This window comes from Oryza sativa, chromosome 12 (assembly GCF_034140825.1).
Source record: "Oryza sativa Japonica Group chromosome 12, ASM3414082v1".
Classification (NCBI taxonomy): domain Eukaryota; kingdom Viridiplantae; phylum Streptophyta; class Magnoliopsida; order Poales; family Poaceae; genus Oryza; species Oryza sativa.
In genome coordinates, this window is record NC_089046.1 from 25,377,227 (window position 1) to 25,448,925 (window position 71,699).

At 41.4% G+C, this 71,699-nt stretch overlaps 4 protein-coding genes and 2 pseudogenes across 6 annotated transcripts; all 6 read right to left on the reverse strand.

Annotated features, from left to right (window-relative positions):
* Positions 1 to 891: 891 nt before the first annotated feature.
* LOC9268071 (uncharacterized) lies at positions 892 to 6,127 on the reverse strand (annotated as a pseudogene).
* Positions 6,128 to 21,510: 15,383 nt separating this feature from the next.
* LOC112937467 (uncharacterized) lies at positions 21,511 to 25,138 on the reverse strand. Its single transcript, XM_066306109.1, has 3 exons — positions 25,128 to 25,138; positions 22,730 to 23,075; positions 21,511 to 22,510 (listed from the first exon to the last, which is right to left on the reverse strand). The coding sequence occupies exons 1-3, from the start codon at positions 25,136 to 25,138 to the stop codon at positions 22,442 to 22,444; spliced, it is 426 nt and encodes a 141-aa protein (XP_066162206.1). The 3' UTR covers positions 21,511 to 22,441.
* Positions 21,756 to 22,385, reverse strand: LOC136351222 (26S proteasome non-ATPase regulatory subunit 1 homolog A-like; annotated as a pseudogene).
* Positions 25,139 to 32,517: 7,379 nt separating the features above from the next.
* Positions 32,518 to 35,487, reverse strand: LOC4352673 (uncharacterized). 2 transcript variants are annotated; one of them, XR_010738140.1, is made up of 5 exons: positions 33,995 to 35,454; positions 33,223 to 33,285; positions 33,048 to 33,116; positions 32,612 to 32,955; positions 32,518 to 32,571 (listed from the first exon to the last, which is right to left on the reverse strand). XR_010738140.1 is itself a non-coding variant. In NM_001423605.1 (4 exons), exons 1-4 carry the CDS (start codon positions 34,915 to 34,917, stop codon positions 32,853 to 32,855), a joined length of 1,158 nt encoding a protein of 385 aa, NP_001410534.1. In that variant the 5' UTR covers positions 34,918 to 35,487; the 3' UTR covers positions 32,597 to 32,852. The 2 variants fall into 2 exon arrangements, 1 of the variants encoding a protein (NP_001410534.1); NM_001423605.1 differs by lacking the exon at positions 32,518 to 32,571 and having other exon boundaries at positions 32,597 to 32,955; positions 33,995 to 35,487.
* A 2,319-nt stretch (positions 35,488 to 37,806) lies between these two features.
* LOC4352674 (kinesin-like protein KIN-12F) lies at positions 37,807 to 51,714 on the reverse strand. 2 transcript variants are annotated; one of them, NM_001423604.1, is made up of 38 exons: positions 51,526 to 51,714; positions 51,297 to 51,398; positions 50,572 to 51,208; positions 50,070 to 50,225; positions 49,906 to 49,989; positions 49,708 to 49,827; positions 49,459 to 49,572; positions 49,269 to 49,361; positions 49,010 to 49,170; positions 48,853 to 48,927; positions 48,666 to 48,753; positions 48,526 to 48,584; positions 48,380 to 48,443; positions 48,230 to 48,295; positions 47,969 to 48,151; positions 47,269 to 47,373; positions 46,953 to 47,188; positions 46,815 to 46,884; positions 46,668 to 46,733; positions 46,387 to 46,466; positions 46,220 to 46,295; positions 44,503 to 46,092; positions 44,011 to 44,349; positions 40,988 to 43,333; positions 40,788 to 40,895; positions 40,532 to 40,692; positions 40,353 to 40,440; positions 40,158 to 40,232; positions 39,818 to 40,051; positions 39,637 to 39,735; positions 39,466 to 39,537; positions 39,336 to 39,397; positions 39,129 to 39,240; positions 38,943 to 39,053; positions 38,683 to 38,853; positions 38,538 to 38,603; positions 38,321 to 38,440; positions 37,807 to 38,242 (listed from the first exon to the last, which is right to left on the reverse strand). In NM_001423604.1, the coding sequence occupies exons 3-38, from the start codon at positions 51,205 to 51,207 to the stop codon at positions 38,120 to 38,122; spliced, it is 8,409 nt and encodes a 2,802-aa protein (NP_001410533.1). In that variant the 5' UTR covers position 51,208; positions 51,297 to 51,398; positions 51,526 to 51,714; the 3' UTR covers positions 37,807 to 38,119. The 2 variants fall into 2 exon arrangements, with proteins under 2 accessions (NP_001410533.1, XP_015618562.1); XM_015763076.3 differs by having other exon boundaries at positions 39,336 to 39,394; positions 51,526 to 51,709.
* A 6,548-nt stretch (positions 51,715 to 58,262) lies between these two features.
* LOC112937475 (dof zinc finger protein MNB1A-like) lies at positions 58,263 to 59,379 on the reverse strand. The gene has a single exon (XM_026022251.2). The coding sequence runs from the start codon at positions 59,266 to 59,268 to the stop codon at positions 58,471 to 58,473; it is 798 nt and encodes a 265-aa protein (XP_025878036.1). The 5' UTR covers positions 59,269 to 59,379; the 3' UTR covers positions 58,263 to 58,470.
* Positions 59,380 to 71,699: the final 12,320 nt, after the last annotated feature.

Here is a 71,699-nt window from a genome sequence, read left to right on the forward strand (position 1 = left end):
ACAAAATTCCCGATATAATTTTTTTTTCACCTACTTTTTTTTCCAACCAATCACAATTATTTCACACCCTAATATTAATCTCTTAAAGAGACGTAGGTAGTTGTATTTTGAGACAGATAGAATAATAAACAACTTTCAGAACATACTTGTATGTCTGAAAAAGCACATGGTTGTTATGCCCGGTTGTATATAGTCATAACTTTTAAAATTTTGGACCTTAAAAACCTCAGAAATTCTTATAGAATAGACTTTAAATATTTATTTTTAGCAAAATGGAATAATCCCAACTTACTCATAGCTCTAGCTCCAAAAGAATTTTGAGCTAAAAATATTTAGCTTCGAGAATAATTATAGTTTCAAACACGACATAAATACAAGTAAAAGCCATGACCCTAGTGACTCAAAATGCTGGCTCTGCCCCTGATCTAGACAGTTTGAAAAAAAAAAGGAAATCTATATGTGTTCCTGTTATTTGATGCTTAGAGCTCACCCATTAATGCAAACAAGAAAGATGTATATCTTTTCGAAGTTCCTGCAATATTTGAAGACATGATTAGGAAGGAATTATTTTATTGCTTGCAGGCCAAACTAATTAACCACCTTTGGATTTTACAATTTATTAAGCTTTGAATAATGGGTGTTATCGTACTATCGCCCCACAAGAATATGGATAATTAATTTTCCAATTGATCAATAGCCATATTTAAAGTATAAATATTCAACTTCAGTTTGGACACATCGATATAATGTATGCATGTATTATACACTATATTATCTTCAAAGGCTCGACTCCAAGAGTATAATATACGAATTCAAGTAGATGGATTCATGTATGCACTGCGCTGCTGTGCCAAAGAAATTGTATATATATATAGCTAATATTGCTGAGACATTTTTTTTTTGTGGAACTGGGAAACACTCCCAGCTCCATTTTTTCATTAAGGAATTACTGAAAATAAATAGTCTTACAAGACAAGCGAAATTACCGAAAATAATAGTCTTACAAGACAAGTGGAATTACGGTACTACATACTAGCAAGCTAGGTTTAGCTAGTCACGACACACGACAACACGATAAAAGCAATTAACTGCAGATCATCTCACAGAGTACGTACGGGCTTAAGAGTACTTAGTCTTACAGATAGTGCAATGGCATTAAAAAAAGCTACTCGAATTTAATTAATTATTAGCACCAGGCATTAAGGAGCGAGGTGTCTTGCTAGCTTCTGATCATGCTACGACATGGTACTTGGTTATCTTAGGAGAGGCCGGCCACTGGAGTTAAGCAGCAACACCACCAGTCGTCCGGCCTTCCTGTCAAAAAAAAAAAGTTAACAGATATATCACATACTTCATATTGCAAGACCAAAACGAGCTCATCAAAAGAAAAGTATATATGATATTTTAATCACTATGCCAATTAATTTCTTGAACGTACAAGATTATCTATCTATAGTTAGGATGGCATTGTTGTAGATCAACCAAAGAAAACATTTTAACTTTCAGGTACATGTACACTACTGTCTCTGAATCATTGGATAGCTAGCTAGGTTATTAGTTCCACATTCGCATTAACTGCTTCATATGTATCATGGTCCCATTGGGCCTACATGATCTCCTAGACTAAATAACCCCAAATAATCACGTTCTCTATTAGCCCTTGACAATCAAATTCATCATTAATCAACCAACAAGGGAGTCAGCTAGCTTCTCAGATCTGGCAAACGAAGTTCCACTACAAGCTAGTCCGAGTGTCTTTCAAGTATCCAATTTGTTGTTTTTGTCTCTACTAGTATAGGTTTGTTTTGAATTTACATGCATATTGATCGAGCTTATCATTTTTTAAAAAAAATAATGAATTTTTGAGCGAGACATGCATAAAATAAGTGGATTTCCCCTTAAGAATGGCTTGTCTGTTTAATATCCTCCACCCAAGTAGACAGAGAGAAATTTGGAGGGATTAATTAATTCCATACCTATTGTGACATGAAATTAATCCCCTCAATCCCCTCTAATCTCTTTCTCATATGGATTTTAAACGAACAATAATAATAAAAAAAGGGATTGAGGGGAATTAACTTTACACCATAATCCCTTGTGAGAAAGAGATTAGTTGAACAAAGCCTAGGAATGAAAATCCACTTCTATATAGTATATATACAAGTACCATTCTCGGCGCATAGAGGATATATAGATTTTCTCGAGAGCGCTGTTCGCTTATACTACTTGAGAAGGCAGACATGCATATATATATATATATATATATATATATATATATATATATGTATATATATATGTATATATATGTATATATATATGTAGATATATGTATATATATATGTATATATATGTATATATATATATATGTATATATATATGTATATATATGTATATATATATATATGTATATATATGTTATGTACGGCGTGCTAAGTTGTTTTATGGTAGAGAATTAATAATTACTTCAGATATGGCAAGTTATACTTGTATCTTCAACAAATAGCTTGTGCAGTTGTGCTACACTAAGAAATTATTAAAGAACTCACATGAATATATAATGAAATACTTATATCTTCGACTATACCCTTCTTTCTTTGGATAATGAAATACTAGTAGATGAATACTCCTAGACAGGTGAGAATAATTAATTACTAGACCAGTGAACACGCTCAACTCAAGGTCAGACGTACGAGGTGATCTGCTGCCTCTTTTTCGGCGCACCACCAAACACACTACAGTATGGCAGACTAGCTACAAATGGTCTTCAGATCATTGAATCTTTTGTAATTAGCAATTATCATCATCACTATATTAATTCATTAACAAAGTTGCTGAGATAGTCAACAAAAGTTTGTACCCTGAAGCTCATGATGAGCCTTAATTCCAAAACTACCAAAAAAAAGGAAACTGTGTTCATCATATATGATAAAACATATTAATATGTTGTGTTTTACGCGGTGGTTGACCAGGCTAATTAATTGAAATTGTGGTCCTCCAAAATCTCTCTAGTTGTACATATACGAGAAAATTAATATGCATCTCTCCAGTATAATAACATGGCCAAGATTTATCCAAAAATAACGATTTTGCTACTACAAAAATAATATTGGATAACTTTCAAACGCACCTAGCAAATATGTGCTGCAAAAGAGTATATATAGAGCATATATACCTGTCCTCAAGGGCTGCAGATGGGATTAGACACACTTTACCCTAGCCGAGAACAACCTATACAAGTTACAACATGTCAAAGACTTTCAACTCTTACAATTATTGGCTAAATAAATTAAGATGCTAAATTTAAATCATACTCATCGGTGATGTCAATTCCATCCAGGATTACTTTTGCAACAATCCGTGCAATAAAATCTCCTAGGTGATAAGGTATCATTAATTCAATCCCACTGTCATCCGGAAACTTTTCTTCCTCATTGTTTGTCTGCAAAAAGGAAAAAAAGAAAAAAAAGAAGCAAACAAATTCAAATAATAAATAATAAACCCAAACTATTTGATTTGTCGAATTCGATCAAGTCCCTTAATTATTATTGTCTAATATTAAGATTTGTTTTGTAACTATACAATGTATCCTTCAAAAGATGGTGCACAACATTTCATAAGAATGAAATAATCAAATACTAGATTGGACCATGCATGATTACTTAATGAGATACTCCGATCCATTGGTTAATTCAAAAAGTCAAAGTACACGTAAAACATTAAATCAAAAGTACTTTATATAACTTGCCTCAAATCGATAGTCTTGATCTGCACCATGCGTCATTACGTCTCTAGAGAATCTAAAAGCTTCAAAATTTGTTTTCCCATAAGTCCTTCCATCTTCTTCAGCTTTTGTAACGATGTCCTTAAAAAATACCACATTGGACACTTTGGTTTTCCAACCACTTGCGCAAACAGCAGTTTTTATCGCAGTTTCCCACTTGTCATTTTGATCACCACCCTGATAGTTTCTATACAGACCGATAATGAAGCAACCTCTCTCATATGATGGCATAAAGCACATATGTGTCTCAAGAAGTAGTTTGTACTGGTTAGATAAGACATTTTTGAATTATCTCGAGGTTTCTAAGACGGAATGTAAAATTACTGAAGTAAGGTGGATATGTGAAACGCAGTCGACTATCCCGGCTTCTAAAGACAAGCTCTATTTCTTCAACAAATTTTTCCATATCATTTTTCATTCCCTCATCACCAAATTTTTTTGGCTTTTTATGTTTTTGAACATGACCACGGCAAACCTTAAAATCTGCCAATGTGAAATCCCCATTCCAACTCTTGCCTTTCGAGAAGGCTTCCGTGAAGCACTTGGTCCAAGTTAACAGAAATAGGCACCCTTCAGGTGTGATCTCTAGGGAATGGTTTTGATCAGGGAGAAGAGCCACTGTCAAAAAGGTTTGTCGTGCTGCATTCACATATTGTTGTAGAGTGATGGTCCTGCAATCACATAAACATTTTTTTAAAGAACCATTTTTTTAAAAGAAAAAAAGAATCTCGCACAAGCTAGTTATTAAGCACAGGTGACAGTTGCAGTATTCTTGATGGTTCTTGCACTGGTATACCAGTTTAATGGGATGGAATATGGATGTGTTTTTTTCAATATGTAAGAATAAAACATCCTGCATCTGGTAACATAACTTGCAGCATGTTGCCTCCATGATAAATATACAAGAATCACAAGAATAGGAGATTCCGTACTTAATAAGGATTAGCATGTGATGTGTTACGACTTATGAGCATGCTTTCAACAAAATGAGTGCACTATTTTGATGTTAACAGAGAAATTACCTACATCTACTGGCATGATTTGTAAACTATCTGCATTCATTTTAGTAAAACTAGAGAAATTTTGAAACATCTAAGAATCATTTGCAATTCACAGATCCCAACTGTTCTTCGAGAATACTCCATAGCATGACATCGGTAACAGAAGGCATTGATGCAATTGCAACTACTACGTACTAGAGTGGTTGTCACTGGAGATGTCAGCGACTCGAAACATGCTTTGACTGGTCACTCCTTCAGCCGGGAATTCAGGTTATAGTCCTTTATATACTTTTTTCACTGGGCACCTTCCTTCTATGATGTTTCCAACATCTATTATTGTTATTATCAATTTAATTTTTCTCATCAACTAATAATTTCTTTGCCTATTGACCTCAGTGGGAGAGGTGCCGCACTGGATATTGTTGTTTCCAGTGTGCGAGCTTACCTGAGTGCCCTGAACAAAGATGTCCAGTTTTGTTGGGCCTATCAAGGCTAATAGTGAAGTACTATCTGAAAGCAAAAGAGTTCAAGCCACAGAATGAGTCTTGACGTTCCTTTTGGGTTTTCATATCCGATGGTTCTATGTTTCGCATTCCCAACAAGGAGTATGTGCTTGTTGAAACATGTTTGTTCCGCCCCCCCCCCCCCCCCCCCAAAAAAACATGGTTTTCCGTTTAGTGCAACTGCCTCGATCGCTTGCACAATCACCAAAGCACTCCAGCAAAACCATATATAATTTCCATGAATGTTGTCTTAATTTTTTTTAATTTAGTTAAAAAAACCACACAAAAAATAATATATATAACAGCAGTGAGCACATGCATGAGTTGTGTTTTTGAGAGATCTAAAACATTATTGGCGTACGGAAACCAAGCTCAATAATCCCACCAAACTAAAGCTCGCAAAACTTGACCACAGCATTTGACGTCGAATTAAAGAAAAGAAAAAAAAAACACATCTAACAGCTTAGGAAATGTATAGCAAGGGAATCAGAAGAAGTTTCTTGTTCACTTACTCGTCAGCCATGGTCAACACTCCTTCACTTCACTTCCCCGCGCGCTCACCGGCCAGTAGATCACCACGGCTGCCTAGCTAGCTGATCTCTGCAAAGAAAGAAATGGAGAGATCGATGAGAGGTATTCGTAGATCTAGATCAGACATAGTGAGAGAGATCGAGTACTGATCAGTCGAATATATCAAAGTAATGACATGAAATATATATTAATTTCTTGCTTAATTACCTTCCCTGCCTGCGCGAACGGGCTAGCCTACCCAATAGCCAATGCAAACCAACCGGAGAGCCACTGTCTCGAGCTTGGCGAGACGACGCTAGCTGAGAGAGACATAAATATATAGGAGCACAAGAGAGGCCGACCGGCCGGGGAGCTGGAGGTGAAGAGAAACGTACGGATAGGATCTACTCTCCTGTTCTAAAATATAAATATTTTTAGCATAGTAACAAGTTAAATATTTTTAATTTTAAATATTAATAGCAAAAAAAAGACTAACAATGTAAAAGTAATGTTACTAGATTTATCATTAAACAAACTATCATAATATGAAACTTCTTTTATTTAAAGCATCTTATTTCTATATATATTGTTGGTCAAACTAGTATTTTGGAGACCGTGTCAGAGTCTAAAAATGTTTATATTTTAGAACTGAGGGAGTACTGCATATATGCACTTAATTTGCGTTTAAAAGTTTAGTTATTATTAGACTCAATGCTAATCGGCTGAATTGTAAGTGAGAGCTGCAAGCGGAGTATAGTTAGTACTACTACATACTGTAATGTCGTCTCAGATCGAAGAAAAATAATACCGTATGATTTTTACTGTAAAGAAGTGGAGTTATTAAAGTCAGATGAAAAATGAATACTATACCCTGTAGCGTGCTAGTGATCAGTCCGGCCTACTGTAGCGTCCAGATGCGTATATACGAGATACGTCATACGTCTATCTAAACCTACAGACTTTACTGGCTAGCTAGTAGCTACGTCCTACTCATGTCATATGTAGTACGTAGTAGCTCGTATTATACGCCTGTGCGCATATACGAGAGTTTACTCCATGGATCAAACATTCACATCGGATGTTTAGATATTAATTTAGAGTATTAAATATAGATTAATAATAAAACTAATTGTATAAATAAGAGATAATTCACGAGATGAATTTTTTAAGCCTAATTAATCACATAAGCTAATCATGGATTAATTAGGCTCAATAGATTCGTCTCGCGAATTAGTTCAAGGTTATGGAATGTGTTTTGTAATTAATCTATATTTAATACTCTAAATTAGCATCCAAACATCCGATGTGACAGGGACTGGAAAATTTTAGCCCCATTGGATCCTCCTGGGAGCGTTCTCGTGGATCCTTCCTCTCCCTCTCCAACCCAGTAGCCGGATCGTTGTACTCCCGTTTGTTCTCAGGGAGTTCTTTTCGTCGTAGGCGTGTGGTCTAGTTGTTTTTCTCTTTTTCTGATTATAACCTCCCAAGTTTATGGTCTTGTAATTTTTTCTGCTATATCAATATGAAACCTCGCACTATCTAGTGCGGTTCGTTAAAAAAAAACTTCTTCGTACATGCCCGGCCATATATTTATCATGGCTCTTGATAGCCCTAAAGGCCGCGGTGATGAAGTGCGGATTTGAAGGTCGAATCATATATGTAACTATTTTTGCAGATAATATATACTACTCCCGTCCCAGAATATAAGCATTTTTAGGGTTAAATAAGGGTATTAAGAAAGTAGTAGAATTAAATAGGGAAATGTTGTGATTGGTTTAGAAGTAGATGTAGGTGGAAAAAATTGAATGGTGAAGGATTCTGATTGGTTGAGAAAAGAATGTTGGTGGAGAAGTTGTTATATTTTTGAAATGCTAAAAGTTGTTATATTATGAGAGTATAATTTATTTTGGCCTTTAGTTACTTCGAAACGCTATAACCAACTACTCCCTTCTTCCAAAAATCTGATCCCTTCTTCCAAAAATCTGAGACATATTTCATTCTATGGTTTTTCTAAAAATCTAAGTCCTATGTGTAGTCCCTATGTGTTAAATTTAATTGTTGATCGGAAACCAAGAAGCCATTTTAGTACTTGTTGGTTGCATGTTTATTGGCTTTGCTACATAGTGAGCGAGTTAATTGCTTCTTGGTTTTAATGAAAAAGAAATACTAGATCTCAGATTTTTGGAAGGAGGGAGTATTATACTATAGAGTTTACAGTCAAAACGACTACACTTTACAGATCGGGCACAACTCAGAATCAGGCGCCCGATCTCGGGATAGGAAAATCGGGTGCCCACGTCATGCTGACGTCAGCATGATGCATGCGTGCAAAATCACTTTAAACTAATTTTTGTCTTAAATTATTTATCTAAATTATGATCCGATTGCACCATTAAATTCGTTACAATTAAATCTTTAAAACAAAACCACACATGGATATATTCCGACGAAAATTTTTTTAGCTTATTATTGAATTATTTTTAAATGTTGCACTTTATTCCACCAAATATATGGGAATTGTTTCACTAAGTAGATCGAAAATGTTTCAATCGTTTAAATCGGGCGTTGTTTCACCTTATATAAAAACAATGTTTCAGCAAATAGCGAAAGAACGTTTCAGTCACTGCAACATTTGATCTATACATAGTGAAACATTATAAGTACACTAGGTGAAACATTTTTGGTGGAACAAAAAATGAAACGAATTTCCTTGATAGAGTGTTTCCATAATATGTGGGTGATTTGTTGCAAAAGAATGTTTCAATTCATTGCAACATTAGATCTATACATAGGGCCTGTTTGGCACAGCTCTAGCTCCAGCTCTACCCCTCCTAAAGCTAGAGCTCAGCCAAACAGTTTCAGCTCCAGTAAAACTGGGAGTGGAGCTGAGTGGAGCGCTCTCACAAAATGAACTAGAGTTGTGTAGCTAGGTTTAGGCAACTCCACAACTCCACTCCAGACCCAACTCTTGGAGCTAAATTTAGGAGTTGGAGCTATACCAAACAGGCCCATAGTGACACATTGTGAGTACACTAGGTGAAACATTTTTGGTAAAACAAAAAATAAAATGATTTTCCTTAATAGAGAGTTTCCAAAATATGTGGGTGATTTGTTGCAACAGAGTATGTGGTGGAGACACGTGGCAAGTGGGGGCAGGGACATGTGGTGGGCCTAGTGGGCACGTGCGCGGGGGGCGGGGGGGGGGGGGGGTGGCGACCGATTTTGCTCCCTCCCCCCTTGTCGACCGATCGGGAGGATTCCCGTTACAGATCACGTGCAAGTTGACCGATGGTGTTCTCTGCAAAGAAAGAAAGGGAGAGAGGGTTGAGTTTGTGGATGTTAGAAATTAAATGATCATATATTAGAGAGTTAATTTATTGTGTGTGCGGGCGACCAGGGTGAATCGAATAATGACCTCAAAATTTTAGGGTGTGTTTGGTTGAGCTGTGGCTTTTAAAAAAGTAGCTGTGGGTGGTGGTTTTTTTAAAAGTAACTATGGAATATGGGCTATGGCTTTTGAAAAAGCTCGTTTGGTTCAACAGCTGTGGCTTTTGAAATAACTAGTTCCGCTGATAAACAGGCCCTACGTGTCATACACGTTGAAAAAAAAGAGGGAGAGATGGAGATGGCCATGGCCATCGACAGCTTCGGCGGCGGGGAGGTGGCTCGGCAAGGAGGAACGGCGGTGGCGATTCGGCGAGGAGGAGGACGCGCGGCGGGGAGGAGCGGCGGTTCGGCGAGGAGGACGCGCGACAGGGAGGAACGACGGCGGTGGGGAGGACGATGGGCGAAGGGGTGGCGGCGCCGGGAGGAGGAGGCAGCGGTGACATCGTCGCCGTCGACCACCTCACTTCGTCATCACGCGGCGGCGGCGGCGGCTGGGGACGAGTAGGGTACGGCGTTGGCGGGGATGAGCAGGGGTCGGCGTTGGCCGGGACGAGCGGTGGCGGCAGCGGCTGGTGAGGACCAGCAAGGGCGGCGGCGGCGGCGGTGGGTGGGTCGGCGTCTGCCGGGATGAGTGACGGTGGCGTCGGGTGGGGCAGCGTCGAGCGGAGACCAGTAGGGGCGGCGGCGAGTGGGACTGGACGGGAGGCGGCCAGCCGGCCGGAGGGTGGCGGCCGGCGGCGAAACCCTTCGGCCCCCGTTGCGCTCCACCTCGCTGCTGCGATTCACACGAGAGAGACGGGGAATAGATTCAAATAAGACGGACGGTCAAACGTTGGGTATGGAAACCAGAGTTTGTCTTTTTTTGGGACAGAGGGAGTACAAAATACTAGTAGTACTTGTAGAGCTGCACGTTCGTGCTTGTGGCTGAATTTTTTTACTGTGAAGTGAGGGTGTTTGCAGTTCCCGAAAAAAGTTGGAAGTTTCAAGAAATTGCAACGATGTGATGGAAAAGTTAAAAGTTTATGTGTATAGAAAAATTCGACGTGACGGAAAAGATAGAAATTTAAAAAAAAGTTAAAATCTAAACAAGACCAACTCTAGAAGTTGATTTATTTTGGGACATATAAAGTTAGTACGTACGTACTACTGTAGTCTACTCCTCTCGTGAGTCGTGGAGTATGCGTTGCGTTGCGCTTTGTTGCATACGAGTTGGCAAACGACAAGTGTGTACAGGAGTTGAAAGGCACCTTTAATTTTACTCCTGTTGTTGGCTGGGAGTGCACGCGTGTCAGATCGGTAAAGCACTGACCGTAGAAAAAAAAAGAGGAAGTAACTCGTGAGTAATAATAGTAACTATTCTTTTTTAAAAACATCACATCAAATTTCTTTACACATATATGAAAGATTAAATATAGATAAAAAAACTAGTTGTACAGTTATAATAAAAATCACAAGACAAATCTTTTAAGTCTAATTAGTCTATAATTAGCTATAAGTATTACAATAACTCATATGTGTTAATGACAGATTAGTTAGGCACTCAAAAAGCTGGAATTGATAATCCCTAGATGCCATCGATATTTTGAGGCAATTACACTAAACTGGAGGCCTAATTGATCGTGTTAATCCTCCCCATCTTTATCTAACATATTTATCACTAAAAGTTATTTTTTTTCCTTTACGGAGGGTGTACCAAAGAACAGACCACCAATAAAGCTTCAAAATGCATTGTTGGGCAACACGACCACAATCTTTCTGTTCGTCTGCAGGATACTCGACCTCTGCAGGAGTAGGAATTATAATCCTATGCGTAGACTACTACTACTACTATAGTACTCTCGTGAGTCGTGGAGTATGCGTTGCGTTGCATACGAGTTGGCAAACGACAAGTGTGTAGGAGTAGGAGTTGAAAGGCACCTTTAATTTTACTCCTGTGGTTGGCATACTCTACAGACTAGCATTCTGCGCCTACTACGTGCGTACTACTAGTAGGCTGCTTCTGCTGCTGCTTGCCCACGCGCATAAAGTCACTTTACCTCTGGCACGGCGTGAATCACACGAAGAAGCTCGCCCACGCGCATAAAATGCAACTTCATTTTGATTTTTCGTTCAAGCAATGGATTATTTTGTTATTTTTGGAAAGGCACAATAGTAAACTCTCCATCTCAAAATAAAAGAAATTTTAGGATCCCTCTTTAGCCTACGGTGCATATCATTTTTTTAACATTTTTAATGACTTACTTCCTCCGTCCAAGAAAAAGCTAACCTAGGACTTAAACGGGACATAATATATTACTCCCTCTGTCAAAAAAAAAAAAGACAAAATCTGAGTTTCCGTATCCAATGTTTGATCGTCCGTCTTATTTAAAAAAATTATGAAAAAAATTAAAAAGATAAGTCACGCATAAAATATTAATCATGTTTTATCATCTAACAACAATGAAAATACTAATTATAAAAAAATTTCATATAAGACGAACAGTCAAACGTTGGACACGGAAACCGAGGATTTATCTTTTTTTGGGACAGAGGGAGTATGTCCCATCCAAATCTAGGTTAGCTTTTTCGGGACAGAGGGGGTATGTCTTTGAAATCACATATAAAATCTATTTACACCATTGTACTCTACATACAAAATGTGACAAAGCAATATCTATGTTGAATATATTCAAACATTTTATTAATTTATTTAAATGGTAGAAATAACTTAGCTATGTAATACAAGTAACTCTCTATGTATAGCATTAGAAATAATTACATATGACTGAGTTGAAATAACTATGTAGAGTAAATTAATTCACAAACAAAACGTAGAGAAGTTTTTTAAATAAGTGCATTTATGAAATTAAATTCGATAAAATCTGAAAGTAATTTAGAAGTAACTTAGCACAAAAATAAAAGTAAGTTATTACAACATTAGAACTAAATTTATTGTAGAGAGAAAAATATGGTCTATATAAAAATTACATTTAAAGTCTACAAATTATAGAATTGACTAAAACCAATAATTAAAATAATCAACTTAGAGCATTATTAATGTATAAGAAGTAACTTAATCAAATCTAAAAGTAAATTATATATATATATATATATATATATATATATATATATATATATATATATATATATATATATATATATATATATATATATATATATATATATATATATATATATATATATATATATATATATATATATATATATATATATATATATATATATATATATATATATATATATATATATATATATGATAAAAGTAATTTACAAACCTAAATAATTTTCATCATAATATAATCATGTAAAATCTTGTTATAAATATTTAATTACAACAAACTCAATGGTGTAATCGGATTATTGGTCAGATAAGTAATTTAAGAGAAAATTTTATAAAAATAAAAAAAAGGCATGCATGTCTAATAGCAATATATATATATATATATATATATATATATATATATATATATATATATATATATATATATATATATATATATATATATATATATATATATATATATATATATATATATATATATATATATATATATATAGGACACTCATATGGGGCACCATGGTATGTAATGCACAAAATCACTCAAATTTTTCAAAATTTTCAAATTATGAGTATATACCTAGTTATAATAATTCGATTCATACCTATACCTATCAACAAACAACTCAAATTTAACTTTATTTCACAATCCATGATTACATACCTAACTAATTATATGTATGGATGCTATATACCTAGAATCAAAATCTAACAAAAACAAGTTCAAATTCAGTACAAACTTGTTTTGAACTAGTTAGTAAAGTAGTTAATGTTAATACCTAAGTAATTGAAAAAGTTTCATACTCATTTGAATTAGGTATATACTCAATTTCAACAATGGTGCCCGGGCACCATGGAGCACCGAACAAATTTAATATATATATATATATATATATATATATATATATATATATATATATATATATATATATATATATATATATATATATATATATATATATATATATATATATATATGTATATATATGTATGTATGTATATATATGTGTGTGTATGTATGTATGTATGTATTTCTCTCATATATGAGTGTCGCTAGTAATTAAGCCTAAACCGAGAAGCTTCTCAAATTAAATTAGATTTTTGTGATCTTAATACTATGAATATTTTAAATATGCTCTTTATCTATATTTGCGGTATTAGGACATCACATCCAACTAAAATCACTTATACTTTATACTTTAAGATAAAGGAAAGTACAGAGACGTACGTAGCGCATAAGGGCAACACCGCAACATCTACGGGCTACGCGGCCTAATTAAAAGTTAAAACCGATTCATGGCTATGTGCCTATGCAATAATTCAAAGATACTCCAGTATCCTACTACTGTGCATATTCATGTGTCTAACCTAATCCCTCCGTTGGAAAATAAATAAATCGCTCAAATTCGGTGAAGAATTATATATATATATATTTAATAGTGGGACGTGACTACACAGCTAACTAGCTACCACTCCATTTATGAGATATCCTATCCACCAATACTTCAAATAAAGTTTTCTTTTAAACTACTCATCCGATCTACGATCTGATTACACCGTTGTGTTCGTAACAATTAAATCTTTATAACAAGATCTCACATGATTATATTTTGATGAAAAAATTGTAAATTATTTTTATAATATATCTAAATTACTTTTAGATTTCACTAAATTATTTCTTAGACATATAAAAGTAAATTTTTACTTTTTATAATATATTATAGAAGTAACTTGTAAAAAAAGAAAGTAACTTTAATGCATGTCTTTTTTCATTGGACGTGACTACACAGCTACACTCCATCTAGTGTCTCCTTTCAACTTGAAAAATGCAATAGTATGTATCTTTTTTAATCTCTTTAATAACTTATATCTTTTAAATCATATATTATTTTTAAGATCTATTTGCATCGTTGTACTCCACTCAAAATATGTGACAACGAGATCTATATTGAATATATTCAAATATTTTATTAATTTAAAAGTCATTTATTACATGTTAGAAAGTAACTTCATGTTATTAGGAAGTAACTATTACATCTTATACATGATTAATTCTCATTAGTTATTCCATCAATTTTATTATAATCCATCAACGGTTTTATCTTCTTTTCTCATTCTACATGAAAAACAAAAATAAAAGAAAAAAACAATCGGTAATTGTCGACGAGTGGTACTCGTGGACCAGATGATTTGGGTATTGGGGTACATTGGAACAAGGATCTACGTAATACGACAACAAGCAGACAAAAAGACAAGGATTATACTGGTTCAGGCCCCTTATTTGGTAATAGCCCTAGTCCAGTTTATATAAGATTGATGATGAGGAACCACATATTACAAAAGAAGTAAATGAAACGGACGATACCGGTGAGATCGTAGTCGATGTACTCGACGAGATCTCCCAGTTACTTGGCTCCGCGTACTCCGGCTCCGTGAACTATGGTGGGTGTGTAGGCGATGAAATTCGATGCCCTGCACCCCTCTCTGGGGGTCCCTTTTATACCGTGGATCATCTTAATGCCCAAGTAAGACTCGGAGACATTGGATCTGGTATGGTATAACAGAATCTCTATCCCTTCCGAGTAGGACTTTGGAAATCACTAATCTCGTAGAGATATTTCCGTAATTTGCAATAGATTCCGACAACGTATACGGAAACAATCCGTATATGTGAAGGTATACCATATCGGTACATTCCATAAGTCGTAGGATAGGAGGTATGCCTTACCCGTAACCCTGACAGGAGCCCCCAACTTCAACTTAAATGAATTCACGTTGTCGCCCGTGACTTCTCCTGTCAGCAGCTTGTCGTACTTACTTGGTCGATCTCGGTTCAAAACTGTAGAGACAGGAAGTTATCGACAACGCTAGAGGGAGTCCAACAGTTCGAATATGAATTTAAATTGAAGTCTGAACAACCGCCCTTAACAGGCTCCTTGAATTTTCGGCGACAATCTCTCTCCTTCCTTAGAATACGAACCGTCAGATAGTGCGCCAATTTAAAGGGATTTTGGGATACATTTCGAGTCCGTTTGCCAAAAAATTCCCCAACCTTCCAGCAGCCTCGAATCCTTCGTCTCCCCAGAAAGCCCTAACCTTCCTCGTCTTCCTCCGACGATCTTCTTCCAATGGCGGACCTCGGCAAGTCCTCTTCCGACGCGGCCAGCCTAAAGAAGCTTCACACTGACGGAGCTCTCCCCTCCAAACAAACTATGGTCAGAGAAGACGGAGGTACTGATCCCTCCCCTGCCTTAGGTCGTACTCCCTCCATTCCAAATTGATCTACATATTTCATAGGTACACTAAGACCAAAAAAAGCTAATAACTCTCTTATACTACATTTACTCTAGCAACAAACTTAATGCATGCACCATCCCCACTATTTTCTAGCCAATAGCAAATCAAGATATTGTATGTGGGTTATAAATACTTGTGTGCATGGATGCATGCATCAATGTCCATTTACTCTAATGCACAAATAACGAATAGACTTAATGAATGAACACAAATATGTAGATCATTTAGGAATAACCTCAAAAAGCTATATATAGATCAATTTGGAATGGAGGGAGTATGGTAAAGGTAGAAGATTTCGTCCGTTGCAGTTTTTTGCCTCCTCCTCGAGACTCAATCTCCTTATGCCATCCCACGCTATCGAAGCGGACTCGCTCCGTCTATGCGTCCTGAACCCGAAGATAGAGACCCCAGCTAGACCTTTAGTTTAGTTGCCTCGGGTGAGCTGAACTACCAGAACTAGTTCTTTACAACTCGTACCCCAGAGCCCTCTATCTAGAATAGCTCTCTCTAGATTTCCCAGCTAGGACACACGCTGGGTACTATTTGTGGAAAGTGATGCTTGTGGGCTTACTACTTATATGCTTTCAGCAGTTATCCTCTCCGCACTTGGCTACCCAGTTTACCGTAGGCACGATAACTGGTACGTCCTTCCCGGTCCTCTCATACTAGGGAAAGGTCCTCTCAATGCTCTAACGCCCACACCGGATATGGACCGAACTGTCTCACGACGTTCTGAACCCAGCTCACGTACCGCATTAGTGGACGAACAGCCCAGCCATTGGAACCACTTATAGCTCTAGGTGGCGAAGAGCCGACATCGAGGTGCCAAACCTTCCCGTCGATGTGGACTCTTGGGGAAGATCAGCCCTGTAATATTCCAGTGGTTGCCGCAAGGAATGATGTCATAGCTCCTGCAAAAGTAATAGCAATCAATACCTATAATCACATGAAAACCATGAAAGCCAGTTGCTAAGAAAAAGGTAGAACCGTAAATACTATCCGAAATAGTGGAGGGTGCTTGGTAATATTCCATTCCTTGAAAGCCAGTGGATACTAGAGCCAGCCATAAAAAAAAAGAAGTATTTTTTATGGCATGTGAGATGATCGCGCCTAGTAGCCACATATCAGCTGCAACTTTAAATTGGAATTGCTTGATTTGACAGAAAGTTCGAAGAAGAATAGACAGAAGACAGACTTATCGACTAAGAACCGAACAACTACTGGAGTAGACGGTTAACAATCATTGGGTAGATGAGCCTACATACCGTCAACTTCTTGATCGCGGAAAAGAGGATATAGGAGAGTTGTGTAGTTCCACTCCATCTACAAAAGAGAAAGGCTCCGCCTACGCTCGTGAAAACAGGTTGGTCCTCCAACCAGATGTGTGGATAATGAGGCCACCTTCACAACCTTCTCCCTTCTATCTTTATCCAAAGTCAGGTAGGGTGGTTCGCTTGAGTCGCTCAACCGTCCCTTTGCCCCCCCCCCCGGGCGGGGCTCGGTTTTTGGGAAGCCCGTTCCCACCGCGCTCACGGCCCGGCTGGCCTGCCAGCGGTAGTGGGAATTCTCCCGTTCCCTGGTCAAAAAAGGGTTGGTTGGATGCGGGATCTACTCCACGAGGAGCGGTACGGACGTAGATGATATCATCACGACCTCTCTTTGCGTACCGCTAGGGATGCTTAACGCCACTTCGCCAACTGGCATCAAAAGAATAAATTTGAAGTGGCACCTGGCTCGAGCGAATTGATGAAACGAGCCATTCCTTTAGAAAATAAAATAAATAAATAAGTAGAGGCACTTCTCTAACGTGCATGTTGATCGCTTTTGTATTAGTGGCCCTATAGCCCTTTTTATAGCCCCCTAGGTCCCTTTCCATTAAATCAGGTTTGATTTGAGTCTGAGTGGATACTGTATCAATAGACTATACTATATCAGTACGGGACTAGAGATAGTAGGGGAGATCCTTGGATCAGCCATGAATTGTCCTTCTTTTTTACCTAAAGTGCAGGAGCTGCAAAAGGACTATAGCTGGGTTGAATTATCGAATTCCTTATCCAACTTTGAGATCCACCAAACTGTGTGGAAAAGAAACACAAAATCCAAGAGAAACCAAATCATGAGAAAAAACAAACCGATAGCATTGACATTTCTTTGTCACGCTTCGGGCTAGGTCATCAGGATCCAGCTATCATGGGCATCGCATTATTGCAAATTCCAAAAATGCAATTTTCCATATTCCTAGTTACGCATTTACTTACGGCGCCCAGAAAGAAGATTTCTTTTCTTTGCTAATTCCTCTCAATGAAATTTGACTTCCATGTCTGGGGCTGACAGCTTTCGTGTACTGAATTTCTATGAGATTCTCTTGTCCGCAGGAACAAAAAGCTAGTAAATGAAGTACACGAAATTAGGATGTTCTAGACAACGAAAAGCTAAACAAAGAAAGGAATGGCAATGAGTGGAAAATCCATTTGCAGTCTTTTTCGGCAGGACCTAGACACGGAGGTTCGGGAAGTAGCGCATGACAGCATTCACTGGTGATAGGACTGGCAGCACAAAAAGGCCGGGACGCAGGCTCCCGCAGAGGAAAGCCTAACGAATGTCAGATGCAAAGCCCCCTTCTCAAAGATGGAATGGCCCAGCCCAATAAAGGAAGGTTAACGTACGCGATGCCTTCCATTTGTACGAATGCGAACATACCCGACGAAAAATCTGATGATAGGAATACTCGAGAGCCAGTTGTTAATGTCTTATAGCCCACGAAGAAGCAAGCTTCCTTGGGAATGGAGAGACCTAGAGGAAGAACAACCCGGCCGTATATGGGTCATTTCTCCTCATCCTTGTCTCTATTTGTTAATTGCTCGCTACCCGTAGTGGGCCTTGAGTAGGATTTAAGCATGGGTTTCGAACCATCTACTTTTCCTTATCCTTATGGGAATTTAAGAGAGAGATCACTCCACTGAGAAGAACAATGGGGAAGAAAAAGTAGTTTTTTTATTTATTGCAACATGCTTGTTGATTCCTACCACTTAGTCTTAATTTATTGTATCTTCCCGGAGTTACCTCGGCTGAAGGCCTGATTGAATAGCAATCTCGTCTGGAACTCCGAGACAAATGGGAACCATGCCAGCACCGCCACCGGGACGAAGGTTCTTTTGCTGATCTTGAACTTCTACGGTCTTTCACTTCTGCACCTCAACCCCAATTCTATTGCTTTCCTGAGCATCTTCGCTCATCTTTGTGAGGCCTATATTGGGGTAGTGCCTTTCCTTGACCTTTTCCGTTTTTTCTACGAACTACGCTGGATGGAGGCCGACAGGGTCTCGAGATGTTGCGGGTTTCGCCTGCGTGACGACATGAAAGCGAGATACATCCCCTTTCAATGCCATACATCCCAGACCAAATGGTGATTGAAGTGGTTTTATCTCGAGCTCAAAGAACTTGATTCGGTTCTCGTCATGCCCGAGAACCAACCGATTCGCCAAGAATGCTGGACCTCCAAACCTCTTCTAACCCCTTCGCTTGAGGCCTTCGCGAACATCATCGGTGGCTTGCGAGAACAGGGGTTGACCGGGTATGAAGTCGCTCAAGACTTCATTGCCCAACGCATCCAACCGCTGCAGGCCCGTGCCCACCCCGCGTTTCACTATGAGGGGGCTCTTGACGTGATACGGATCTCGTCGCGGGGTACTCGTTCTCGTGTTGCAGTCCCCTTCTTCCTTTTAACAGTGATCTCGTGCTCGTAATTTGACATGTTTTATCTGCCTCTTTGCATTTCAGATCTCTCCGCCGACGTCGTGACGCAGCGGGTGAGGGACGTGCTGATCAACCTCGCCTCTGAGGCCAATGAATTGCCCACCCCTCTCTGCGACAAGCCTGTGGCCGACATGTTTAAAAAAGTAATTTATCTTCTAAGTACGAAGACTAAAGTATATATTACTCTTAAAAAGTATTTCAGTCAAATTATATATTTACTGACGCAGTAATTTTAGGTGTTAGACACCAGACATATTATTTTATTATTTTTGTGAAAACGGAGAGAGAAATAGCATGAAAAGTAACAAAATGCTCCCATGTCGATAGACTTTTGTATAGACTGTGCTCAATTTGAACTAGAACAATCCCCTCTTCTTGAACCCTAGGTTTTGATGGCGACAAATAGAGGGACCTAAAGTGAACTTATTCCATCTTGTTTTGCAAAGGAATAAGTTTATTTGTGGTCACTTAACTTTACACCCAATCCGATTTTCGTGCTTCAACACAAAAACCATATACGACCGGTCCCCGAACTATCAAAACAAACAAGGTCCCTCGATGGTTTGGAAGGCGACTTTGATTGATGTGGCACATACGGGGTTGGTTTGACTATGTTTTCATCCCATATGATATTGTTGTGACATTTACATGGCAATTTGATTCCGAAAAAATAATAAAAACCGTGGGTCCACATGTCAGCTAAAAAAATACTCCCTCCGTTTTGAAATATTTGACACCGTTGACTTTTTAGCACATGTTTGACCGTTCGTCTTATTCAAAAACTTTCGTGAAATATGTAAAATTATATGCCTACATAAAAATATATTAAATAATGAATCAAATAATAGGAAAAGAATTAATAATTACTTAAATTTTTTGAATAAGACGAACGGTCAAACATATTTAAAAAAGTCAACGGCGTCAAACATTTCGAAACGGAGGGAGTATAAATAAAGTAGGCCCCACATGTCATCCTTACTCCTCTCATCTCTCTCTCTCCCCTGCACTGCAAGGAGAAGGCAACGGGTGGCGCTGAGGCCGGACCGCCTCATCCACCCTCTCTGCCTGCTTGAGCTGCTGAGGTTGGATTGCTCGGATGTGTTAGAGTTGTGATCCAAATTCATTTACACTTAATAAAGGCCAGCTTCTACCGTAGTGGAGCGGAGGCCCGTCGCCGGTAGGCTTAGGCCAGAGCCCCCGCGGTATGGGTATGGATCCTAATACCTTTTAGGGTTCCACCATATATAAACCTCTTGTAAGCCATCGTGCGGCGTTGTAACCTCACCCCAGATATAGTGAAGATATTTTGCTGGCTAGCGTCCGTGGTTTTTTCTCTCCTGTTTTAGGAGGGTTTTCCACGTTAAATCTCATATCTTCTATGATTAATCTATTGTTTTTTATCGTTTGTTTGCCTATCATTTTCTAACAGGATGGACGGTGAGGCGGATGGCGCGTGTGACCGTGAGGAGGAGGGGGAAGCCGGGAAGGGGAGGTGGCAGCGGCGAGGCGGGTGTTGGTGAAGCGGACGCGGCTGCGGTGCCAGGAGGTGGAGAGGAGGTTCACCAGCGTGCGGCAGCTAGCGGCTCGTCGTCGACAGCCAATGGCAGATGAAGCCTGTTGGCCTGTGGCAGCAGTGGTCGCAGCCAAAGTTGAGGAGGGTGCATCAGTGAGTGCAAGCGAATTAAATTTGCAAATATACTGATAATTTATTTTTTTCTTATAAATATTCAGGCTGTAAATTTTTTGGCACAAATATACTATCGGTCTCGCACAACCGTTGCACGAGAATGACGTGGATATGATCATATGGACGGTCTCGCACGAGAAAAGCGCGAGACCGCGCGGTGTCGCGCAATAACATCGCGAGACCGCGCGGTCTCGCACGAGGAAATAGTGGGACCGAACAGTCTCGCACAGAGAAGGAGCGAGACCGAATGGCTGAGGCGGTTCAAGTGGCTCAATTATCGATTAATTAATCGCTAATCAACCTCATTAATTACAAACTATTCTTAATTAATCACTAATAGGGTAATTAGTCACTAATAATGCGGCTGCTTTCTAAGCAAGCCGTTCGCTCTCTCGCGCTTGTGATGTTCGGTCTCGCTTTTCTGATGCGCGAGGCCGCGTGGTCTCGTGGTGTCATTGTGCGACACCGCACTGTCTCGCGCTTTTCTCGTGCGAGAACGCCCATATCATCATATCCACGTCATTCTGTTGAACAGTTGTGCGAGACTGATAGTATATTTCTGCCAAAAAATTTACAGCTCGAATATTTCTGAGAAAAAAACTAATCAACATTATATTTTTCAAATTTAATTCCTCAGTACACTAGCTTTCTTTGCAGGATTTTTTGTTCTTTCTGCTGTTGAGCACATAACCAACTTCATTTGTTCCCAGGTTGATAACGCGGCAGAGAAGAAGGCTCCTGAATCCAGCTCGTGTCATCCCTACCCAAGAGAAGTTCATCGGATCGATATGTCCCGGTGAAACCTGCTCCGTCTGGATTCATCCTCCTCCAGGACATGCAACCAACTGAGGTACTTGCACTCAGAGCAGAGCTGCTTTTTGTGCTCTTGGATTCTTTTTTGAATAAGAGTGCTCTCCTCCTGAGTTTCGCCGGCCTTGCTTGAACTAGAGCCAGAAGCATCTTCCGTTGTTTTCTCCTGGTTAGTTTTGTTTTCTGCATCCTTCTTTGCCCTAGATTTCGCCTTGGCGTACGTTGACAAAATGGTTGTCGGCAGTTTGACAGCTCAAGTTGTAGCCTTATTGGAATATTTCGGGGGATGGAGGGTTTAAGATGGGAGTTGAGTCCAATGAAGCGCTGTTGGTGACAAGTGAGAAGCCGCCGATCGAGAAGGCCGGTACCAGAACTGACTGAAAACAACAAGGCCAACCACAGCAGTGAGCTTGTCGTGCTTGTTCCTTGAGACAAGTTTGATTGTGACATTCCTGCCACCAGCATCTAGAATACCATTTTGCTCATGGTGCCCTCATGACCTCATGTTTGTCCAGAATGATCTTTTCCAATTGACGCCTGAATGTTCCAACACGAGAATCAAAGGATCATTAGTCTGAATCATGACCATCGTCATAGAAATGAGAGCTCCCTGGCGAACAACATCTGATGTGAGAGGCTCCAACAAGGAAATTAATCCACTTCCAAAGCAGCACCATGTGGGTTGTTTGATTCAGAGAGCAGGGATACAATTCTTGGAGTCTGCACAATCACAACAGGGAAGTGAGTTGTGGATCAAAGCTATCGGTGCTTACTTATTCTACCAATTAGCTGGAAATATTATGAAGAGATGCTGCTTGATCAAACACGTAGTAAGCAAAAGCATGTTCATAGCAGAAATCAAATTTAATGAAGGCATAAAAGTGGAACCATCAAATTAAATAAAGGCATAAAAAGCACACCATTTGATAGTGCACATACCTGCTCAGGTTCATTGTACAGAACAAATCCAAGAGCCATAACTGCAGTCCTCCGAACATCATCACTGACGTCTGATACAGCAAAATGCAGCAGCTGGTGTATGGCTTTGCAGTTCCCCTGGCAGCAAAATCCAACTATCCAAGCGTACGACGCCTTCTTGGCGCGCGCGGCGGCGATGGCGCCGGAGTCGTCGTCCTCGTCGTCGAGCCCGCGGTCGGGCTCTCCGACTCCTCCTGCTTCTGCTGGGCCAGCCGCTGAGCAGCCACGGCCACCACCACGGAGGCCGCGGACGACAACGACCCTCGCCGTCTCGCTCGCTTGCTCCGCCGTTCTCCTCGCCGCCCACCTGCCCGTCCGCCGTCCGGGAAGAGACGACGAAGAGAGGGGAGAGGGAAGAAAAGTGAGAGGGGAGATGAAAGAAAGGAGGAGTGACGATGACACGTGGAGTTCACCTGGGTCTCACTATTTTAATTATTTTATGTGTAACTAACATGTGGGTATGTAGTTTTTATTATTTTTTCAGGATTAAATTGACACGTCAATATAACAGTGAGACAAAGATCTAGTCAAACTAATCACGTAGGCGTCACGTCTGCTAAAACCACTGAGAGACCTCGTTTACATCGGTTTTGATAGTTTTATGGTCCAATTGTATTTGGTTTTTGGGTTTAAGGATGAAAATCGGATTCAGTGTAAAGTTAAGGGACCAAAATTGTACTTATTCTTTTGCAAACAAAAGAAATGGAACACGCATGACAAATGATATCTTAGACCTGCACTCGAACCCAATGTCTACTACTTTTATATTGTAAGACATTTTGATTTTTGTCAAAATCAAATTGCTTTAAATTTGACTAAATTTATAGACGAATATAGTAATATTTATAATACCAAATTAGTTTCATAAAATCAATAATTGAATATATTTTCATGATAAATTTGTCTTGGGTTGAAAATGTTGTTATTTTTTTCTACAAATTTAGTCAAACTTGAAGCAGCTTGACTTTAACCAAAGTCAAACGTCTTATAACCTAAACGGAGGAAGTATTTATCTCTTCTCTTCTCTACTATTATAAAAATTGAAAGTGTTTTTTCCCATTGCTTTGGTACATCATCCGCGTTTGAGACAGTTTTTACGTTTATTCGCTTTTCGAATTAATATTCGTAGTTGAGTCGTTTTTTAATTCGTTTGCTTTTAAAAATACAGGGGTTGTATAAGAAATCTCTTTAAAAAAAACTCACATGCTAATGTGTAAAACAATATCCAGTAAATTTCACTTTAGCTAAACCGTATAACAATAATAAAATTAAGATAGTCTTCACCCGTTTTCAATGCACGGGCATTTTTTTCCAGTATTATAATAAATTCAAGGGCGAATTACAAATATACCACTACTTTTACCCCTAACTCGAATAACCATTAAAAAAACTGAAACTGCAAATTTACCCCTAGAATAGCTTTTGTTTAGCATTGTTGTTTGATGTGTGCAATTAAGAGTCTAAAAAGCAATTCATAAAACCAAAGTGAAAAATCAAGGGCATAAGACTGGTTTGTCCTTGGCGTAGGATCGATTCTCTTCCTGCCTCTCTTCAGACCCTGATAGCACTCATTTGTTCCCTTCCCCCTCCCCCTCCTCCTCTCTTCCTTTAGAAAACCTAGATCCCAAATTCGGGTCAGCGGCTTAGGTGGCAGCAGCAGGCGGCTGCAGTTTGGACGGAGGCGGGCGCTGAGGCGATCGATTCTGGAGGCAGCTACACTACTAACTACTATTATAAAAGTTAGTCGATATAGCGGAACGACGACTAACCTTCTATATCGATTCAATCATTGATCATTCAAGACATGCCAAATGAAGACACATGAACACACGATATTTGTTAACGAGATTCAGCTGAAGTCTATATCCCCAGGGCTCTGATTATGGGCGCTCATCCCCAACCAATATAGCTCCTAGCCGCTACGAGTTCATGGCCACACCGCCATCATCTCTCTGCGTGTCTACGCTACATTGTAGTCACTATGGTTACATTGTGGTGCCCCCTTCTTTATTTATGAGTGATTCTAGGATAGAGTCCGACTCTTACTCTAGTCCTAACACCTATTACAACTCCAAGTCTAACTGTAACCAAATAGTACTAAGTATATTTGACACATATTCTAATAGCTACAGCCAAGAATAACCCGAAAATTTGACAATTTGGCCCTTTTTGAAAACTATTTGCAAATTTGGTCCCTGGCAAAAACTATCACCACATCTGGACCCTGACCTCAGCGCCAAGGTCGATGGCGCTGAGGTTGAACACCTCAGCGCCAACCGCATCGGCGCTGAGTACTTGACGGCCCTAAGGCGAACAGCGCAATGTCAGCGCCGACCGACTTGGCGCTGAACTTCGGGACCTCAGCGCCATCGGGTCTGGCGCTGAGGTCCTACAACCCTTGGTCGAGCCGCGCCCAACAGCCCGGGCCTTCTTTCTTCCTCAGTGGCTGTCAGCTGAGGCGTGGCGGTGCCGAACTATCTCTCTCCTCCCCTCCAAAAAAATCAAAAAAATCCCCACTAAATCGTCGCATTTTGGAGGGGAAATTGTTGGAGGACATAGTGGCAAGGTATTCTCCTCCGAATCCTCTCGTCATTTCGCATTTTTTTGCTTGGATTTGCTCATTGATGGATGAACCCTAGAATAGTGATTTGGGGTTATTTTCCCTAATTAGTTGGTTCTCTACTCTGTGGTTGTGGTTGTTGTTGGTGATGCAATGGTTAGATGCTCATAGAACCCTAATTTTTAGTGGAGATTTTTGGCACTTAGGGAAGAACCCTAATTTTTCCCCTAAATTAGTGAAGAACACTTCATTTTTTTTAATTTTCATCACAATGCGAGAGTTCAAATTTAGGATGGATCGTTACAAATGGAAGTTTGTGTATGTTTAGATATTTATGGACAATTTCGTTGGGGGACATAGTTGTAGGTTATATTTTTTTTATTGCAAATTCAAGTTTTTAAAAAATGCAATATGCTAATATGTCGGTTAATGTTGTAGATGGATAGATTAGTACGATTGCACTATGGTGGTTCGGTGGTAGAGCAAAGTAACAGTGGTAGCAATTTCGAGGGGATGAGTGTTAAGCAACTTATATTTGGTGGAAAACCTAGTTTTGAGGAGTTAGTTTGTCGTACAAAGGATGTGCTGGGGTGGAGCAATCAGTCTATAGCTATACAAGGTAGATATGATGTTGGAGCAGGACCCATTTCACACAAGTACATGCTAAATTTGAATGGGGAGTTGGAGTGGAACACATATGTGGATATAGTGTTGGGCTCCCAATTCAAGTCGCTTGAGGTGGTTGCTTTGAAGCTTGATCGTACTGACTGCAGAGATGATTCTTTTGACCTCAATCGCACACTGTTTTATGATGAACCAAACTATGAAGCATTTGATGATGAAGGAGATATGAAAAGTCAGTCGGTTAAGTCTTTGACAGTTGAGGAAGTCATAGAATCTCAAGGTATGGGGGTTGATGTTAACATGCAAAAGAAGGAAGCAGTTGATGCGAATGAGGGAAGGAGTCAGGAATCTGAAAGGGTGGAGATAAATGTGGAGTTGCAGAAGGAGGAAGCAGTTGAGGCTAATAAGTCAAGCAGGCTTGAATCAGAAGGGGTGGAGGTAAATGTGGAATTGCAGAAGGAGGAAGCAATAGAGGTGAATGAGGCAAGGAGTCAAGCAGTTCCGATAGTTGGAAATCATGTTGATGATGATAATGAAGTGGCAGATGGATCAATGGGGGGAGGTGGAGAAGAGCGTACAACGGATGCTCAATTAGCATCCTTGGTGCGGTTCTGTTTTCGAGACAAAATATATACTCGGAGGGAGTGTGAGGAGACTTTGTTGATGAATAGATTGAGTGTTGATTTGCTGCACGAACATTCAGAGGAGTATGATGACACACATGAGGAGGAGGGATATGAGGTTGAGTATGCCGTAGACTCAGATGACGATCGTCCACTTGCAGGCACGTGAGTTGATGAGGTCCGTGAACGACGCGGGTGTTGCCCTTAGCACACCTGCTGGGTCAGAGAATGAAGTTGGGATACTTCGGAGCGCACTTCAGGTAATTAACCAATTAGTTCAATCCATGAATCATTTCACTTGCCTCTAACTAATTTGTTTTGTTCTTGCAGAGACTAAAACAACGAAGTCGGATGTTAGCGGCAAGACTTGGTTGTAGGTCCACAGACGCAGTCGACCCACAACCAAGACTAACGCGGACACAGGCCGGAGAAACAAGTCAACAAAGAGCTGAAGAGGAAGGGGAGGAAGAACATGATGAAGGGGAGGAAGAACATGAGGAAGGGGAAGAAGGAGATGGACAGAGTGACGAAGAGGAAGAGGAACAACCCGAAGAAATCGGGTCATCTCAGCTTGCAGGTGCCCCGCAGCCATCGCAGCCTTCCCAGTGTCGCCCCCAGAGAAAGAGGGCACCGGTGGACCGGTATACACCTTCCACTAGTGGCCGGAGGGGTCGGCACCAGTGGATTACTTTGTACTTAACACTCTAGGCAGCGTTAGACTTTATATCAAACTCTAGATGGATGTGATGGTTGATGGATGTGTTGGACTCTAGATGATGGTTGATGGATGTGTTGAACTCTATATTTTGTGATGATTGATGGATGTGATGAACTCTAAATACTGTGATGGTTGATGGATGTTCAGTTGCTGTGATGTGTTAAATATTATGTGGCTATCAATTTTGTGATGTGTGTGATGCTGTCAATTTCTGTGTGGCTGGCTGTGCTATGCCAGCCACTGCTTGACCTCAGCGCCAAATAGAATGGCGCTGAGATTGTACATGTCAGCGCCAGAGCAATTGGCGCTAAGGTGCACAACCTCAGCGCCAAGGTCTTTGGCGCTGAGATGCGTGCTCTCATCCCTCGGGAGGCAATCTCAGCGCCAAATCTTATGGCGCTGAGTTGGCCGTCCTCAACGCCTAATTGTTTGCCGCGGAGATTCACCCCCCCCCCCCAAACGTCAGCAGACGGCCATAAACCGAAGGAAACGGCCGTCAAGTACTCAGCGCCGATGCGGTTGGCGCTGAGGTGTTCAACCTCAGCGCCATCGACCTTGGCGCTGAGGTCGGGGTCCAGATCTGGTGATAGTTTTTGCCAGGGACCAAATTTGCAAATAGTTTTCAAAAAAGGCCAAATTGTCAAATTTTCGGAAGAATAACGGCGGCGGAGGCGGGTGCTGAGGTGGTCGGTTGTGCAGTCTGTTGCGGTTGAGCAGCAGCAGTAGCAGCAGCCGACCATGGTGACATCCGCTCAGCAGTATGGATTACATCATCAACAGCATGAGGATGGTTGTTAATCTTGCAATTGCATGGCAGCTGTGACGGGCATTATTTTTTTCTAATTTTCATAAAACCAAATCTTCTAACGGTGTTTGTTCAGTCATTCAATCCGACGACAGACCGTCTGGTTCTAACTGTATTTGATGGCAAACATGCAATTGCATTCTTTTTAATGGCAGATTCACAATAGCAATTCAAACCAATGGCAAATATGCAATTGGCCCAAAATTCAAACTGTTTTTCCTCAATTTTTTGTCCGCGGTCCGAATTTCTTTCCCAATGTCACGTCGGTTTAGTTCCCGACGACGTCAGCCACGCTCGCTCGAAGATGCACGCGCGCACGCGCTGCTTTAAAGCCTCTGTGCTCCTCTATTCTTTGGGCCGGCCGGCCCTATGCTCATTTTGACTTTAAAATTCAAAAGGAAAAAGTCCAATTAGACTCCCTTCAATATTAGCCAATAATGTCACCCATCCGCGCGACTCTAGGTTTTCTTTTATATATATATATATATATATAGAAATACGCTCACTTTATTTGATTGTTCCGGGTCCATATGCAAACTTGAGCAAGTGCATCTGCACAGGCATTACAAGATCGACGGACATGCCTGATATCCGTTACTATGAAATACATAGACAAAAGAAGACGTAATTCCCTGAAGACGATACCTCTAGCACTTCTGTCGAATTCATCAGATTTGAGAGCAGAAACAAGATTGAGACAATCCGATTCAATAATCACCTGGGAAATGCCATGATCTATTGCAGCTTCGTGTGCAGCTAAACAAGCCTCTGCCTCTGCCATTAGTGCGTCTGAAACCATCGGCAAACGCCCTGATCCAGCTAACACTCCCTGTCCATTTTCACCTCTAATCACAAAACACGAGGCTCCATCCCTGGACATCTCCCGATAAGCTCCATCAAAGTTTATTTTCAGAATACCTAGTGGAGGTGCCTTCCATGTGTTGCCCTTTCTCACAGACCGGCCAGACTGAACTGTATTCTGTAAGACAGGATTGATTTTTCAGATACGCTGCAGTATTCTGAACACAATGCTCAATCTCGCCCTGGGACAGCATCTCCTCCCCGACGTTTGCTTTATTTCTTGCACTCCACCATACCCATACCCACAGTAAATGGAATATAGTGGTTTTGATCTTGTCACTTTTCGGCATAATTTTGGCCACAAAATCACCAGCCGACTGAATTAGGTTTTCTATTACGTGTTATGTGGGAGTGGTCTTTTTTATGAGTTTCTTGTTACTCGTAAAAAAATATAGGTCGGGCTGACTAATATTATAATAATACACTAAAAAGCTTAATTTTTTTTACAAATTTTATAAGTTATTGTATTATAGGTCTTCGTGGTTGCATGACCCTTACTTTTTATTGGCACATGCTTTTTATAGCCTATACACAAAAATTTTATAGGTTTGTAAGGAATGAATTTGATTTCATTTATATTCGTGTGAAAACCATTAAACTTATATTCGGACGACCCTAACTGCTCATGTCCTTATAGTAATTTTTTTCAAATATATTAAAATTAATTGTTAGAAACAAAATTAATCAAATGAACATACATTTTTTTTATATACTCGAAATAGCTGACCCATGAATTTAGTTACGATAAGGGTTTATTAGTAAAATAGTTTTTTTTACAAGAGATGCAAATCGTAAATTACATTTATAACATTATACCTTCGTATGTTTATTCTTTAGCTTTCCCCCTTCCTTTCTTTCTTTCCTTCTAGAGTTTCATCTTCGGAACCCCTTAAAATTATTATTTTCACAATCCATCTAATCCAACGGTCAAAAATCACTTATCCTCTTTTATCTTGTAGTGAATCCACGGCTAATATTTATCGAGTGATGTGGCTCATCCTCGTTTTATTGTGAGTTTCACCTTTCAATAGTTAAGATACGTCGAATCTGATTCGTATCCCTAAACCACAAAACTAGATATGATTACTCCTTGAACTATTAAAACCGTCTAAAACGACTCCCTCAGCTGTTTTAAGGGTGGTTTTCGCTGACGTGGCGTACATGTGGCAGCCTAGTCATCAAATATATTAAAAAAGTTAAGCTGGCGCACATGTCATCCCCTCCCTCTAATAACCTCTCTCTCCCCCTCTCCCTCTCCTCCTTTCTTCTTCTCGGCCCCATCCGCCTCAGCGCTGGCGACGGCGGCGTCCGGCGGCAAGGGTACGGCGTCGAGGGCCCGACAGTGAGGGCGTCGCTTGCGGCTGCTGGGCTCGACAACGAGAGCGTTGGCTCCACGGCGAGAGCTACGAGATCCTCGACCTAGCGGAGGCCCAGCCTTTCCCCGCGGCGTCTGCGGCCGCCACCCGCCTCGACAGCGCCCTCCGTGTCGACATGTCGCGCATGATGGACGAGCTTCTGTGCCTCAGGGTCTGGAACGCCTCCACCCATGACACGTGCCTCGCCGTCAACAAGCTCACGGTCGGTGCTTCCGCCAACGCCTTGTGGCACGTCTTACCCAGCACCAACGACAGAAGCAGCTCGGCGAGTACCGGGGGGCGCGTGTCGGCCGAAAGCCCGTCGAGTGCCCCTGGCGATTTGGTCGGCTTCTTGGACGACGAGTTCTTGGAATATCTCCAGCTGCTCCATGGCATCGATGTCCCACGGGAAGAACTCGACGGAGCCGAGACGGCGACGGTAGAGTAGCCAAGCCGCTGCCGCTCCCTACCGCCGTCCCCACCACCGCTCCCGACCGCCGCCAGCGCTCGCCACCACCGCTCCGGGCAAGGTGAAAAAAAAGGCCGGGGGAGAGAAAGAGATAAAGGAGAGAGGAAGGGAGGAGGAAGAAAGGAAAGAAGAGGGAGGATGACACGTGGGACCCACATGTCGGTAGGTCCCACTTTTTTTTGTGTGGATGACATGTTGGTCCTACAAATTTTTTTTTTGTTTTTACTCTAATTACACATAAGCGACACGTGGGACGAAGACCGGGTCAACACCACCACGTAGACGCCACATCAGTCAAAACCGCTTGCAAAACCACTCAGTCAAATTGCACCGGTTTCAATAGTTCGAGAAGCCATCTTATCCGGTTTTTTGTTAAGGGGTACGAATTAGATTCGGCCGATATTTAAGGGAGTAAAAGTGGACTTTTTCAATTCAAAACGTCTTAGAGCAGGTACAATAGCAGGCTATAACCATATATCGAGAAAAAAAATAGAAGAGAGAGAAGAAAGCGGGCTACAGATTTGTAGCCGGCTGTAACACGGACTCCAAAATGTTATGTGTGTATGAGAGGTGGGACCGGGTATTAATGGTGTAGTATATTTTTATAGTTAACTATTGTATAAATAGGCTATTATTAGATTGGCTATAGATGTTTTGGAATCAGTAGTGACCTTGCTCTTATCAGATGGGGTTACATATGCACGTTTAGATACAAGCTCACGAGGCACTTGCGAATTGTGTCAGTAAAAACCATTGCATCGTATCTGCGTTGCGTTACGACTGAAGAAACAACGAATGCTTTGGATCCGGGGGATCATGGAGAAAGCCATGTGTTCTGCTTAATTACCTTATAACTTCCTCCATCCTAAAATATAACATAACTACCACTAATACAAAGAAAAAAAAACTACTCCCTCCGTTTCATATTATAAGACTTTCTACTATTGTCCATATTCAAAATATATATATGTCTAGATTCATTAACATATATAAGAATATAGTGAATGCTAGAAAATCTTATAATATGAAACAGAGCAAGTATCACCTTATTTAGATTATCCCAATAAATACAATGCATGCATTGTATAGGATTAGAGATCTCGAGGATAATGAATTAAAAAAAAAGAAAGGAAATTGCTGCTAGTTCATTACATGCATGAATAAAGCCTTTGTATTATAAAACTGCGTCCTATATTTTGAGATGGAGTATACAAAGATTCTTTCATTGGACATTGAAAGTGCAACCACAGCTTGCGAGTAATAGAAATTAAGGCCTTGTTTAGTTGGCAAAAAATTTTGAATTGGGTTGTCACATCGGATATTCGAACACACATTTGAAGTATTAAACGTAGTCTAATAACAAAATAAATTACATATTTCACCAGGAAACTACAAGACAAATTTATTAAACCTAATTAATCCGTCATTAGCAAATGTTTACTGTAGCACCATATTGTCAAATCATAGACAATTAGGCTTAAAAGATTCATCTCGCAATTTACACGTAATTTGTGTAATTGGTTTTTTTTTCCTACATTAAATACTCCATACATATGTCTAAACATTCAATGCGACCGCGTGAAAATTTGTTTTGGGAACTAAACGCGCGTAAGATGCTTATAAACAAGACAAACTGTGGATATTCTCGGAGCACATCTAGATTGCAAGTACTAGAAATTAAGCTTATAAATAAGACAAACTGTGGATATTATCGGAGCACATCTAGATTGCAAGTACTAGAAATTAAGCTTATAAATAAGACAAACTGTGGATATTATCGGAGCACATCTAGATTGCAAGTACTCGAAATTAAGCTTATAAACAAGACATATAGAAAAAGGAGTAGTAAATTGTCTCAGCATAGCACATACCCATAACTACTTAGATACTTAGATATAGTTAAGTAGTAGATGCCTAAGGATTGTCTCAGCATAGCACATACCCATAATTAGTTAGATATAGTTAAGTAGTAGATGCCCAAGGATGGATGCACATACTTAACATGGTGGACATAAATACAGCAGAAGAATCCTTCGATTGTCCCTCCAATCCCTTTAAGCATGATGACATTAAGCAATCTTCAATCCAGCAAGCGGCCTGCTCAAGTGAGCCTCCATTCCTCTACTTTCCGTTGCCATCTGTTGTTTTCCCTTCATTTTGCTTAGTTCCCAACTGCATAAAAATAAAAAAAGAAGCAAAGTCAACTGGAGGATCAAGGCAAGCAACTCTCAAGAGAATGGGAAGAAGGAAATGCAAAAAGCAACCTATTCGATCCCATCTCCAATCCATTCTTTTGCATTGCTCTCTCTTGTTTTTCCTTCTGCATCATTTCACTGCATTGCCAAATACAACCGAAAATTGAGGAGCAAAGTCACAAGCAATGCAACTAATTCCAGGCTAGATAAAAAAAAATGGACACAGCTTGTTCATTGTGCTTACCGTCCAATCTTTTCGATTGCACTTTCTTGTTTTGCCTGCTGCATCATTAAACTCCGCATCCGACTGCACCAAAAAATGGAAAAGAAGTCACAAGGCGATCAATGCAAACTAGATACAGATGGTGAGAAAATAAGCAAATGCGACACACTAGTTAAGAAACAGGGAACTGTTCTGTCGGCTGTCTTAATGCCTAATATTATATTTGCTTTCCAGCAGAGAAACAGTAACTGTTGATGCTGTAGTTTTTGATCCTGCAATCCCGATGTTCCTTCAAATCAAGCTATGATGTTTACAGTTGGTAATTGATGAGACCAAGAACTTAGCTAACCAAATTACTTAAGGTTATGTGCTGGCAAATCAGTAAAACTTTCACCAAATGAAAGGCTCTACTAGTTTAACTGTGCGAAAAGAAAAATGAATGTAATGAAATTTAATTAAGAGGCAATGTCCAAGTATAGAAGAGGAGTACAGAAGAATAATTACAAGTTATTGCTTGAATCACTATTCGCAGGATTGGCAGGGCATTCGATCAAATATGCTCATGTTACAACATAGCAAACCAATCGTCAAAGTCATTTAGCTAATAAAGATATGCTCTATTCCAATATGCTAACTGCTTAGCCATTTAACTATCCAGTTATCTGCTTGTTAATTCCTAAACAGTGGCTAAAGCAATTGAATGGATATTCCAACTGGTATTATTTTCATATTTGAACACATCACACAAATGGTAAATGTTTTTGTATCACAAATAAAAGAAAACATAGCAAACCTTGTGGTGTCGCCACCTTTCAAATAAGAGGGGAACCAGCTGGGGACGAAGTTATGGCCATAAAAATATTTCATGGGCAGGTATCTCTCATCATCTTCTTCTTTTCCATTGATGAAGAAGGTGGCTGGTGGCAGCAGGAATTCCGCTTCTTCTTCTTCACTGATGTAGAGGGTGGCTGGTGACAGCAGGGCTTGGTTTCTCATGTCCACCTCAATCATCCAGTAAAGGCCATTGCCCTTGTCCTCGAGGAGGAAGTTGTTGGCCTTGTCGTAGAGGAGGAAGGAGATGGCAAATGGATTAGCCATGCTCACCAGGGGGAAAGTAGGCGGCGCATGTGGAAGGAGGGGCTGGTTTGCGGCAGAGCAAATATCCCAGAACTTGCCGGCTTCCATGGTGAAATAACGAATCCATCTACTTTCGTGGATGTCGACCAGACACCATGACTTGATGAAAGCAGAGCCAGCAGAGCTGTTGTTGCGGCCTCCTGCTGCGGCATTGTCATCTATGCAGACAAGCGTGATATCGCCAGCGATGTTGATGGAGACAGAACGAGCTGGATCAGGGTTGTACTTGTCAACGCGGCGGCCACGCATCGCCTCTGCCGGCAGCGGTATGTAGTTGAAGTAACGCTGGGTCTTGACGTCGATGAGGATGATGCCATGGTAGCAGTCGACGCAGGCGAGGTAGCTGTCGTGCAGGGGAAGAACGGCGTCGGTCCACCAACCTCTGAGGTGGTGGTTTTGGTTGGGTTGCTGCTGCATCTCCAGGATCTGGACCTTCCATTGGGGTTGTTGGGGGCAATCAGCATAGTGGTTGAGGACGCAGAGCTCGACGGCCTTACCCTTATGGATGTTGATGTCCGCCACCGTGAAATCGCCGGCGTCATCGGAGTGGCAGAAGAAGCCGACGTTCTGCTCTACCATGACCCGCTGCTGCTGGCACCGGTGCGGCTTGAAGTGGCGGTCGACCTCGGGGAGGAGAATCCGCCGATGAAGCAAGGGGGCAGCCGCGTGAGCGACGGCCGCAACCCCTCGCCGGGCCTGGCCGTGTAGACGAAGTAGTCCAGGGGGAATTGGCCCGGCGCGATGGTGTCGAGGTCGGCGAAAGGGACGCGCGCCGAGAGGAGGATGGAGCCGCGGTGGGCGGCGATGACCTCGGCGTCGCCCAGGTCGTAGACGCGCGACCAGCCGGGGCGGTGGACGTAGAGGCGGGAGACGGCGGGGGGGTCGGCGACGCGGAGGGAGACGCGGATGGGGTGGCCGCTGCAGGTGTAGGCGATCTCCGACGCCGTGGGGTCGTCGTCCCCTCCAACTCCGCTCCAGCAACGGACTATGCGGTCCAGGACCATATATCCATGCGTGGCACGGCGAGATCTAGGTTTTGCCGACGGCGCTTCCATGTCGCCTCGCCACGGCGAGATCTAGGGTTTGCCGCCCTCCAGGGGACGGCGGCGACAGGATGAGGAGGAAGAAGGGAGAAGGAGGGATATGAGTAAAGTAGCTGTCTCAGTTTCGGTGGCTTTTAACTATTTGCCACTTTTAGATTTGGCAAATAATTTTTTTTTGCCACCTCTATCTCAATGACATGTGGGTTCACATGTGTCTATAACATATGGATCCACTGGCAAAAAATTAATTGGCACGTTTAAATATGGCAAATGGTTAAATACCTTCGGTATATATACGGTGCCTTCAATCCACCAATTTTGTGGTGCCTAATCTCTGTAATTTGCTTCCCTCTTTCCAATCGGATCGGATTTGCTCCTGCCTAATCTGTACCTAACTCTTCCTCTATACTAGTACTAATAGCACTACACATCCCGTAAGTTGGTGTATATTATACTCCACCAACAACTACAAGTTAGCAGTTCCCTTATTTTATATACTTACTAAAAATAATAAAAGTAAGAAATTCAACATAAACTATTCCCGTCCGTGAATATAAGAGACTCTACCTTTTTTTTTTTAAGTAAGGCATGGTTTAGTTCTCAACTTTCTTTTCTAACTTCCAACTTTTCCATCACATCGAAACTTTACTTATACACATAAATTTACAACTTTTTTCTTCAAACTTTCAATTTTAGTCAAACTTCTAATTTTGCCGTAGAACTAAACACAACCTAAGATAAGAATTAAGAAAATAGTACAAAGACATGTGATTATTAAACAAAAGGTGATTGTAGGGGAGAGAGAGGAGGATAGAGAGAATAAGGAGGGAGGATGACAAGTGGGACCACACGGCCCCACCTTTTTTATTATTTTGTGTGTAATTGACATGTAGGTCGCACATTTCTTTATTATTTTTCCAGAATCTAATTACCACGTAAGCATCGCATCAATATCACGTGGGACAAGGACCTAATTAAACCAGCCACGTAGGCAGCACGTCATCTAAAACCGGGTATAATACTACCAAGGAACCTCGTCTGCATGGTTTTGTAAGTTGGGGGATGCGTTGTATCCAGTTCTGTGTGCTGAGGACGAAAATTAGACTGGGCGACAAATTGAGAGACCAAAAGTGTACTTATTCCTTCACCGGCAGACATGTATTGGGCCATTTGGTTCCATGGCCTGTTTGTTATGGGCTAAGGAGGATGCTGGCCCATGTGTGGTGATGTACAAGACAGTCTACGCCGAGCAGTGGCGCACGGCTCGTGCGGTCGGCCTGATCTGGCCTGCGCGTAGCGTCGACGCGTGGTCCGACGCGCGCTGTGGTTCTGGTTCGGCGTAGCAGCAGCAACGGCGCCCGTGCGATGCGACGTGAGTCAGCACTACCAGGCGACCGTGTAGCGTGCGCCGCACACGCTAGCGACGGCGCGTCCGCGCATGGCTGGGGCCTGGGCCTGGGGCTCGTCCGGCAGTCGGGCTGCCAGACTATGGCCCTGTTTAGATTTCTAACTTTTTTTTCTTTAAATTTTTAACTTTTTCGTCACATTGAACTTTTCTACACACATAAATTTTCAACTTTTTCGTTACATCGTTTCAATTTCTTCAAACTTCCAATTATGACTGTGTTTAGTTCCCTTTAAACTTTCAACTTTTCCGTCACATCAAATGTTTGGACACATGTATGGAACATTAAACGTGGACGAAAAAAAACTCAATTGCACAGTTTGCATCTAAATTGCGACACGAATCTTTTGAGCCTAATTATGCCATGACTTGACAATGTGGTGCTACAGTAAATATTTTCTAATGATGGATTAATTAGGATTAATAGATTCGTCTCGCAATTTACATGCGGAATCTGTAATTTATTTTGTTATGAGTCAACGTTTAATACTTCAAATGTGTGTCCGTATACGTCAATTTTTTTTTTGCCAAAACAACTAAACACGGCTATGCCGGGTGCCCTGGCCTACTCCACTTGGCAAGTGGCGCTTGCTACTCTCTCTCCGTCCCACATCAAAACAACGAAGCTCTACTATTATAAAAATTAAAGATGTTTCCTTCGTCCGTCATCCGTGTTTGAGTCGGTTTTAATTTTATGTTTTGGTTTTAATATGGCTCCGCTTAGATCTCAGTTCAACTGTTTGCTTTGATCAGGAAGGCTATCATAATCATTCAACTGTTTGCTTTCCAGTTGAACATCGTCTAGTCTTTGATTGATCAGCTATTCCTTTTTGTAAGCACATAATCGCCCCAGCTGGTTACGGATTTCATCCATTTCTCTGATGCCTTGTATTTAAGTCGCGTGCCTTCTCAAGTGACGATTGCATTCTTTTCAGTTTTATCTGCAAAGGTCAATCATCGTTCTCACAATTTGCACTTTCGTCTCTTACATATGTTTGATTAAAGGGGGCGAATCACGACTGAGAGAGGAGAGCCGATTGATCACTTGCATCTTTCAAGATAGCAAGATCATCAGCGGCTATTTCAAGTAAAAGAATAATTGCATTGGATTTCAATGTGTATACATGATTCAATTAACTAGGCCAGCAGATGCAACATCAGCAATGCATGGTTAATGCCCCTACTCTACTCGCAGCAAAACTGTACTGCACGAGATGCTTTGGGGCACAGGTCGGTAGGTGGTTAGCTGGTAACTAACGAGTAACAAAACGATGTAGCAACCAATATTATGTACAGTACAACACTTGCTTCGCTTCTATTTGAGTCAGCTGCGTCATCGGAATGACGAGATGCTTGGTGATCTGCACACACTCGGTGATCTGGAGCGACCTGAGCTAAGAGAAGATGACTCGCTCCGAAGCTCCGATAAACGGGCCTTTTCATGCAGTAGTTTGCACTGCACGGGTTGCAAAACTTAAGCATCAGTAAAGAGTAAGACTAATTAGTGAAATGAATGGTATTCGTTTGTTCTGACCTTCAGTTTAAGATCCTCAACCCCAGCCTCCATTGAAGCAATACGGAGTTGGATCTGATTTAAGGCTTCCAATGCTTTCAAAAGACTCGCATCAGACTCATGGTTTCTAACTCCAGCGATCTGTCAGAAGGAATGTAGGATCAAAGTTTCCTCATGTAAGCTCGCAAACTTTGCATCGACCACAAAAAGGGTTGCTTCAGAGTAAACATGAACATACCTTCAGAACGGTGGCACACAGGCTCGACAGGTTTTCTGCAAGCTTGCTTCTATCCTGCTCGCTTTCCTGTTGACATGCAGACAAAATATTAGTGCCTCTGAACCTGGCATATTTCTTTGTGAAAATCGAGAAACGGTAGACGCACTTCTAATCTATTTCTTAATAGCTCTTCCTCCTCCATCTGCTCATATGGGTCCTTCCCATCTGAAACCCTGTAGCGAGCAAGCTCTTCCTTCGTACGGGCAACAACTGCTCCTAGCTTCTGCAGCTTTGCACTTAGCTCTTCATTCTGCTTTTTAAGTAAGTTATTCTCTTCCTATTATGTTGGGCAAAATACATGAAAGAGGGTCAGACAGGAAAGCATAAGTTCAGAAACACTGAGAAAGTTTGAAGAATGATGCATGCCTTTGTTTTCACGTGATGATTAATTCGCAGTTGAAGATTCTGTTGTCTCGTAAGCTTTTTCACTTCATCTTCAAGATTAAAGATGATGGCTTTGCCATTCGCATTCTCAGCCTACAGTATGGCAATCAATTAATACAGAAAAGGACTTAAATTAACTGCCAAAAGGGGTAAATAAACATGGCATACCTTCAGCAGCTCAATTTCAGCTACCATAAAGTGTTCCTTTTGTCTTAATTTTTCTATAGTAATGCGAGCTGCTCCAAGTTCAGATTGTCGCTGGTTTATTTCATCAAGCCAACTGTATCCAAAAAAAGAACAAAATAAAATTGAGTCCATCAATCACTTTAATATATAGTTATTTTTAGGTGGCTGTAGATGGGAAAGTATACATACCTCTGTCTCTCTTCAATTAATTCATCAAGCTGGCTCCTCAGCTTCATCAACTCATCGGACTGCTGAACAGTTATGTATCAAATAGATGCAAGAACGATATGTTGAGCTGTTGCTTAGATGGAGAAGTTACCTCTTTAGATTCATGAGCTTGGGTAACAGCTGACTCTTGTGTGTCCATTTGTTGCTGGTTGTCAACCAGTGCCTGCAATCAATTAGTGGGCATATATAAGATAGTTTAGAAATAACAGATATCTAAAAATAAAATTGGAAGCATGTGAAATAAGGGAATTTTCTTTCCTACCGCCCAAGTCGCCATGTTCATCTTAACACCTAACATATCACGAATCACATCATGTGTCATACTCTCTGTTGTAGCTAATCTCGCATTCAACATGAATATCTTCAACAGAGGGGAAAGGATAGGTTAATAATAAGGCTAGAAATAATGGAAACAAGAATGATTTAAGTCTATAAAATCGCACCTCCCTTTGCCGACTAGCTGCTATGCCCTCAAGTTCCATAATGCGTTGCTTTGCAGCACTAAGCTCTTCATCTTTCTCAGAATTCATTTGTTGTACAAATCCCAGTCCAATGCACTTAAATGGAGAGCCTGAACCGCGAGGTTTCAAACTGATCTTCTCTGGTCTTGTGGAACAAGCATTTGCAGATGTATTGTCACTCTTAACCTGTTGTGCCATGGCTTCTAGCTCCATGAACTAGTCAGATCATACTTCATTAGTTTTTTTTTCTTTTTAAGGCTGATCATACTTCATTAGTATCATTTAAAACTATCAAGTTTCAATTCTTAAAAAAACTGCTTACTTTCTGCTTATATTCTCGGGCTGCTGCCTCAGCATGTATGTTTAGCTCTGATATGTGTGCCTTGCACTGAGCAATCTATAAAGAAAAGACAAGTATACTTTAAAGAACAATGTTTGGACGCTCTATGGATAATACTCAGAACAATGCGAGCACTTGCATATTAGGTGTCAAATGGTTAAAACATAGATGTTTTACCTCTGTTTCCTTCTCAGCAACATCCTTTTGAAGTATTCTTATATTCTCCTGGGCAGCCAGTAGCTCATTCTTTATCTCTCTGGAGTGCCTGTAAGACAAAAAATCAAAGTGCTTGATTGAGTATCACACCTACAGTTATGAATACAGTAACTGGTATCAAAATTCATAACCATGCAAACCTGGATGAGTCAGTAAAATCACCCATTCCACCTTCTAGGGAGCTCGTTGCTTGCCCTGAGGAAGGAACAGCTAGCATTTGTTGCCTGACTTTCTGCAGCTCTAGTTCTATTTCTTCTCTGTGCATTCTTTGACGCTCTGCTTCTTCCTTAATGATGTCCACCTTAAGGGAAATAACCAATAAAATTGTTGAGAAAGTAATGTTACAGAAAAAAATAATAAACTCACACTCAAATAGAAAAAGAAGCACCAACACACCTTGTTTTCCAAAGCACAAACAGTAGTCTCAAGCTCCTCAATGGACCTCTCCAATAGCTTGACTTCTTCATCCTTCTCTTCAGCATGCGTCTTCCTTTCCTCCGCCATCTGTAAAGGATAGAAACATTATACAGGAAAAACATCATAAGAAATCATAAATGAAGGAACAACTATCATGTAGACCATCAGCAGTTCGTCACCTGTTTAGCTTCTGTAGCAATTGCTTCACTTTCTTCTGCCAATGCCTGAGCCATCTCCAGCTTCTCATTCAAGATAAGAACCTGAGTTTCACAGTATTTCTTTTCATCCAAAAGCTTAGAAAAGTCATTCTGCAAATTTTGAAGGAAGCAGGTCCTGGCATCAAGTAAACTTCTCAACTCAATCAGCTCTTCTTCCAGCCTTTCAATAGCTTTACTTTTATCAGCCAACTCATCCTCCATAGTGTAACTGATCCCTTCAATATGGTTCAGCTTAGACGTCAGTTCATCTTTTTCCACAGAAACTTCCTTCAATTCATTTATCTTACTTGCCAGCTGCTCCTCTAAGGCAGAAACCTTTTGATTACTCTTCAAGATCTGAGCTTCTAGTAATTGTCTTCCAGAAACAGCATCAACAAGTTCATTTGATTTAGAATCAAGCTCCGGTTCTAATGACTCTATTGCTTCAGTTAACTGGATAAGTTCATCTGCTTGGTCTTTTGCAACAGATGCTGACTCCTGTAGCAAGCTGAGATCAAAGGACAAGCCCTTTGCCAATTCATCTTTGCGAATTAATTCAGACTGTAGGAAACCATTGTGGGTAATCAACCCTTCGATGGACATCTGGATGAAGTCTATCTCATTGGAGACCTTTGTCACCATGTTCAATTGGTCGCTAGTGTACATCTGTACTTGATCAGCAACTTGTTCCAAACGACCTTGAATGGTGACAAACAACTTCTCAGAATCAAGATTAGCAACCAATTCAGCCATCATCTGCTCTTTGCGCACAATATCTAGATATTCATGTTTCAATAAATTGTTTTCTGACCTCAGATCATTTTCCCTTGAGACACCAAGTTCAGTGGCCTTGGATTTCAACTTGAACTCTTCAAGTATGGTTGTATGGGAATATTGCAACTCCATCAGAGCTTTCGTTTTTCCATCAAGTTCTGTTTGCAACGACTCGATACTTGATTCCAAAGAACCAACTACAGATCTAAGGTTTAGGTTTTCCTCGCTCAGAACATGTAAATTTTCCATTAGCTCGTCCTTGTTCTGCTTAAGGTTATCAAAATCAATCATTATCTTATTGCTATCATCAAGCAAAGAAAAAATTACAGCACTACCCAAATCCTTGTCAACTCTCGACAAAGTTGCTTCTGTTGTCAATCCATCAAGGGCATCAATAAACATGAGTTCTTGTTTTTGCAGCTGTGCTTTTTGCTGCACTAATTCTGAAGAAAGAACAAAAGACTCGATATCCTTTGCAATTATGTTGGTAGTAACCAATTCATTGTGATAATCTGCAAGGCGATTGCACAACTCAAATTCACTGCACCCTTTCATATAATTATTCACTTGAGGCAGATCCACGTCTTCTTGAATTATGTCTTTTAACATAGCATTGCAAAGCAAAGCTTCATCTAATTGGTGGCGTAGCTCTTCCTTTTCCTTGGATTCAGTTGCCAATGCACTCTTGTTGGTAGCATCAATCTCTTCCACCAATATGGAGAGTTCATTATACATGGAATTTGACCGTGCCAACATTGCTTCCTCTTGAGCTTGTAAGTGCAGAATCTTCTTCTCAAAAGCATCTAATCTTGAGTTCAGTTCAGTTGCTTCCTGTTCCTTCTTTGCAATGCGACTGAAATTATGATTAATGTCAAGTAGCAGTTTCCCTTTGAGAACACTACACATTTCCAGTTCATTCTTTGCTCTGTCATTGTGCTCACGCAGCTTGGATATCAAAGAATTGGATTCGCACAACCCACGTTGAAGGAAACCATTTTCTGCATTAAGCCCAGTAATTCTCTCCAACAAAATCCCCATGTGACAGAGATGCAAAACAGAAACAGCACAGTCCTTTCCAATTATCTCTAACCAGTTCTCCTCTAACCAAGTCCTTGCCAACTCGGCAAACTGCTGAAGCTTTGATTTCATCCATTCAACATCAGAAGAAACGAACTCAAGCTTCTCCAATAACAAATTCTGCAAATGTCTAATGCCATCTTCAAGTTCAAGTGCTAGGTCATTTGCTTCAAGCAGGCTTGCCGCAAATTTCTTTTCCATTACCTCATAAGTTTGGTCTTTCACGTCCAGCAGCATCTTCAAACTACTTATCTCAGTTAGTAATCTCTCCTTTTCAGAAAGGAACAAAGCTTCATTTTCTTTGAAATTTTGTATTTGAAGTTTTGCTTTTTCATTTGCTTCAACTAGTGCATTGACAGTAGTGTCAGCATCACTTATAGTTGCCTGTGCCTCTTCAAACTTGGATATAAGAGTAGAAGCCTCGAATGATTTTTGAATCGCAAGACTTTTTGCCTCTGAAACCTCAAGTTCAAGTGCCTGAAAGATTAATGATGTTATAATTCTAGCATCCAGAGTTTGTAGCTAATCATCATGAATTAGGTGGTAAATCAAGATCAACCAATCAACAACATAAAGATGTCAAACTGTTTACTGCTTGTATATGCACAATCAATGAAATTAATTTGCCCCCACGATGGCTTACAAGTCAAAAGCATAACGCATAATGTCAATGACAATCAGATCCACATTAATATAATCCACTTCCAACATTGGATAAAAAATCTATTGAAACTAAGCATTAAGCAATGCTGAAATGCATGGTAATATGGATATGCTGATTGCAATGTTGGAAAACTGTGTTGTATTTTGGTCCAAAATATAAGCCACTTTTGTAAAGATAGATAAGGCATGGATTAGCAATGCTGGTATTTTAGTACCATTACAACAGCACCATGTGATGAAAGAAAACAAGAATAATACTACTATAAATTATATAATGCACCATAAATTATTCTAATACAAGCTAATCATTTCTTGCACATTATAATCACATCCCTACAACTACAAGCAGGAAATAAGTGTGAGAACTATATATATTTTCTAATAAAATCCTTTCACAGTAGGATGAGAAACAGATAACCTGTTGTTCAGAAAACATGGCCAAATCTATGATGGCAGAAACTTATGGAAGTGTTATGACCATGAAACATTACCTCTCTTTCTTTATTCCATGAAATAAATGATTCTGCAGTGTCTTTCTCCTTTTCTTGCATCTTTATCTCCAACTCTTTTAGTCTAGCTTCATAGCCCTTTTCCTTGTCAATTATCTCTGATTTCAGTTGAAGGACCTTGGCACTTACATCTTTAATAGTTCTTTGACTTTGGAAATGATATTCTTTCGCGTTTTCTTTTTCTTGAAGAAGTTTGACCATTTGAGATTGCAGCATTTGCATTGTGTAAACTACACACTCCATTTCCTTACTAAGTTTGCAAAGGACATCACCATTGTGCTTCTCCCCAGCTTCGAAGGCTCCAGTGGGATCACAGCCAACCTACAAACATGCAGTTAAATTATGGTCATGCCATGAGTGTGTAAAGGCTGCCACTCTTAACGGATGCAGATTGATTAATGTGAGGAACTTACTGACATAAAGAGTGGATTGTACGGTTCACCTTGATACCAAATAACAAGAGCATTAGCTTACCCGATCCTCCAAGTTCAAGTCTGAATTTTGGCAAACGACCTCTTCAGGATCCACAGAAAAGCTTGACTGTATTGCATTGAATCCAGTTTCAAACTCATGTATAACACCCTTTGCCTTTAGAACATCTGACAGCACTGTTAACAGAACACCGTTTTCTTCATTTTTCAGCCTCTCAAAGGCCTGCTCCTTATCCTGGGTCTCACTCAATAATTGAGTCAAATCTCTCTTTGACTGGTCTAATTGTGACTCCAGATGATGAATCACTTCCTCCATCGCCCTTTGCAGAGAAATATAACTTTGTTCTATAACCTCCTTCTGCACAAAAGATTCAATGGACTCATCCAACAACAGTTGTATCCTCTGAAGCTCTTGAAGTTGCTGCTGATTCACATATCTTTCATTAGATTCTTGTGATCTTAAAACAGACATAGCATTTTCTTGATCATTCTTCTCTTGTTGATGTGTGTCATTTATAGCCTGCATTGCTCCTCTTAAGGACCTTAACTTCAAGTCCAAATCACATCTTATGTCATCTGCCTCTTTCAACCTACTTTGAAGCTCTTTGAGTAACTCATCTCTTTGGGATATTCCTCGACACATCTTCTGGACTTGATCCTCAATCCATTTCCTTTGGGAAATAGACTCAGAAATAAAGGCAACCTGGTCAGAAGCTTCGTCAAGAGCTGCATTTCCATCCAAAAGGAAGTTTCCTATGTCAGAAGCTAATTTGTCCCAGTCATTGGTCAACATCCCAATTTTCTTGTCTTTCTCCTCAATTAGCGCAGAAAAACATTCATTCTCTTTCATCACTTCAAGCAGCCTATCATTCAACTGTTCTCTTTCCAGTCGAGCCTCATCTATTCTTTGGTTGGCTAATAATTCGTTTTTGCTACTGGCATCTAATTGCTGTTGGAGTGATATGAGCTCTTCCTGTAAGCACATAATAACCTCAGCCGTTTCAACCTCAACCTGTCTACTGACTTCATCCATTTCTTGCTGAGCAGAACTGTGAGATGCCTGATCTCTTTGGTACCTTGTATTTAATTTGCGTGCTTTCTCAAGTGAAGCTTGCATTCTTTTCAGTTTTGTCTGCAAAGGTGAATCATCATTCTCAAAACACTTCAGAAGTTGCACTTTCGGCTCTTCCATAGCTAAGAATTCTTGCCTACGGTGCACATCAAGCTCATTGTTTAACCTTGATATTTCCAAATCCCTCTTCTTTAGATGCTCTAAGCTTTGCTGATTGCTCTCCTTGAGCTCATCTAGTTCATTTATCAACATAATCTGCTGAGACTCAAGAGCTTCAATAACAGATCTTGCATCACTCAATTCACGTTGCATGGTTTCACTCTGCCTACAAGTTTGGAGAATATGAATATTTGCTGCTTTTAGCTCATCATCTAAACAAGTAATTCGTTTCTCAACTTCTGCACGGGTTGTCCTCTCTTCAGCCAGTATTGTTTTAATTATGTCCAACTCCAGCTGCAGGTTTAATATGTCATCCGTGTTTATCATGAAACCCTCTTGAAAACACTGATCCTTCTTTTCAGGTGCATGAGAATCATACTGGTTCAAAGCTGATGAAAATTTCTGACCACAAAATGAAACACATTTAGTCAGCTTCTTGTCTTCACCACCTCCACAACAAGTGGCCATATCTGATTGGTATAGATTGTAGAAGATAAGAGCATAGATCAGTTCAGTAGAATGCGCATACCTCAACCACATTAGGATGGCCCTCTCTATTTGAGCTATGTATATTACTTAATTCATTCTGTAGATCAGCTATTTCCCTGTAAAGTGATGTAATTGCTTCAATAACAGAGCAAATTGAAAAAAGAAAAAAGAACTTGCCAATGTTTTTTTATGTAAGTATGAAATTACCTTGCTAATTTTTTATTCGCTTCTAGGCAAGCTTGCAGCTCGCCTCTACAGGTTTCCAACTCTTGAGAGGTCCGTTTCAACTGGAGACAGACAGAGAAAAAGAGATCAGTTCACAGCAACTGACATGGCATGATTGGCTGTTATTTCATCAATATAACCACATGTAAAGTTTCAGCGTTAGTTGCTAAACTTGAGCAATGCTGTTTATGCTGAAAATGTAGCAAATAATGAGCAAATTCATAAGGAAAATAAACAATGGAAATATATAGAAGGAAATAAACCTCAAAATTGGTTGGGAAATTATTTGGTTGCTCAGCTTCTGCCCTCCTTTCAAGTATTTGCAAGACCTATTAACACAAGGAACGATGCTTAAAAGGAAACAGGTAGACTGCACTTTTTAGAATTACAAAATGGAAGTTAATATAAACCTGATTCCGAAGGATGGAAACTTCATTCAGCAAATGCTCCCTCTCCCCTTCATTACAGAATTGGTTGTAACTATAAAAACAAATTAATTTTAGCACAGTGTAACACATTGTGCATGTTGATGTATACTATTTATATACCTCTTGAGTTTGTTTGAGAGACGAATATTTTCTAGGGCAAAACGGGTCACTTCTGGATTTTTGTCGATTTTTGCACGAAGCAAATCAATCTCTTTCAATAATGTATTGTTTTCTTCAAGTAGATATGATTCAGCTGGCAGTTTGTCACGAACAAGAGCCTCCATCTGGTGAATCTTATCTTCTCGAAACTTAAGTGTCATCTTAGCACTCCTTGTATCATTCTCTCTCTCATAAACCTGAGAACACATACCAAAAGACCATTGATGATGCCCTCTAAAAAAATCACAAAAGTTGTTTCTTGCCACCAGAAATTTACCATTCGGTTCAACTGCTCAATTTCAGCTTCAAGTTGCTTTACAGTGGCTTCTGCAACTGATTCTCTCCGGAATGCTCCAGCTAGTGTTTCTTCCAGCAACCTCAACTGCAAAATCATATGCAGATATACTATCTGTGAAGGGGTTCTTGTGCAATTGAGCACACAGCAGAGAAACAGTGAGAAAGAACCATTTAGTCTAATCCATGAACTTCTAATAAGACAACAACCTTCCCTGAGATCTAAAAACAGTAAAAAAAAAAGGCCATGCAGTTGAAGATATAAATTTCATGTTGATGGAATAAACTGTAAAACTATAGTGTAAAGGAGACCATACATGAATAGCAATTTCCCCTCTCTAGATATAGCAGTCTTCACGTTTAAGAATAAAAATTGTTGTGTTTGGAAAATACTTCCTCCGTTTCATATTATAAGACTTTCTAACATTGCCCACATTCATATATATGTTAATGAATCTAGACATATAATATATATGTTAATGAATCTAGACATATATATGTGCCTAGATTCATTAACATCTATATGAATGTAGGCAATGCTGAAAAGTCTTATAACCTAAAACGGAGGTAGTAGCAATGATGAAACAGTTCAAAAAACTAAATAGGTAACTTGGCAAGCAAAGAACATGTAGAACTAGAAGTTATGGATATAAACATAACAAATCACAAAGAAGGTTGCATACTTGCTTATTTGAAATCCTTAAATCTTGCAGGGATCTTCTGTCATGGGCATCATTATCATTCTCCTCATCCATATTCATGCTTTCAGTTCCATCATCAACATCTACTCCAGACCTTTCAAAAATGTCAGAAGTGAATGACAAAGATCTAGGGACACGTTGGCGCTTGAGGACAGCGAGCTCTTCCTGATACAAGGAACTTACTGTAGGTTAGGATGATGTTATATAGAACATAAAGTACGACTAAAGTTATCCAGACATTACCTTTAGAAGGCGTATTTGATGCTGCAAAGCCAGTACATCTCCTGAAGCATCTTCATTCACAACCGCCTTCACATTTGACAAAGCAAGTTATGTATTAGTAACCTAAGATAGTTTGGAAAGAAGAAACCAGACTTACGAAGAAAATATTACATTGTTCTGAATGAGCCTAGCACGCTGGGCAAACTTGAGGGTGCTGAGTGTTTCGCTAGCGGAACTGAATAACCACAAAGCAAGGAGATATTAAAATATTAACAAGATTTGCACTTTGCTCAAATAAAGGTCCAGAAAATCACTACCACACTGAAGGGCTGACATTTGCAATAATCATTGTTTTTGAGTTCCCACCAAGAGAATCCTGAGGGTAAAAGAGGACATCAATAAATACAAACACATCAAAGGAAAAGAACTCAATAATATTATATTTCAGGGTTGCTACCTGAAGGAGAAATGTCAATCTTGAGTCCCTATATGGAACATGCCTTTGTTTCCCATGTGCTTGATCAACTAAACTCATTATAACAAGGCTGTAATTCACAAGCATTCATGATTGAGCAATACTACGGTAAAGTCTCGTCATATAAAAGAATATCACCGTCTAAAAGTAAGGAGTGTTAAGCACGTACCCTAGTGTTGATAATGATTTGTTAATATTAGCAGCTTCTTTCAGCCGCTCACCTGCAGCACCAGATGTCCTCTGTCTGTGTTCAGGTGGATGTCTCAAGGATTGAGATTTCATTTAAGCATAATGTACTGAGAGAGAAATGAAGACTGTCTGTTTACCTTTCTGACCCAGCAAGGTCAACTAGATTCAGCCTTGCAAATCGTAAGTTAGATGCCGAATCTTTCTCCCACCGACTCTCAATGATGCATGTGAAAACACTGTGGGACCGACTACTCTCACGGTTCATATTTGTAGCTGCCACTTTCCTGTTCGCAGAACCCTGAAATAGGTTTTCAGCAAGCCCAATTGGTTAAAACACTATGACAGTATGTCAGAAGATATTTGCAACACAAAAGAACCTAGAACAGATGTGTTTACCTGCATCAAAAGTTTTATGATGTCACTGACACAACCAACTTCTAGTTCAGTCAGATTTTCAACGTAAACACCGTTCCGTATATCTTCTCGCAGCTGCATGATAGTTGCTCAGGCAATCAGGCATATTTAAAACAAAAAAGGTATTGCACTGAGAAGACATTTCACTTGAAGTAGCATTATTAAATCATACTGGAAGATTTGTGGATGAAGGATCAAGAAGGTCTGTGATTTGTTCATTGTAAATCTCCAGGAAAGAACACTTGCAATTGTACTTTAGCTTCTCATCCCTCCTGCTCTCTTCTTCCTGCAAGTTGGATAGCATATACAAAAGATTTGAGAATTGTGGGATTATGGTATACTTGATTGTCTAATACGCAAAAACTAACAAGTAATGTATCTGCAGAACCATGAATTGTAGGGACATAGTTATGTTCTTTACCGCTCTGATTCTCGCAAACAAGAACTCAAAAATGCGAGGGGTCATCCCACGATCTTGACTAGGCCTCACTTCCAGTTCACTGATCTCGCCAAGCATTGTGTATGTCTTTCCACTTCCAGTCTGCAGGCAATTAAATTGAGAGGAAAAAAATGACTTCACTATCAACAAATGAGCAGATGTGAAGTTGATAACAAATACCTGCCCATAAGCAAAGATACAACTATTGTACCCAGCCATGCAGTTCTCAACCATCGGTAAACCAGCAACACGGAAAAGCACTTCCTGCAAAATGTAAATTCAGCAGTCAATAGCAATCCAAGAATTAGAATCAGATCATAAATTCGAACTGTTCTTTTGCTGACCTGATTCACTGCTTCACAAGCAACATGATCGAATGTAAAACGACTTTCTGGCTGCCCAATCCATGTGATGCTCTGTGCACTCTCTTGTTTCAAACATCGATTGTAGTTATGGAGGTTTCTTTCAGTGTTATTTAGAGGGCGCACACGGATAACAACCTGGACAATAAAGCATAAATGTCAAGAATGTGAATGGGGATGTTATTTCTCTGACATATTTGTCAATTCAAAATTCAAAGCTCGGTACTTATAAAATTGAAATGAAAGACGTGAAAGATAAATTCCAACAACACATGATTAATCGACATACATAATCAATAACATAGGGCAATTCCTTGTCATAATCATTGCTGATCAAGGAAAATTTAGGAAAGAAAAAACGTATTTTCACCTCAATTGATATATTGATGGTAGATATTAAGGAAAGAGCAAACCATTCCCGAACAATCACTTGTAATGATTTCAGAAGAGAGCTGCATAATAAGCAGTAAATCAAAATACGCACCTGCACATTGTTCTCCATCCAGAACGAGGGATCCTCCCGGAGCTCGAAATGCGGCACCTCTGCGGTATTCACCACAGTCACCGGAGCAAAGGACATGGGCGTCCCCCTCGCCGCCATCGAGAACCCCAACCCCAACCCGGCCCCCCGCTGCCCACTGCTCATCGGCGGCCTCGACGCGCTCATCCCAATGCTGTACGCGGGCTTCGTCACGCTCTTCGTCGGCGTGCTCTGCGTCGACCCACCACCACCCTCCGATGCCGCCGCCGCGGAGGACTTCCCCCGATGCCTCCCGGGAGTACTCACCGCGCTGTACGGGGTCCCGCCGACGCGCGGAGGCGGCTGCTCTTCTCCCCGCGGCGGGACCCACCCGAACCGGCTCCGCGCCGCCGCCTTCTCCGGCGTCCGGAACGGGAGCTTCGACGGCGTCGGCGCCGGGGACTCCGGCTTCCGCTTCAGCCCCGACTGCGGCGGCTGGATGGCGAGCAGCGGGGGCCTCGCCGCCGCCGCCTCGGGCTCCACCACGGCGGCATCCGAGGCGTCCACCGGCGCGTTCTCATCGTTACCGACCTCCGAGGCGGAGGAGGATGTCGAAGCCCTCGCCGGCGTGCGGCGCACCGCGGCGAGATCCCTCACCATTCTACACAAAACAAAAAACCAATCAATCCTCTCACCCGCAAACAAAATCTCCCCCCAAAAAATCAAACCCAACATCCTCGGCGACTCACCTGAGCGGGGCGGAGGTGGAAGCGGAGGTCGCGGCGGCGGTGAAGACGAGGATGGCTAGGCCGCGAATGGTGTGACACTTCCGCTTCTAGAACCTTCTTCTTCTGCAGCGGCAGCAGCAGCAGCATCAGAGATCCGCGTCAAAACATCAAAAAATTCAAAATCCCGGGGATGAAACTTCCGGGCAAAAACCCTCCAATCCGGCGCAGATCGGGGCCGCATTGGACTCACCTGGAAGGGGAGCAAGACGATCCCGACCTAGGATACGGTTGCCGCCGAGCTCCGACTCGCCGGCGGTGGTAGTAGTTCTAGAATCTTCTAGAACTCTCTCTCTCTCTCTCTCTCTCTCACTCTCTCTCTCTCTCTCTCTCCTTGGAGGAGGAGGGGGGAGGACTGAACTGAAACTAGTAATGGCGGAGATTGGTGTGAATGGGGCCGAGGCGTCTTAACGGGATTTGATTTGAATCGGGGTGGAGGCATTCGAAACGGACGGCTGGGATTGGATCGGGAAGGGGAGGCCCCCCCGCGAGGATGGTTCAAAAAAATTTGGATGGTATTCGGGGTGAGTGTTGAATTTGGTATTAGTATATTATTAAAATTAAATTATTCCCAAGTGATTGCAATTTGGAACTCACACTCCATGTGTCAATGGAGGCATGAGCTGAAATTAAAGAATTGGTGTTTTGTAAGTAGTGTCATTTTGTATTTTGTACTAGCTTCTGTGAGAGAATCATTTGTATGTTTTTGAAAATTTGACAGCAAGGGGCGTTTTTACCTGGGGTAACAGTAAACTCTCAAACCTGTGGAGGCTTGTTTGTAAATATGGTACTATATTCTTATAGAGCTATTGGAGTTAATTAAACTATATGGTACTAATTGTGTAAAATTGTTGCATTCTAAAATGTGTCTCTAACTTTCCATTTGTTGTGATTGGAGTGCACTAATGGTTTCACATCCTAATGAGCAAATTATGCATCGTGCACGGGTTACAAGTTTACAAAGATAACCAGGCGTATTGTACTGCCTGGGTGTGGTGATAGAAAGTGACCAATAAGCTAAAAAAATATTTAAACAAAATTTATTTTTTTAAAATTAAATTCTGTCTAGTTTTCTTCATCCCGATCCCGATAAGGTAAACCCTGATGTGCATACATATGGCCTTTAATCTCAATATATAAAATTTGAGAAACAAAGTCATAAGTTTTATGTTTGTAAGTAATGCATTTATGGTTTTAAAACTAGAACCACCGTTACAAAGTTTAGGTTGAAAAGTAAAAACGAATGCATAATATTTTTTTTCTTAATGCGTAGAAGATGCGTATGCATACACATCACGACGTACGAAAAATACTCTCACACACCTACAGATATATCCTCTGATACATGCTCAAAGAAACATAGGCCTACGATAAGTACATAACTTCACCTAACTAAAATCCTATTAATAGTGCAACCAAGTATTTATGATCAAATTTCTATTAGAGAAAAACTAAACCACGGTATCCCGTGGGGACGGGATAGCGCTCATCCACCCGAGCCCCATCTGTTTGTCGCTCTCTCTTCAGATAATTTCCACGCCTCGTCAACTCAGCTCCCCACCGACATGGCCAGCGGCAGCGACGACGACTCCGCCACCGCGCTCTGACGACGCCCCGCACGAACTGTTCATCTTCTCCACGTCTCGCCGGCGGACGACGACTTCGCCTCCGCGCTCCGACGACGCCTTGCCGGTGGAGCCAGAGCGGGAGGCGGCGAGCGAGGTTGGGGAGCACGAGCGGCTCGGCGAGCGATGCGCGCACCACGTCCACCAGCGGCGCCGCCGCCACGAGCAGGAGGTGCGCCGACGCAAGATTTCTCGAAGGTGTGGTCCAGGTGCCGCGCTACCATCGTCTTGCCTCCATGCTCCACCACGCGGCTGCCTTATCCTCTCTCTCCTCCTCCTCCTTCTCCAGGCTACCAGATACCAGGTATCACGGGGTACCAGGTACTAGGTACCAGGCATCACGGATACCTGGTACCCGTGATACCTGATACCTAGGTACCATACTTGGTACATGTGAGTATTAGGCCTGATATCTTTCGTCATCGAGACGGCCGGCGGCAGCGGCGGCGAGGTACGTAGTGTGGTTGTACATGACGGCAGTGTATTGCAGTAGGGAAGGGAACACGGACAAACTTGATGTGGGCGACGTCCTCGACGAGCAGCTCGAAGTGGCGGCCGACGCACGTCAGGAAGAGTCGTGTGGCTGCGCAGCTTGTTCGAAGCTTGCATGTGGGGGTGAGGTGCGCGACTTTGAGGATATATGCGGCGTTACGCTGTCGCCCCAAGCGATACGAAGGGCATCCCGTTCTCACGGGATCCCGTGGGTAGCAGCCCTCTTTCGATTAACATTGATGTGGCAAAGTACAATGTCGATCCGAGCACCATCAATAAACGATTAAATGGGTCATATTACTTGTATTTAAACATGTTTGGTGAGCAGAAATGAAAAACGTTTCTTCTGAAATAAATTATTTCCAAAACCGGAAAAAGGTACGAGGAATGTATTTTTACCTAATGCAAATAAGGGAACATCACGAGGCAAAACAAAGATTTGTTTTCCAATTAACTGCAACTGGAAATTTTACCTCACAATTCAGAGAAGCCAGCAGCGCACACACAAAAAAAAATCAATTTAGACTTGGCCATGTGGGTCCCACCAACTCCCCACAGTCTCCGAACTCATATGGCCCACGTGGTTTTTAAATGCGAGTGGTGCGAAGCCCAACGGCTACGTGGATTTGAATTTTGTCGCTTGGGCTTGCCTGGGGTTGGCCCATGAACCGTATGGCCGTTCAAAAATAATTCCTTTCTACTGTAGCAACGTTTTTCCCTTCTTTCTAGATGGATTCCATTTGCTTTCAAGACAAAAACAAAAACGAAAAAGGATGATCCATATTCTTCATCTTTGCTTCAATACGGTCACACGGAGATGTACTCGTTCGATCGGGATGCGTTTCAAGATGAATTTCTCGCCCTCGAATTTGAAATTCGCAGCTTTGGATTATACAATTTTCGAATCATTTGTTCCCCCGTGAGATCATTTATAAAACATGGCATCACGGGAATCTCTTATATACGAATCTTATATATATCTAATTAACCCGCGTGGTGACTGGCCCAACTAACTTATGGAAGAAATTGACAAGTGAGTTTTGAATTCACTAGCTCTCACTACCAGATCTGGAACGATCGTGCCATAATGGCCTAGTTTAGTTTCCATTTTTTTTTTCAAAAACATCACATTAAATCTTTAAGCACATACATGGAGCACTAAATATAGATTAAAAAAACTAATTGCACAGTTATATGAGAAATCACGAGACGAATCTTTTGAGCCTAATTAGTCCATGATAGCCATAAATGCTACAATAACACACATGTACTAATGATGGATTAATTAGGCTCAAAAGATTCGTCTCGCGGTTTACTGATGGAATCTGTAATTAGTTTTTTCATTCGTGTCCGAAAACCCCTTCCGACATCTGATAAAAACATTCGATGTAACACTCAAAAATTTTCTTTTCGCGAACTAAACATTTCGAATATTGAAGCGAACTGGAGTTGTAGTTAAATTGGTCTTATATTAATTAGAGAATTTCAAATTACATCCGTAGCTGCAGGGCTCATATTCGTAATTCTACTAGTTTTTACGTACTTGTATATATGGATTTGAAGTGTCTAGCTAGTACGTAGTTCAAATCACTTTCGTACTCCAAATCTCCAATCCGTTCGTACATGTTTCCGACCATCAGAACCACCGTTGGATCTCCATCGGTACCTAGCTAGCGTACTTCGTACCTGTAGACTGTAGTCCTTTACCCTATACTATACACCTCAAACTATTGCCAAAGCTTATCATACATTTATTAACTAACATGCTGAACATGTGGCCAATAAAATTGAAGCCATGCTTTAGCCTAAAAAACAACATTAAAATACTTTACGTGCCAATAACGTGTGGGATCCACGTGACGATAAAGTAATTTTGCAATAGGTGTGGCACGAATTAAACAGATATTTAATTTAGTCAAACCTATCTAACTTAAGTTGTGATATGGTGGAATAAAATGTAGTAATGAACTATTTGCCACTTCTAGATGTGGCGTGATGGTTTGCTTTTGAAAGGCATTGTTTTGTTTTGTTTGTTTAGAGTAGATTAAATTTTGCACAAGGTAAACACATATCAGTCTTCCGTTTTACACTAGTTTGAGCACATTACTTTCACATTGCACTGGGTATCGATATAACTTGCACTTTTGTTTAGTAAAATATGTGCTCAAGAAAGACGATGTGTTTTACCTAGTGCAAAACTCAATTTGCTCCTGTTTAATTTGGGTTGATGTGGAAAACACAAGCCCCTATACTATAACACGACAGAGGCCAAACACACACAATATATTTTGAGCGAAAGTAGAGAGGAAGTATATTTTTATCCCTTGAGTGGGCATCCTCTCGTTTTGTATATGTCGTACAGAAAGTTAACAAATTTTTTTAAAAAAATTATCAAGATATATCAATATATGATATATCTTTTCACAAACATGCGAGTTAAAATTTGACTTATACAATTCGAAACAAAAATAACAAATTTGACCGTGAATTATGCATTCTATTCATAGTCAAATTTGTTATTTTTGTTTTTACTTGTATATGTTGAATTTGAATTTCCATGTTTGTAAAGTGACATATTACATATTGATCTATTCTACTAAATTTTTTTATGACTTTTTAAGTGACATAAAAAATGAGAAGATATCTCCTTAAGGGATTAATTGAGTTTTTCCGAATTAGAGATGCAAATAATAAGGGCTTGTATGGATTACGAGGTAGAAAAAACAAATGATAGGACAGAAAATTACATAAATAGGAAACAAATCAAAGGGTAAAAACAGATAATTGCAAACACAAAGAATGTAAAAGTTGAGAGCATTCGGATTATAGGATATCAAATAAACAGTAATCTATTTATTAAGATCGAAGTATTGTTCATTTCATTCAGCTCTATTTTCCCCGACTCTTCTTTTCCCATTGTAGCACTAGCCAAGCTGTGGCTCTGATGTCACCGTTGACATCCATGTGTGGCCCAACCTCCTCCACGCTATCAATTACACTACGCCACTCCTCTACACCATTGACCATGTTGTTGGTGGATCTGGCTCCTCTAACTTTAGCCTCATACGTCAGAGGAGCACAGTATTTTGAGTCCCGTGCTACAGTAGAAAACAGTGTATTTGACGTAGTGCTATAGCAACGGTGAAATAACAGTAAAATGTAATGGCTGATATTACTGTTTAGATATTACTGTAGCATACTATAACAATCGATCCCGTTCGCTCACTGCAGATCAGACGGCTGAAAATATCCAAATCAGAGTACTGTACGCCTCTGACTTAAAACACCCTAAGTCAAGAGGATCTCATTCCGTTGTTGGCCTCCTCCATGCACACATGGCTTCTGCCACAACCTCTCCGCACTCTTCTCCTCCTCTTTGACTCCAACATCGAGCCAGCCACCATTGCCAACCTCTGTATTTTTTTGCGGGGAAAAGGAAAATATATTACTCAACCACGGTGCTCTCACAGACTAACCGTGAAATAAAATTACAAGAATTGTCTGGCCAAAAGCTAGATAGAGTCGGCGAACCTCTGTATGACACAACATCCACTCTAGTCCCAACGTTACCCCAATCTCCATCATTATCGGCCTCTGCGTGTGGCCTCCATCACGACGACGATCATGCTGCCTGGCCTCCTGATGGCATCGGGTTAGTGCTTGATTGCCTCGTTTAGACGCGAAGGAAATGAAAATGGAGGAAAAGAAAAGAAAAACTACGAACAGTATTCCTCCAAAATCTCATAAAAATCCTGTAATTCGAATGTGTCGTAATTATTGTTCCGAATAAAAGTTGAACCAGTGATTCATGAGATCAATCAGCAGCTAGTTGTCCCCTGCAGAAATAATGCAATTGAGTTTATGATGAAAGGTTACTCTTGAACAATGCACGTGCTTCCATATTACCATACAAAATCTTGATGAATATGGAAGCTCACGAGCTGGGCCTCAGCGCCGGACTTGTGCAAGAAGATGGTGATGGTCGATGAGCGGCAGCCAGCGCCAGACTTGCGCGAGAAAATGGCGAGCGCGGCGGTCGGACTCATCGTCTTGGAACGACACCCACAAGAAGATGGCGAGTCTGCATGTAGTTTTCCTATTTATGTTGATAACAAACCAGAAAAGTCGCAGCAGCAGTACGCGGCACCAAAATCTCGTCTTCCTCCGTGTACTGATTTGATCCAATCTTCTGAGTGTTTGTTGGCAGCTAGAAGTAGGTTGTTAGGATTTTTCGGGCGTGGCTGACAAAGTGTGAGAAAGCACGAGAGCGGCAGCGGGCTCGTCGCTGCCTGCACGCGAGCTCCGGCTCCGCCGCCGTTGCATCCGCTTTCGCCCGAGTTCCACCGTTGGCCGCCAGGCGAGCGCGTGCAGGAGTGCTTCGGCCGGCAACGTGCTGCTGTGCCGACGAGGAGGAGGACGCCCGGCCGGCGAGCTTGACGGGCTTGCCGCCGCCGCCCGAGCTCCGTCGTGCGGGAGTACTTCCGCTACCGCGCGGCGACTTGCTGCGATGTTATGCCGACAAGGAGGTGGAGGCCCGGCTGGCGAGCTCGACGGGCTGGCCGCCGCCGCGTGCTTCAGCAGCATCCCCTGAGCTCCACCGATGGCCGACGGGCGAGCGCATGCAGGAGTTCTCCGGCACAGCGCGGCGAGATAGAGAGAGGGGAAAGAGATAGAGAGGAGAGAGAATCTGGCAGGTGGGTCCCACCGACTTTTTTAATAAAAAAATTGCTAACTACTACCACGTAGGTGTAAAACCACTCCGGATTGATTCAGGGAGGTTATTTGCGTGGTAAAAATAGTTGAGGGTGTAAAATATATACTAACCAATTATATAGATTATGATTTAAATTTCTCAACAGATTAACTAGACAATCTCTCAGTAATCCTAGCACATAGTACCACCTGTCTACCTACACACTGCCATGCATGTCTTCCTCCCCCTGCCACGTCATCATCACGCATGCATCCAGTCCTCGTACCCAACAATGGCAAACGACACGGCGCCATTATGCATGCGTGTGTCACATCAGCTGCGGGGCGCCGCCGCCGCCGTGGCGTAGCAGCCCGCCGCCGCCGGCGAGCTCCACCGGCGCCGCCGCGGCGAGCTCCTGCCACAGCGCTGGGAACGGGGAGTACGACACGCCGGCGGCCGCGGCGGCGGACTTCCACGCGTCGCCGCCCTCCAGGACCCTCGCCGGCCACAGCAGCGGCGCCGGCGGCATCGCCATCGCCCCGAAGCCGAGCTGCTCGCCACCGAGGAGGTCGACGCCGATGCCGCCGCCGAGCCGCCCCTCCAGCACCGGCGCCGCGCCGAGCAGCGACACGAGTAGTCCATCACCTCCACCCCCTCCGCTCGCCGCCGCCGCCGCCGCCGCCGCCTCATGCTGGCTCATCACCACAGGAGGCGCCTGCTGCTGCTGGGCGGCAATCTGGGAGCCGCTCGCGCTCGCCGCGGCGGCGGCGGCGATGGCGGCGGCGACGGCGGCGCGGGCGGGGCGAGAGGGGCGGGGGCGCTTGCGGGTGGAGCCGCCGATGGGGACGTTGCGGAGGGAGCCGCCGAGCGTCCAGTAGCGGCGGCAGGCGCGGCAGAAGTGCCGCGGCTGCGCCGTGTTGTAGTTGTTGTAGTAGCAGAACTTGGTGTCCCTCGACGCGCACCGCGGGCACTGCTCCCTCCCTCCTCCCCCCGCCGCCGCCGCCATCGCCGGCGGCGGCGGCACCACCGCCTCCTGCTGCTGCTGCTGCTGCACGCCGACGACGCGCGGCGGCGGTGGCGGCGGCGGGAGCAGCGGCACTGGCGACTGGTGCAGCGGCGCCTCCATGGCTCGATCGATCGATCGATTGCTGATGCTCTAAGCTATAGCTATAGGCCTATAGCTAGCTCTAGCTGGCTCGATCTTGGTGATGGAGGATTGGACGTTGGGGACTGGTATATATAGGGGTATGTTTTGGGAAGCTTCTAGTGGGCTACAGCTTTCTCAAACAGTTTAGATTGGGTGCTATAGTTATAGGTTCTATAGTTATACTATCTCCGTTTTTTTATAGTTATACAATTTCCATTTTTTAATAGATGACGCCGTTGATTTTTTATAATACGTTTGATCATTCGTTTTATTAAAAAAGAATCTATGCACTTATAATTTATTTTGTTGTGAGTTGTTTTATCACTCAACATACTTTAAGTGTATTTGAATAACACGAATGGTTAAACATGTGTTTAAAACATATATATGTTTAGATTTATTAACATCAATATGAATGTGGGAAATTCTAGAATGACTTACATTGTGAAACAGATGGAGCATGTTATCTACTATCTCCGTTTTAGGTTATAAGATATTTTAACATTGCTCACATTCATATATATGTTAATGAATCTAGGCACATATATGAATGTGGATAATGCTAGAAAGTCTTATAGTGTAAAACGGAGGAAGTATTAAAAACAGAGAGAGCAAATTCCAGATAATAAACTGTAAATCAGAAGCCGGAAAACTCGGTTTATTTGTATTTTCAGAATTTGGCTATCAACCAGCAGAGTGGCCATTGGAGGGGGTGGTGAGGAGAGGTGCAGAGGTTGTCGAGGTGGGGAGGAGAGGGACGGGTCGGACCGGCTGCCGCGCCATTGGTACGGAGGTGACAAGGATGCATGCCGCAGACAGACAGAGCAAGAGGGAGAGAGAAGAGAGAGAGGGGGGGTTTTGGGCTGCCGGTGTAGTATGTAGGTTACGTAGCTTTCTTTCGCAGGGTATGCATGCAGATGCAGTGGATTATGAGAGGGAATTGATTCTTGGAGGAGTAGTATCTATCTATTCGTCTTATGAATGGATGTGACGTGTTGACGCATGCATCGTCACGGTCCCTGTTCTCGTTTATTTAAGGAAAAAAAATAGAAACATAATTTTTGATTTTTGATTTTTGAACAAAAATAAACTGAATTGGAGAAACACAAAAAAGTTATTGAATTCTCATGATCTGTTTGGTAGAGCTCCAAAATCTTAAACCTAACACTTGGAGTGAAGTCTAGAGTGAATCTATATATGGAGCGGCCCGAACCTGTCGGCTTCGCTCCTTTTTTGAGTGGAGTAGAAATACTCTTCAAGATAGTGATGAGATCTCAAATAGGGTGGGTCATTCGGTTAACTGAGAATTTCTGTTCAATTTCTAAGTCTTTTCGAAAATTCGATTATCTAAAAATGAAGACCAAAATGTATTGGAAAATAATGAAGACCGAACAATTCGGTTTCGGTCATTGGTCGGTCTTTTGTCATATCGAAATGTTCAAACAATTTCAGGAGACCGACAAAAATAACACCCTAGAAATAGAAATGTCTGGGGAGTTAGCGCCACTACAGTCATCACTAAGAATGGAGGCAAGGGGCCGGAGGAGGTACGACCGTCAAAAAGATCACATGGCATGCTCAATGCGTCACGCGCCACTGGACCGCAAGCTCACTGTGGCGCAGACGCGGGTGACGGTGAGGGGAGGCCCGAGGCCAGCAGCGGAGGTGGTTGTGTGGTGGGAGTGGTGGCGGTTGGTTGTGTTGGTGAAGGGGGAGAGTGACTTAGGGTTTTGTTATTGTGCAGGTGGGTTGGGCTAACTTTGGCTATTTCACCGGTTCGGTTAACCGAGGTCGATGATCGAAATGACCGCGTTAAATTCAAATAGCTACAATTGATGACCGGATTTCTCAGTCTTGGTTAATTAGTATGGTTTCAGTCACAGACAATACCAAGGTAATTAAATAAACCGAAACGATTGTATTAAATTCGGTTAGTACGTCCATCCATTCTGGGTTTTCGACTCCACTCTCTCTTCGGTCTCGGTGATTCTAGAGCCCATCCATTCGGAGGGCCATCTGTAATCTTTAGCTGGCCGCTTTTAGGGATTTGTTTACTGAGTACGCATGATATACACACCTTGAACAGAAAGGCACGATGGAAGAAGCTAGCTAGGCAGGTAGGCCGGCCGGCCGGCCCGCGAATCTCGAGGCGGCAGCAGGCGGCCATCGTCGTCGGAGAGGGGAACCACCACGCCTTCGGCCGTATCCTATATACCCCCACTGAAGTGTCACACCTCTCTCTCGCTCGCTGCGCGCATGGCGACACGGCGTCGGCGCCATTGCCGATGGACGACGCATGTAGCTAGCAAGCACGTTCGTCCACGGCCAGAGCTGATCCGGCCGGAGAAAGATTGGATGGTTGCGCTTGGAACTGCATCCCTCACCTGCATATGCCCCTGCGCCCTCCTGCCCACTACTATCTGGAGTATCTATCTATCTAGCTCAAGCACGCCAACCATGCATCGATCGATATCGATCCATCGGTCCATGCATGACGTGCACGCCATAGAAGCTAGAGACAAACTGCAAGAAAATTGTGAATTTGTGTGATCATCTTTGTCGCGGCGTCTGTTTCTTTGTTGTATTTGGATGTTATTACAGTGTACATATATAGGGCCAGGCCCTGTGTTTGGCAGCGCTCGAGATCGTAAATTAACACTAATTTTTTAAGGGGAAAAATTAATTAACACTTAATTTGGAGTTTATAAGTTATATTAAAGTGGTTTGAATTTCTATATTAATTTCATCTAAAAATAGGGATAGAGTGTATATTCCGTCCAAATGTTATCGATGCAATCACAACTACAAATAATCGATGGAATTTTAATGTACTCCTCAATAAAAAAATTTGTATTCAGAGTTATGCTAAATAGGACCTAAATATACACGATCTATATATTTAGATTAAGAAAACTGAAAGTTTTATTTCATTTTCTACAATCAGTCGTCTGTAGATACTGTAGTACTCCATATTCTCGAATAATTGGTACTGGCACTATATATTTTCATGTTTAATTTTAACAAAAATAAATAAATATTTGAAGATATGTTATATTAGTACATCACATAACCCTATAGACGTAATCATACAATTCATTATAATATAACGATTTAAAAATACTTTGCGGTTAATGTGATCAGTCGTAGTTCATCACGTCAATTATCTCTACTATTTTAAAAGCACGGTCATCCTCCTTCCCTACCCACTTCAGTCCCATGTATAAAACCCCTAAAAAAACATAGAGAAAAGCAGCTCCAAAAAAACTAGGATAAAAAACCGAGAGATAAATCATTCAAAAAAGAGAAAAAAAGGCTAAAAAATGAGAGGAAAATTGTTCCAAAAAGAAGAGAAAATTTGAACCATGTTCACCAGAAAAACCGAGAGAAAAATACGTGACAAGAGAGGGAAAAAAATCGAAGTACGTTTACCATATCCCGTCCCGTTGGGCCTATATTTCAATTAAAAAAAATGGAGTATGAGCCTAGCTAAACTAGAGAACTGAAGGGAATAGCAAAAATCAGGCCGTGTTTAGTTGTTTTGGTGTAAAAATTTTGAAGTATACGAACACGCATTTGAAGTATTAAACGTAGACTAATAACAAAACAAATTACAGATTCCGCCTGTAAACTGCGAGACGAATCTGTCAAACCTAATTAATTCATCATTAATAAATATTTAGTGCAGCACCACATTGTCAAATCATGGCGTAATTAGGCTCAAAAGATTCGTCTTGCAATTTACATGCAAACTGTGCAATTAGTTTTTTTATCCACATTTAATGCTCAATGCATGTGTACAAACATTTGATGTGACTAAATTTTTGGAAGTTTGAAGGGGACTAAACACGGCAACAGCCTCAATCAAGTTACTCCTGGTTAATTTGCAAAATCCATGGACGTTTGTTACGTCGAATGCTTGCTTGGTTGCTTGCAACACCCACCAGCAGTCGTACTGAATTCCTCGGTCAGCAGCAGCAGCAGCTAGCTGCTCTTGCTTTGCATTTGCTTGCTGGGCGCCGTGGTGACCACACGCGACTGACTAACAGTGATATCCCCTGCACTGCATTGCTATGTCCCTCTTTGTCAAGCAACCCTACCTACAAACTGTCCTGGATGCCTCTCCTGCTCGATGGCTTTTTTTTTTTTTACCATCTGGAAATTTTGTCCCTCGCCGGCCGGTACATCCACGCACAGGCAAAGACCTGACGGATCGACCGTTCTTTGGAAACATATGTTTGAATTTCACACAGAAATTGCAGAGAATTTTTATAGAATTTGATTATAAAGGACGCGCTTGAGTTTGTTTTCCAACTAATCGATATTGCCGCAAATTAAATAATCTCTGTATGTTGTGTCTAGTATAAGCTCATCTTTTTTTTACTGATCGTGAGGTTGCTATGAAGGAGTACTCCCTCCGTCTAAAACCAACTTCTAACTATATAAATCTAGATATAGCATAAGTACGTAGCTAGAAATTAGTTTTTTTTAAACTGATCAAGGGTGTATATTTATTAGACCCGAGCACACTTGATACTGAGCAATGTGGCTTTATATACTACAGCAATATTCTTCTTGTTCTTGGATGGGCCAATGCATGGTAAACCCTTTGATTCTGTCAGCTGCTTGACTGGTGATCCGACGGTTCAAAACAAGTGGGTAGATACACCGTTTAGCGTATCCACCGTTAAGGGATTCGGTTCACCTGCAGTCCCTAGTGTGACTGCAAGTTAAGCAGTCACGCTAGGACCATCCGATGAAAATCCAACGGTCAGATCATTCATGATATTATTCAGTTAAAAAAATTCTGCACTTTTTACTGTAGCTTGGATACTGTAGCTTTAAATCTGAACCATTCATAGGAAAAAAATAGATGGCTAAAATCATGTGCAGTCCTTATCTTGCAGTCTCTAGTGTAACTGTATTTGATCTCAATCCACCGTTTAGTGTATCTGTACTGCTGTTCATGGAAATGGACGGTTCAGTGCTTAGGGCTAGGTCGCTAGGATGTGCCTACTGGCTCAGCTGCCTCCGATTTTTTTTATTTAATTTATGGCTAATAAGGCATGAAAAATTATACTAAATAAATAATTGCAAATAATTTATAGGTAAAATATTGTCCTCTCAAACCCAGCGTCACCGGTAGAGTCTTCTTAGTCTCGTCGCTCTGCCATCTCCGCAGCCCAGCGTTTGGCTACCTTGACCTCCCACCCAAGAGAAGAGAAGAGAGGAGCTCATCAGTGCATAAATCTCCGAATTAAACTTGAAAATATATATTTTTCAATAATTTGCATTTATATACCTCGGAGAAAAAGTTGTGCAGAAATATACCTTCCCCGCACGCTGGATAAGCTGAAACAAGATGGTAACGCAGAGCGGCGACGCGGGAAAGCAGTGGCGTGGATTGGCGATGCGGGACTGACTCGGTCGCACGGACTGGAAGTGCGGAATCGAGATGGTCCCGCGGCGCGGCTGTGTCCCATGGCAGGTCGGTTGCGCAGTTTGGAGGCGCGGGACCGAGGCGGTCCCACAGCCCCATTCTGCGGCACCGAGCCAACCGTCCCGCGCCCCCATGTGCGGCACCGGCTCCCTCCTTTCCATTTGTGCAACGATTCCCAAATAAAGTGCAATGATAATTTTCCGTGTCCAAATTTAATGGTTATTCTTATTTTAAATTTTTTTATAATTTATATTTTTGTTATTATTAGATGATAAAACATGAATAGAAATTTATGTGTGACTAATGTTTTCAATTTTTTGAAATAACAAGGACGATCAAAATTGGGTACGAGAAAAATTTCGGGACCCGTTTGCACTGCTACTCCTCGCACCCATTATGCCGGGGGGGGGGGGCATCGGCCCCCGCATGCCCATTATGGAATTAAATTTAAAAATATACTTTTTTATAATTTACATTTATACATATGCAAAAATATACCTAATCGGCGGCGCGGCGATGCGTGACCAATCCACTGCCGCATATGCGATCGGTCGGTGGATCGGTCAATCGGTCGCGCATCGCCCAACAGTGCTAAATCCATCGCCGATGCGTGACTGATCGCATATGCGGCAGTGGATTGGTCGGCATCGCCGCGCCGCCGATTAGGTATATTTTCGCATATATATAAATGTAAATTATAAAAAAGTATATTTTTAAATTTAATTCCATAATGGGCATGCGGGGGCCGACGCCCCCTAGTGAATTCAATTAGCCTTGAAATTTCTAGTTTTCCTGATATTATAGGTACTACCTTCCTGATAGACAACTCTACCATAGTTGATACGGTGAAGAAGAACAATTTCACGGAGGAACTAGTCCATTGGAGCTTAAGGTCACTTTGACTCAAATCGTTTCTTTCAATGCAGTTGATCTTCTACAGGTTAGGTGATTCCAAGAGAAATGAATAAGATGGACGACAAGTTAGCAAAAGAAGCCAAATCTATTATCAGTAGGACTTAGTGCAAAACTATTAGTGCAAAACTATCAAAACATTGCCCACATAGCTTATCCTGACAGAAGCTGTTATGCTAGTCGTCTGAATGATTAATTCAGATCTCTTAACTGTAAGATCAATTATGTACTCTGGTTCTAAGATCTAATATATCCCTGGTTTTAAAAAAAACTCGTTGTGCTGTATTTTTGGAGTGTGTGTTCACTACCAAAGAAGGAGAAGAACTAAGAACTGATGAGCAGCACGAATTGTGGAATAGATTAAAAAATCGAGTGAAATCACCTCTATTAATCATTGGACATGTGTTTAGCTACTTATACTACTATACTACTTGGATTTCACTCATTTTTTTTATCTATTCCAGGATTCGTGCTACTCATCAGTTCTTCTCCTATATACTCTTTCCCAATACATTTGTCAACACATTTGTCAGCGTCATGGTCCTACGACTTCGGATAGGTTCTTCAATTTTAGCTTATTTATATCATGTTAATTATCAATAGTATATTACTCCATCGGTCCCTAAATATAAGGGATTTTGGTGGGATGTGATACGTCACTGGATGTGATACGTCCTAGTGATGTGTCACATCCCACTAAAATCCCTTATATTTAGGGACGGAGGGAATGGATTTTTCACAATTTGGTCCTTTTGAAAACTTATTTAGCAAATAGACCCATGAAAAAACTTATCCCAAAAATGATCCTTTTTGGGGGCGCCAGAGTGGCTGCTAAAAAAAATGTGATTTGTGAATTTTTCCAAAGCTGTACCGAAAGCCCCCTCCCCCGGCACTCTCCCTGCTCTTCGTTGTTTTGGTCTTTCCTATAGTCCCCAAAAAAAATTAGATTAAATTTCGAACACTCTTAGCCTTAGCCTTTTTTTACATCTTTTACATCCTATAAACAAAAAAAAATAGTTAGGGTTGTGTTTTTTTTGTTACATTCGGGTGTCATTTCTTAAAATAGACGTAACTTTCTCATACGGACTCAGAATCAGGCAAATAATATATCCATGGGCATCTACAGAAAAAGTTGCATCCGATTCTCCCCACTTTGTCGGGTTCGGCAAAATTAAAACCTCCAAATTCCGCTTGCAAGATTATATTTTCGAGACAAGAAGCTTTTTGGTAGAGCTTTGGAAAATTCTATAGGTCACATATTTCATCCATTTGAGTTTAACTTTTCTATGGTTGGTTCTTGTGTGCTCCTGTGATGCGAAAAACACATACTGGCTTAGGAGATCTGCTTAGCTCCAGTGTAGGTCCACAGAATTGCTTTCGGGTTCTAAGTATGCCAGTAGGTTTGATCCTGTAACCAACAAGAAACAAAAAAAAAGAAATAAAGTTAAACCCATAAACGACAACCGATCGGCTGGATTGTCGATGACGTATCGTTTGGTGTTTAGCCGATGTAACATGCATCAGATCGGCAATGTGAGCTAAATTATAGAAATAGTTAGACCTGCTCGATCGACTGTAAATATCAATGGTATACAATCCACACATCAAAATATGTTTAAACCAAGTGATTGGGATAGATCGGACAGCATGCCGAGACGGTATGAATCACTTATGTCAAAAAGCACTTTGAGACGTAGATTATATATATTCACGACATAGCCAGTAGAGCAAATCCAACATGTACCGGCTACTACTGCGATACCACTTTGTACTGAGATATCAATATAGATGAAACATACTAAACAGGAACCAATCTAATATCAGAATAACCTAACAGACTGATAACATGCTTAATATATTTCAAACAAGCGAGATCTTAATATAAAGGGCAGATTTAGTATATCGAGCAAACATAAAAGATGCAAGATAACTAAACCAGGTAAGATCGGCTAAAACTCCGATGCTATCTCTATTGGCAATCATGAGGCAAGCTAGATATTATGGCTCTAAGTGTTACTTAATAGGTCAGACCTAACCGATGCAGTATTAAGCACAGATGGAAGCATAAGATCTAAACCAACCGATGATAGCCTTTTCAAGATGGTAGATATGATGTATAGTCTAATTCAGCCGTCAATGTTTAATCCTATTAGTTGTTTTCGATGATAGAGGCTAGCCGATAAGGTTAAACAACGGGACCGATCTAGATTATACAACATATATGATAACTCGGCGATTCACATAAGCAGGATTAGAGTGTCATGAAGATGTAAGCACTAATCTCGAGAACACAAACCACCATAACAAGTTTTACCTCTTCGTCGGAGATCGAAACCGATGCAGCCCAATTCAAAAGCAAGAGCTCGTCGAAAACAATGAAAGTAGAAAAAGGGTGGTGATGCGCCGAAAGTATTATTGAACTGGCATTGTTTGTTTACAATGTATCGGGTCATATTTATACCCGAAATATATAATATGTCCTTACCAGACACGACTCTATCTCTATTACAACTTAAAATACGAACAAATCCCTTAGGCGGACTCTACCGAAAATATCTCTAAGGAAATTAACTAGAAACATTCTAATTAATAGATGCAATTGCCCTCTTTGGACTCAATCCATACGTGGCAATGCTTGCGTAGTGCCTCAATCGATCCCAACAATGATTCTAGAACCATCTTCCTGGGATCGGCTACATTGGCTTCTCCTTGTCTGATTCAGTATCAGCCGATGCAGACAATAGCCGATACTGCCCGTAGCCGATGCGCACTCTGCTTCTGAGAAACAAACTCTCTCCAAATCCGCTTCGATTTTAACTTCGATTTCGATCTGTGATTTACCAAGTTTGGTCGTTAACAGCTCCTAAGCGTGAAAAAGATATCAAATAATAATAATAATAAATTATGGGGGGAGGGCGCCAGCCACATTGGCGCGCTCCCCTGTCACCTCAGCGCCGGCCCACTACGGTGGCAGGAGGACGGTGCCAGAGAGGCTGGCGCCGTCCCGTTGAATGGCGGCGCCAGCGACTCTGGCGCCCCAAAAAGGACCATTTGTGAGATAAGTTTTTTCGGGGTTTATTTGGAAAATATTTTTTTTAAAAAAGGACCAAATTGTAAAAAAAAATCCAGGACGGAGGGAGTAGTTAACAATTAGAGAACGTTTTCTCAGTAATTTTACAATCGACGCCCCTGCTGCTGCTACAATCCAACCTGACTTGCTAGGTAGCCGTAGCTTGATGTTGCTCGGTCATGGAGGGTATGCAGCACTGCACACACTGCACAGGAGGGGAGAGGTTTCAGGCTAGCCTGCAGCTGCTTGCCTGCAGGGCGCAGGCCGCCCGGGACCTATGTACATGGAGTATGTACAGAGTACAGTACCTGAATACTGCATGTAGTGGCACATGTAGCGGCGAGTGACCCTACTATCCTTGGATCATCAACCGTCCTAGTGGTCCTGAGGAGAGAGAGAGAGAGAGTTAGAGAGGCAATTCTGCACGCGCTCAGGGAGAAATAAGGGTGTGTTTAGCTCGTGATAAGAAAATTTTTTTTGTTACATCGGATGTTTGACTGGATGTTAGAAGGGGTTTTTGGACATGAATGAAAAAACTAATTTCATAAGTCGGCTGGAAACCGCGAGACGAATTTATTAAGTCTAATTAATCCGTCATTAGCATATATAGGTTACTGTATCGTATCATTTATGGCTAATCATGGACTAATTAGGCTCAAAAGATTCGTTTCGCGATTTCCATACAAACCATGCAATTATTTTTTTTCATTTTATCTATATTTTAATGCTCCATGCATGTGTTGAAAGATTCGATGTGACGTTTTTGAAAATAAAAATTTGGGAACTAAACAAGGCCTAAGCGTGATTAAGAGCAGGTACAATAAGCTGACTAAGCAAAAATCTCCAAGTCATTAAATTCCTACGTGGAAGAGATAGAAGGTTGGAGAGAGAGAAGAAAGCGAGCGACAATTTTGTAGCCGGGCAATAGCACGGGTTCACATGCGCTACAACTCGCATGCAGCCGGTGAAGACGATTAACGACGCGTTTTGCGGGTCCTACGACAAACCCATTCGATCCTGTGCGATCTGCAGCTTGCTCTTCCGCTCCTCCCTAGCCCATCTTGTTCCCCTCCTCACGTGGGTGCCGCAAACCAGAACAACCCCCGCCACGGCTATCTTCTATGCGGTGGAGGTGACGGGTTTCTTGGAGTAATGCTAGCGGTTAGAGGGGAGAGCGAGCTTCGCCATTGGCACACTAAACTTGCCGTTAGCGTGGAGGAGACGAGGGAGAGAAGTGGAGAGGGGAAGTAGAGGAAGAATGTGAGGTAGCCCCTTACATGTGGTCCTACATGTTTTTCATCTCCCTTTTGCTAATTAGGATTCGCATTAGCAAAACCCGTCATCCATACTGGTATGGGGTGGGTCAAGATTTTTGGTATTGTGATTTTTAGGAATATGATTTAAACTTGACGAAAGATGAGGCATATAAAGTGAATATACTTCGCCCAAGTAAAACAGTTGCGTAGAAGCGGCCTGGAACTCTTATTGGGCTTTGTCTCCCAGCCAGTAGGTTTTCGCTTGGGTCGGATTTAATGCCAGGCCCAGACCATTTATCAGCATCAGGCCCAAGTAGAAATTATACACAGAGAGGAAAAGAAGGGGACACCTGCGTGTCAGCGTGGTTGATTGCCACCCAGGGTCTCTGATTCGTGGGCCCCAATCGTCTCGCGGCCAATTCTTTGCTCCTGGCTTATGCGCACTGGAGCACATTAGCACATCAAACTAGTAAGGCTTTCATCGATTGGCCCATTGCTAATAATATGTCAAACGATGTATTAGTGTAAAAATAATTTATGTTTAATGTTCACTTTGATGCTATTTTCAACCATATTATTTTTTGACAAAGTTTAAAAAAAATGTCTATGTTTAGTTTGTTATTAAATTTGGTAAATACATAAGAAATCTTGCCAAAATTTTAGTAATATTGTCATCTTGCTAAAATTGTAAGATTTATTTTAACTATGATCCTCATCGGATGAGCAAATGCTTTGGCTGATCAGCCAAAGCTACCTCCAATTCAGCCAAAATTCAATACATATTAATTAGCTTATTTTGCTTAAATGGCTGATCAGATAAAGCATTTGACAGGCTGTACAATCTAAACAGATGAACATGCCCTAAAACTTTTACGTGTTCTTTATGACTTGAATGTTAATTATGAAAAAGAAAGTAGACGAAACTGTGTCAACTTGCCATTACTGGTCAATCCGCCATTAATTTGCTGCTTCTGCAAGAGAGTAGTACTAGAAAAACTGAATACGTAAACGATCACCTACTGCTGTGATAACCATGTGATTGACGGAGGGTGCTTATCTTCAGGCTCTAGCAGTAAAGAGCAAGATTTGAGTGAGTACATGCTGAAAACTCTCTCTTTCTGCAGTCTGGTTTCTGCTCAACATACCACTATAGATGTGACAGTGATTAAAACAAACCTGCAATGGTGCTAAAAAAAGAGAAATACATGCTACTCATGGTAAAACAAGAACAATTATCAGAAAAGAGCTCAGAAAGCCATCTCACTTTCCTCTGACATAAGTATGAGATTTAGTACATGAACTACTGCCCTAAATTCTAGTAAAAGATGCTTTCCAGTCAAGTTTTTTTCTGACCAACCAACCATTCAGGCCATTGCAACTTTGCAAAGCATTGGGAGACTAAAATTACTGCTGCACATTACACCACATGGCAACATCAGTAAACAAACAGGTTTCAAACCTAATCTACTCTCTACCTCCTCTAACCTCACATTTCTTCAACGCTTGCAACCAAACGCTCACGCCATCTCCACACCTCGAGGCATTCAAGCAAAGCTGAAGAATCTGATGAAATTTTTTTTTGCCTCTCCAAGACGACAAGTAACGAGCCTTGCAGTAAACAAAGAGGAGATCGATGGCAATGGTGGAGTGGACACGGACTATGAGCAAACACAAGGCAACAAAAATAAAAATTAAGGGAACAGATTAGCAGACTGGTTTAGTGGTACAACTAGGC

Bases quoted from the DNA above. Each gene is read 5' to 3' on its own strand.
- LOC112937467 (XM_066306109.1), bottom strand. The intron at 22,511-22,729 runs GTATGTGCACTA...GTGATTGTGCAG, and splicing joins TGTACAATGAACCTGAGCAG to ACTCCAAGAATTGTATCCCT.
- LOC4352673 (NM_001423605.1), bottom strand. From the start codon at position 34,917: ATGGTAGAGCAGAACGTCGGCTTCTTCTGCCACTCCGATGACGCCGGC. The intron at 33,117-33,222 runs GTAAGCACAATG...TTGGCAATGCAG, and splicing joins GCAATCGAAAAGATTGGACG to TGAAATGATGCAGAAGGAAA. The intron at 32,956-33,047 runs GTTGCTTTTTGC...ATTTTTATGCAG, and splicing joins TTGGAGATGGGATCGAATAG to TTGGGAACTAAGCAAAATGA.
- LOC4352674 (NM_001423604.1), bottom strand. From the start codon at position 51,207: ATGGTGAGGGATCTCGCCGCGGTGCGCCGCACGCCGGCGAGGGCTTCG. The intron at 49,573-49,707 runs GTAAAGAACATA...TCCAACTTGCAG, and splicing joins TGTTTGCGAGAATCAGAGCG to GAAGAAGAGAGCAGGAGGGA. The intron at 48,444-48,525 runs GTAGTGATTTTC...GTGGTTATTCAG, and splicing joins AATGTCAGCCCTTCAGTGTG to TTCCGCTAGCGAAACACTCA.
- LOC112937475 (XM_026022251.2), bottom strand. From the start codon at position 59,268: ATGGAGGCGCCGCTGCACCAGTCGCCAGTGCCGCTGCTCCCGCCGCCG.